At 40.4% G+C, this 72,089-nt stretch overlaps 1 protein-coding gene and 1 pseudogene across 2 annotated transcripts; both read left to right on the forward strand.

The window, feature by feature from the left end:
- Positions 1 to 2,929: 2,929 nt before the first annotated feature.
- On the forward strand, positions 2,930 to 18,153 carry LOC308306267 (vomeronasal type-2 receptor 26-like; the record flags this gene model as incomplete). The annotated part of the gene is made up of 6 exons (XM_080751167.1): positions 2,930 to 3,039; positions 3,147 to 3,231; positions 5,132 to 5,218; positions 7,813 to 8,097; positions 17,028 to 17,148; positions 17,240 to 18,153. 6 exons carry the CDS (start codon positions 2,930 to 2,932, stop codon positions 18,151 to 18,153), a joined length of 1,602 nt encoding a protein of 533 aa, XP_080607293.1.
- Positions 18,154 to 46,896: 28,743 nt separating this feature from the next.
- Positions 46,897 to 48,199, forward strand: LOC308306268 (beta-galactoside alpha-2,6-sialyltransferase 2-like; annotated as a pseudogene). Its single transcript has one exon. The product of its transcript is annotated as a beta-galactoside alpha-2,6-sialyltransferase 2-like (transcript).
- The last annotated feature ends 23,890 nt before the right edge of the window (positions 48,200 to 72,089 follow it).

Consider the following 72,089-nt stretch of genomic DNA (forward strand, 5'->3'; position numbering starts at 1 on the left):
GTGTGTGTGTGTGTGTGTGTGTGTGTGACATAATAATCTATCAAATCGATCTACAAATCTACAGTAGTTATGTCAGTCTATAGGCTCTGCCAGCAGATAGTTACTGTAGATTTGTATCAAAGCAGAGCCCATAGAATTCAGTGGCCACGTATATATACATATATACATTTGAAATTATTTAGACTAGTGAAAACAGCCGATCTACAAGCACACAACGCCTCGCGGTGCGAGGCGTTGTGTGCTTGTAGATCTGCTGTTTTCAGACGTATACAGACGTATCATTTAGTATTTTTTTTTCTTCTATCATATACAGGGCCCGTGGAGTCTGACTGGATGGAGGAAGGATGGGATCCCACAGTCTACCCATTCCCTGCTACGCCATGAGCTGCTGGAGACGATCTGCAACCAGACCAATGACAACGCAGAGGACAGTATGATGGCGGAGATAGCAATAGCGGAGGAGTCAGGTCAGGTCACTGTAGGTTCGCTTCCTGGACCAATGTCACTCTATGGGAGCTGAAGAACTTCTGGGACTTCTCTTCCTCGTTTCCCAGAACAATGAACACACACACACACACACACACACACACACACACACACACACACACACACACACACACACACACACACACACACACACACACACACACACACACGCATACACACACACACACACACACACACACACACACACACACACACACACACACACACACACAGGGTGAACAGTACCATCTAGTGGCCAACTACAAATAGACATTGTTGTGCTGCCTGCCTTTGACTACCTTAGAATACAGTACTTTATTTTGACTTTTATATTATTTTATTTATTCTTTACTTGCTGCACATTTATTTTATTTTACTTTTGTGAAGTCATATTTGTGATTTTTTTTTTTTTTTGAAATATTTGTAAATATTGTTGAACATAAATATGTTCATGCTGGATGTGTGAGGTACTCACCAGGGTTAGGGTTCGATGTTGCCATAAAATAAAAGGTTGACATCGCTTTTCTGACTTTTTGTCTTCCTGACCTTCTAGACCAGGTAAAAACACAGTGAATTCACAGTGCATAGTTCTATCAAACTGTAAGACAACTTCCACCTTCTGAGTCATTCCATACTTTTTCACTTTGCCCCCTTGAAACTAGACGATGGTACAATATTTTTTAAACTTTTTTTGCACCGAATGAAAGCTGGTTTGACATTCTTTCTGTCAAGGGTACTCTTGTTCCGTTACCATTTACCAATTTGTTGCTATGGCTTCCTAAAGTTTTTTTTCTTTGAACTCAAATATCTCAGAATCTAGATTTCTGAGGCTATTCATTGGTTTTTGCAGTGTGCACTCTGCTGCACCTATCTCCAAAACCGCTTATCGAAATCACTCCAAAATTTTTCTGGTAAAAAAAGAAATCCTCTTTTACCAAATCTCCAATTTTTGTTCCGATGTGAATATCGGATCATTTCCAATTTATTCCCTGGAATTGGGGCAGAAATGAATGGGACCTAATGGTGGCACTGGTAAGGGACGGGGGCCAGGGGGGGCTGGCACTCAAAGTGTTAATAGGCTGATGCGTTAATTAGTTAATAACGCTTTAATTTGGACAGCACTAATATATATCCCTAATATATATATATATATATATAATATATATCCCCAGGTATCAAACCCAGGCCCTAACTCGCCAAGGCCCTGCTTGGCTTTACTAATTAACATGTGTTTTATGCCCATATATGGAGATTCCTATATATTATCAATATTAAGGACATTATTAAGGATATTATGTTATCAATATTAAGGACATATCTGGGAATGCCCATATTTGGTAATGCCCATATATGGGCATGTTTTCCATATATGAGTAACTGGTCCCATATACATCACTGGCCAGATGGCAAAGAATTGGCGCGAGGTTGCATGTCACCCTGAGGTGTCTTACTAGTTATTATTACCAATAAGACGCTTAAGGGCGAAAAGCGACCTCGCCCTAAAGGGCGAGGTTGCGCAGGACAGAATTCATTTGCAAGTATGATTCGAGTTGCGGTTGGTTGTTTTAGTTGGACAAAATGTGGAAAAACTATTTTCCCAAATATGGTATATGATATGGTATATGATATGATATGACTCACTTCTGACATCATAGATGTCTTATGTTATAGACCACATGAGACTCACACAATATGTCCATATATGAGCATTCCAAGCTATGGGCTTAATATTGATGACAGCAGGGATCTCCATAATGGGCATACAAGGGACAAGGACGGAACGTGATGTCACAATGTGTCAGCAACAGTATAGACATAATGGAGATCAGGGATCTCCATGTATGGGCATACAATGGGCATACTGAACAAGGGACAAGGACAGAATGTGATGTCACAATGTGATGTCACAACGATGTGATGTAACAACTGGTCAGCTGCTTTAGACATTGAGACGTTACAGACAATATACGGACAAGATGTGGCGGTTTTCATAGTTAACCCTGACCTACGGTCGCAATTATTGTTGTCTTTGTTGTTGCTGTTGCTATAGCATATACACTGCATTTCATCACCTACATGTCACTTCACACATCACATTATTTCAAATGTATGTTTGTGTGTTATTGACACACAAACATCATTTTGATAAGATTGGATTGCTAATGTATGTTACGCCCTGCCTCTGCCACAGATGGGAGCTGTAAAACACATTACGTAGTGTCCTATGTGCGGTGCCACAGGGGATGGCACCGCACTGTCTATAAGACGTAGCAACTGGACAAAAGGAGTGGTCAGACAGAGGAGGGCAGTCATGAGGGCTTCTCCAGACACACACCTGCTTTCATACCTGTACTTGACCTTGATATTGTTCTCTTCATTCTCTGCTTTGTCTTCCCCACCTTCCTCTTCTTGTGAGTTACAGGCACAGTTTAATCTCGCCAGAATGCAAAAGGCTGCAGACATCGTTCTGGGTGGCGTGTTTCCCGTCTACTACCAGCCTGTCTATCATGAGACGTCTTTCACCTCCAAGCCGCGGTACCCCACATGCCAGGGGTGAGTATCACACATCAGACAATAGCAAGCATGAGGACAGGGAACTTGTTTTGATAGATAGTACCTTAAGCTTGTGTTTTCTACAAATATGATATATTGTGTGTTAGGTTTCTCATGCAAGGGTTCAGATGGTCCATGACCATGGCTTTTGCCATTAATGAGATCAACAGAAACCCCAGCCTTTTACCCAACGTGACTCTGGGATATAGTATCTATGATAGCTGTTTACCATTTGGAGGTGCGCCTGCAGCGTTGACATTGATCAGTGGGAAAGAGAAAGTGTATCAAATGAACGAGAGCTGTGGTGGGTCCCCTCCAATGCTGGGAATTGTGGGTGCAGCTGTCTCAACAAGTTGTATTCACATACAAAGGGTATTAGGCTTTTTCAGAGTGCCCACGGTAAGTTATCTACTTGAAACGGCCTTTACCATCAATTGTATACAGTATACAGTTTAATTCATGCTATTTGATTATTTACACCACGACTTTTTGAGCTTGTAGATTGTCTATGTTCCTTATTTTAGAAGTGTTTTTTATTTTATTTTGCGTTTGCCGGTTCAAAATAGGGACGTCAAGTGGAAATTGGTAAGTATGTGAGTTGTATTATTTAACGAGTGATAAGTATTAATATCTTGCAACTATACAATGACTACATTGAACACCGATTATTTTCTTTTCCTGAAAAGTAATGGTTTTGGACATACAAGGTCTCCATCCGACACCGATATGCTTAAGTCTGGGAGAGAGAGAGGGAGGGGGAGCACTAGGTGAATTGTCACTGTGCGTTTGCAGCAATCGCTCTTTTTTTTCTCCTCTCTCCCCTCTCTGCTCTGTTCTCATGCTCTGATGTAGGAAACTGCAGAATTACTCCCAAATGTTGTGCCGTAATTCGAAGACTCACCTCTTCAAACTCCATCTCACCCCCTAGCACTTCACTCTGCCTGTCTGTAACCCTTCTTGCCAACTTCTCTCTCAATTGATATTAGCGACTAGCGACTGAATGGCTATATGCAGACATACCGTATCTTGTTACTTCTCTCTGCATTCTATCCATGTGATTATTTACCTTGCTGATTTACAGTCCAAAGTAGGGAGACCAGTTTGAAGGTTGTCCGTGGGGTTTTATGAATATTTAACTAATAAGTATTAACTAGAGCTTTGTATAAATAATAACCACATTTAACACAGATACTTTTTTTCCTTCCTCCATTTCCTGATAAGTAATGGTTCAGACAGACACGTTTTCCACCCGACACCGCTATGCCTAATTTGGGTTATTTAATTATTTACGAATCTGAAATTTGATTAGCAATGTCAGTAGCATTATTGCATTTGTTTGTCAGCATGTTGTCAACACGTCTGTGTTCGAGGTTTGATTCTTTGCCCAGACCTGAGAGAACAAGTGGTCGGATAAAATGTATATATATTTTTTTATGAAAGGGGTCGGAAGTACTAAGCTATCTGTGTGATCTATAGAATGCTGTATGTATTATAACATTGTACCATTTTAGGGAGAGAGAGAGAGATAGAGGGAGAGGGAGGACTATAGTTGAATTGTCATTGTCACCGCATGTTTTTGTTTTTTTTTCTTTTTTTTTCTCTCCCCTTTCCGCTCTGTTCACATGCTCTGCTTGTAGGGAACTGCAGACTCACTCTCAATTCTCATTTTGAAGACTTACCTCTTCAGACTCACACCCCTCGCACTTCGCTCTCCGTGTACTCCCTCTGGACAAAGATATGCAGACATACCCATCTGCACTATGCAGACATATCGCGTCACTCGCTCTGTTTCTTTTGTTTTTTGAATTTGATAGCTTGTTATTTAGACCGATGATGTTCATTGTGTGCCACGTATATAGTTTCAATGTTCAGATTGTTATTTAGAATATCGTTTAGACAGATGCTACAGCAGGTTCATTGTTTAGCTGGGATCCTACAGTCTCTATATGTGATTATCTACCTGGCTTCTTAAAGTTAATGCAAGTCACTCTAAATGAGAGCGTCTGCTAAATGCCTAAACTGTAAATTGTAGATGTAGATTGTGGAACAAAATGTGGTATATTATGTAACAGATGTGTTGTGTCTTTGGCAGATCAGTTATACTGCCACCAGCGACTACCTGAGCGAAAGGAACGAGTTTCCGTCATTCTTTAGAACAATCCCAAGTGATACCTTCCTGGTAAACTGCTACACACAAAACATGTTGATATATTACTGTATGTTCCAGGTCCACACACTGGAGAAATACCTCCCTCTAGTGACATATACATATGATGACATAGATGTAGGTAGTAACTTGATTGTATTTACTTAAGTAACACTTTGAATACATTGTACTTGTAAGATGTTTGTTTCGCAACACACACCCTTGCGCGCAAACACACACACACACACACACACACACACACACACACACACACACACACACACACACACACACACACACACACACACACACACACACACACACACAGGTTTGCAATTGCTACTTTGTGGGGACATTACACATAGTCTACTATCTTTGTAGGGACATTCCATTCATTTTGAACCCTAACCCTAACCCTAATCCTTAACCTAACCCCTAAACACCTTGTGGGGACCTATTAATAAGCCCCCACAAGGTTTTTTCATCTGATTGTACTATCTTTGTGGGGACATGAGGTCCCCACAAAGTAGTAATTCCCTGTCCACCCCCCCCACGCACACACACACACACACACACACACACACACACACACACACACACACACACACACACACACACACACACATAGGCGATTCTAGCCTCTTCCAGCAGGGGGTGCACGACCTCTATTACCTCATGCACGCGCGCACAGCGCGCGTGCACGACGCTCGCGCGCGTGCTTAGCGGTTTTGTAATGTTGTTTTAGCGGATTTCTGCAGTTAATTTTGTACCCAAATGTAACACAATATAAACAAAAAAAGTGTCAAACAGGTGCTTCTTTTTCTAGACACCATGAGCATATGTCTATAGGATTTATTTACTTATTTTGCAGACAGAGGCAGCACAGCCAGGACATATAAAGCCAAACATCAAGTTAATCATCATTCATCAAGCAATCAAGCAGTCATTTACATTGGTGGTGTGGCACAACCACACCACCAAAGATCCATAACCAGCAGCTACCAATATTTACAAGCAAGTGAAGCAAGCATGCGCGCTCGCTCGCGCGCGCACACACACACACACACACACACACACACACACACACACACACACACACACACACACACACACACACACACACACACACACACACACACACACGGAGGAGAAGAAAACAGGCTGGCTAACTCCACAGTGAACAGATAGTTAAATAAAGCCATGTCTTACCTTAAGAAAATGACAAGAAAATATCCAATGTTATATTGAGGTGCCCAGAAGAAAGTGTTATTCCTTGGAGGCACAGAACACATCGTGTAATCCAGCCTCTTTGAGCAGCGCCGAAAACTTTAGTTCACGTATGGTAAATGTAAAAGCTATCCACATGTCCTATGGATGTCTGTAGTTAACCCCAGGTAGCATATTCCACTGTGAAACAACTGTTTAATTCTGTTATTTAGATAAATCTGCAGGTGTCATCATCTGCCGTTTGTTTTTCAGCGGTGCTGTCAGAGACGTTCAGACAGTCACTGTGATTGGTTGAGAAACCAGTAGTCCTATTACCTCCCGCCCCCCATTTGCTGTGATTGGTTTAGAAGTCATGCTATGGGTGCTTCAAAGGGTCAAAAAAGGCGAATTTGAGATGTTCTTCTTCTTAATCATATTGCGTGTTTATTATGATCAAAAAAATCAAAATGGCCGCCTGGCGGCCAGGGGGTGCACGTGCACCCTAGGACACCCCTTAAAATCGCCTATGCACACACACATGCATTACTGTCTTATTTAAAGTTATATATTATAGCAGTGATATATTTGAATTTGCACATGCCAATTTTCTATTTTATTTCTATTATTACACGTACAAATTTTATATTTTAAACATTTGAAGTATGTTTTTTATTTAAGCAATACATCAGATTGTATTAAGTAACTATATACTAACTTACTCGTACTCAAGCAATCATTGTGATGAATACTTGTACTTGCACCTAGGTAATTATTATTAGTATAACAATACTTTTACAGCAGTTTTTGACTTGGAGCTGAAGGTCTTTGTTGAGAGCATAAAATCAGAATGATTAGACCTTTTCATTGTAGAATCTGTGGACATGGTTCTTCAACAGGGGGTCCGGGACCCCTAGGGGGTCTTCAGGGGGGCCTTCAAATCTTTGTGTGATAGAAACTTTTTTCTACTTTTTTGGAAGTTATACCAAAAATAGCCGATCTACAAGCTCAAACGCTTCGCGCTGCGATCTTGTAGATCTGTTATTTCCATTAAGAGCTTTGGTTTAGACTAGAGGGTAAAAAGAGCAGACCAAGTACAGCGTGTTATTGACGGTTCAAGTGGTTAAATATCTGAAAACACAAATTGACGTGAATCCAAAATACACTGATGATTGTGCTGTCAAAGGATGAAAATATATGGAATCTATGAACAGGTTGTGAAACAGGGACCCTGATATATTCAAAGATTTGCACACATTTTCACAGTTTAAAAAAAATAGCAGCTCTATAAGCTCACAGTGCGGCACTCGGTGCCGCGGTGTGAGCTTGTATATCTGCTATTTTTCAATAATTAAAGCATTAAATAATTCTAGGTCTAAATGGGTCAAGTAAGTACGGTGAGTAACCATTCCGTGTCCGATCAGGTGAGAGCTGTGCTCCAGGTTCTGAAGCGGTTCAGGTGGACCTGGGTAGGAGTGGTGTACATTGAGCATGAAGGTTCCAAAGACCCTGCCCAGACCTTCATGGCTGAGCTGCTCCGGTCTGGCCTGGGCTGCGTGGCCTATGCGGAGGCCCTGCCCTATGACCTGTGGACCAACCTGGCTTCAGAGGACCGCCTTCAGAGGACCGTCGCCGCGATGAAGGAATCCACAGCTCGCGTGGTCATTCCATTTGTATACGGCACGCATATGGCTACCGTCATGGAAGAGGTTGGGGTTATTATGATTATGATTCGTGTTCACGTAGACCAGTGGTTCTCAATATTTTCAGGCCGCGACCCTCAAAATAATCATATTTGAACTGGGGACCCCCCCCCCCCCCCCCCCCCACACACACACACACCCTGACGAGCACTAAGCGTCGAGGCATTACATTTTGTATAGTCTAACCTAACGTGAACATTCTATGCCCCTAACAAATCTTACCGGGTCCTCCGTATCTTCGAGTCTTTAGAACGGCTCTTTGAAATGAGCAATGGGATCCGGTTCGCAGTATAGGGAGCCGTTCCTTTCTAAAGAACAGTTGTTGAAAAAGTACAAACATTCTTTACTTGCAATGTAGATGTAAGTAACTAAAGTAACTAAATAACTACAATGTCAGTCTTTTGAACGGCTTTTGGAAAGGATCGGATCCCAGAGATCCGGCAAAGTGCCATAAATCCCATCTCTAGTCCTCCGGCGTCTGGATGACTCCTGCTGCTGTCTGCTTTGAGTAAATGAGGAAGTGATCCGCGGTGGAAAACGAGTGATAAATCATAGCGATTTTATAATTATAATGGATAAGCCTAAACAAACCAGTTCACATGAACAATACTGATGTAAAATAAGATATCTGAAAGGCTACATATATTTGATATACAATTAAAATATCATGAACCACAGTTATAGGGGGGCTAGCCCAGGCTTTATTTTTCTTCCGATCGCCAAAATAAGCCTGGGTTTCCGAGGCTACATTTTGTATAACACAAGGCTATTATAAAGCGAGGCGTTGTGAGCATGCTATTTTCACAATTTCTGCCTTTAATATTTGACTATTTGGCCAAAACATTTTTATGTCATTTTAGAGGTATTAAAAACTCCTTAAATTGTCACTTTAGAGATGTGCATATAGAGATATCCTCTATACACTTTAACGTTATGTTGGTTTGTTTTTTGAACGCAATACTTGTAATAAGCATTCGCACACGTCTAACTGCTACAGTATGACTGTTACTTTGCATTTGTGTTGATAGCTTTTAGAACGCAGTGTTTTGCCTTATACGTATATATATATATATATACAGTGTCAACTCAATTGACAGGTGCTAAAGCAGAATGTGACAGGTCTGCAATGGATAGCCACGTGGTACTGGGCACACTTTACCGTACTGCAGTCTCCTCGTTATATGCCGTACCTGAGAGGCACCCTTGGTTTTGCCATCCGTCGCGGAGAGATACCAGGTCTAAGGGAGTTCTTCTTAAAAACACATCCTGACAACGACCCTGACTACATACATGAACATAGCATGGTATGTACTGTAGTATTTAAGCTGCTACTTCAAACTGACGTCTGTTTTTTTCTTCTTTTTTTTCTACCACTTAAACCCTGTATAGTTAGTTGGCCGGAGACACCCAGGACTCTATAGTAGCTAGGGCCCTATCTTGTGTCTTACCTCTTAACCCCCCAAAAACATTTTGTAATAGTTCATCTACATCGACACATTGTGAGCTTGTCAATCTGCTCTTTGAACTATTGAAAAAGGCAAAAGACTAAGGCTGCATGCAAGATAAGGCCCTAGGCCCCCTCCTGTTTTCACTTTAAGCTTGTAGATCTGCTATTTTTTTACATTACAGTTTTAGCCAAACGTTTATCCCAGAATGCCGAACTGGGCATGTTTCTAAACATTCACACGGTATTTACATTTAACTCATATTTGAAGTAAATACATCATTTTATGTTTTGTGTGACAAGAATGACCGTTATATGACAAAAGTGAGTCGTGCATCTCTGGGAAAATGAAGGGTCACATACTCTGATTCAGAGGTTTAATTTATAGCAATATCTAGGGCATGGTAAGGAAAGGGCACGCTGTTTTTTTTTTATTTTTATTTTTTAAAGAAACAATAAATGCTTTTGGGGTAAAGTTTTAGAGGCCTTTTCGGTTATGTCATACCAATTTCACACCAGAAATGTACACTGCATGTATTAGGCTAATGTAGGGGAGATGTTCCACATGCATAGGCTATTACTGAAGTAACTGAGCAGAAATTATCAATACAGAGATTAATACTTGTCTTCATTGTGAATGTGTGTCAACATGCTTCAAAGCATCCATAGTAAATTCATTTAATTTCGAGGAAAAGGTTATTTAGATTATTCTGTATGCACTGACCACAAATAAACAATAATGCACAGCCAATAATGACACCACATCAAAATAAATATTAAATAATATATTTATTAATAAATATTTCCAATTGATTTTGATTGTCCATAGGCTAGATATAATGATAAAATGATCATTATCAATAACCCACCTCCACCTGTCTCTCAGACCTTCTCTTGGAGGCCCCTACTTGACATTTGACAAGTAAGATCGAAATGAACAGGATAGGCAATAATACTTCTTTTGTGTCATGTCCACACATACCTATTTGCCTCACGTCATTCGAGCCGGACCACTCGTTGTGTCAGTGTGTCTGTGCGATCAGGCTCGTTGCCGTACCGGCTTTGGTTGCAATCTTGGGCATGCTGCGTTGCGCAGTGTTGTGCACCAAAAATAGCCAATCTACAAGCTTGTGTTCATTAAATCAAGCTTCAGGCCTACTAGAGATGAAGCTTACAGCATGATTTCTAGACACACAAGGCAATTCATCTAGTATTGTCCTGCAAACCTTCTGTGGTGGAAATATTCGTAATTGACAAAATTATATATATATATATATATATATATATATATATATATATTTTTTTTTTATAAAAACGCATGGTTGTTGCCATGTTAACACTCTGAGGTCCAAATGAAGCCCCTGCTCTGATTGTTTGAGAATAAATAAGTAAGCTCCTTTTCCATTGTTGCCTGTGAAAGGCTTGGGTTTCACAGATTTACCTAGCACAGAGATTCAGTAATTACATTCAGTAATAAAAGAATAAGCTCCTTTTACCACAGAGATCACGTTCACTTCCTTGATTACATGTTGTGACCACACTGTCGGCGAGTCTCACTGTAGTGTGCACTGAGTGGGCAGGTGCTCAGACCTCTCAAAAGGCGAATGGCACGCACACCGATTTTTGGGGTGGTCTTTTTGTGTGCCATTTCACACGAGAAATGTAGTAGCCTACAGTGAACTTACCATGCTTGCTGCCTGTCTTAAATAATGTAGTTTGCAGCTGCAAGGTTAACGAGGTAGGAGGGCACTTGACGATCTCTGCATCGGGTCAAACTAAAATTGGCTGATGGCAGCCAGCTCAATTAAATTATAAATAATAATTATTATAGTTCAATTATAATTATAATTAAGCACTTTGAGGCAAAAGGGCACTAAAAGTCCCCCCTCTGCACTTGCCTGAGTCTCAGAGAGAGTATGAGTGCTCAAAACTCTGAACGCTGTTAGACACGTAGTGCGACGTGCCGTTCGACACCTGTCGTGCAAAGTATACTGTACTAAATTGATGTTCAGCCTTGATGGTGCTTCTTCAGGTGACGCAGTTTTGGGAACACACGTTTCAGTGTAAATTTCCACCCCTTCCGTCAGAGTGGGTGGATGCTGGTGGACGGGTGTGTACTGGACAAGAGGACCCAGGAACGAAACCTAAATTTAACTCTGTGTCTGACCTCAGAAACGTGTATAACGTGTACAAGGCTGTGTATGCCCTGGCTCATGCCCTCCATGACATGTTGCAATGTGTGCCAGGAAGAGGGCCTTTTGCTGGGCACAGCTGTGCCAGATTGCAGAAAATACAGCCATGGCAGGTGAAATTATTAATTCTATAGAATTCATCATTTCTGAATGTGTGGAAGGGCCTTAACTATGGTGTACGTATATCGTATGCAGTCATACCTTGCTATATTCATAACTTTGCATTGCCATTTCTAGCTCATGCATTACCTGGAAAGGGTCAACTTCAACACATCATTTGGTGATGATGTATCATTTGATGAGAATGGTGATGCTTTACCGATCTATGACGTCGTAAACTGGGCATTGTTCCCTGATGGAAGCGTAAACTTTCAGAATGTAGGTGTGTTCAAGAAGTCAGCCTCCGCAGGTGAACAACTCATCCTTGAGGAAGACAGAATCTTCTGGAACCGTGAATCCACAAAGGTCAGTTTAATTTTCTACAATAGCTAATGTTGAGCTGATGATGTGAAATTATTTATTATCAATGCTAGGCTGACAGAACGGAAGGAAGAGATACATTTTTCACCCCTGTCCGTGTGTATGTCCGACAGTCTGTTTGTAGCTGGTCCAACCTTGCACGCATACTCCCAGTAGGCCATGGAAAACATTCCAACCACTCAACACTTTTTTTTAAAATTTGGCCTGTAACTATTGAACTGTAGGCCTTATTTCCTACTAAAATGCCATTCATCATGAACATAACATCCAATCAACCTCAAAAATTACATTTTGAAGGGTCTCCAGTGCTGGTGTCAAATGTTTTTTTTTAATGAAATTTGCACTTGATTTTATTACTTTAATTGGCATAACATTGTCATAAATACTTTACGCTACCAGTCTCTAATTAAGTGTGCCTGCCATGCAATGGCAAAACACTCATTGTAATCCGCCATACTTCACTATATAATAATAAGGGTAATAATAATAATAATAATAATAATAACTAGAAAAGAACATTTCTACGAAAAGTGTGCCTGCAGTTCGCTAAGTGTGTGCAACTTTGTGTAGTGGTTGGTGTTCGCATTAACATTTTTAGCATTAACATTAACATCAGCATTAGCATTAGAATGTTTAACATTAACATTTTTAGCATTAGCTTTACCATTAGCATTTTATTAGCATTAACTTTTGCATTTTTAGCATTATCATTAGCATTTTTGCATTAGCGTTATCATTTTTTAGCATTAGCTAGCAATTAGTATTTTATTTAGCATTGGCATTTTGAACATTAGTATTTCTAACATTAGTATCACTAGAAGCTGGGGCGGCCCAGCGCCTAGTCGGCGACCTGGCCAACTCGGAACAATGTAAATAGGGAATGAATGCCCCGCCCTTTAGGACCCGTTTTGACCATCTGTCTGCCTGTGTCCATTTATGCCCATATATGGAGATATCTGTCTGTCTGTCTGTCGGCGTCCATTTTATGTCCATATATGGAGATCACTGCAGTTATAGTTCTGGGTCCATTTTATGCCCAGATATGGAGATATCTGACTATCTGCGTCCATGTTATGCCCATATATGGAGTATCTGTCTGTGCCTCCAACTGTGTTGCAGACACAGTGCCGGTTCCCCCTTTAATGCAAACCTCATTATACCTGTTGTCATAGGACCCGTTTTGAACATCTGTTTGCCTGTGTCCATTTATGCCCATATATGGAGATATCTGTATCTGTCTGTCTGCGTCCATTTTATGCCCATATATTTTTTGTTGACTCATGTGGCGTACGTGATGTCAGAGCCTTTTATGAAGTGATGTCACAATGAGTCAGAGCTTTCGCCGATTTCCTCCGGAACAGCCTGATGTCAACAATCAACCCCGCATAAGGAGATTCCGAACGTTTCGCGCCGGTTCGGGAAAACCGCGCGTCGGGTCGGGTCGAGACCCGGCACTGCACTCCGTGCCGCGGCGGGGAACGCGCGTGCCGAATCTGAAGCCGGTGGGACGAACGGTTCTCGAGATACGCGGATTACAGACACGCAGAGACTTCTCGCATTTATAGATAGATTAGCTAGCATTAGCTTTTCTAACATTAGCATTTTTAGCATTAGCATTAACATTTTTAGCATTAGCATTTTTAACATTCACATTTTTCGCTTTAGCATTACCATTTTAGCATTAGCATTTGTTAGTATTGGCATTAGCATTTTTAGCATTAGCATTTATAAGCATGTTTTAGCATTAGCATTTGCTAGCTTTAGCATTTTAGCATAAGCATTAGCAGAAGTAATGGTTAGCATTAGTAGTTAGCCGTTGGGACTGTGGGACCATCCACCGAGTTTGAGACCAGTAACGTGTTGGGAAGTGGAGTTATTGATGTTTAAAGCCCAGCCAATAGGAAGGCAGAGGAGGCGGGGCTCAAACAATTACAGATCATTCCTATTGGCCGTGTAAATACACACAGCGGGTTTCGAGACGGTACCATGCTGCAAACTGGAGATACAGCTGTTTAAAGCTCAGCCAATAGGAAGATAGGGGCTTAAGAGGGGGCGGGGCTTAAGTAATAAGTCCAGACTCCAAGTTTCAAGACGGTACCATGCTGTGAACTGGAGTTATGGCTGTTTAAAGCCCAGACAATAGGAATAAAGAGGGGGTGGGGCTTAATTAATTACAGCTCGTCCCTATTGGCCGGAAAAAAAGTCCAAAGTCCTGTGAGTGTTGGAAAGTTTAAATCACATTGCTAGTCAAAAATATGCCAGAGTAATGAGGCGCCAACGTTTTTTTTTTTTTTTTTTTTTTTTTCCAGAGTTCCCCATTCAAAGTGAATGGGTTTTTTGGGCGTCGTTCTGGCAAATAGGGACGAACTGTAATTGCTGAAGCCCCACCCCCTCTGTCTTCCTATTGGCTTCCTTCCCCGCCCCATTTGACTTGCCCTCTCTTCTGATTGGTCGAAACTTGATTGTTCCTCTATTTGGCTCTAACTCATCAACTGTTTGTCGTACAGACTTGTGGGTGGTGCAATTTAACTTGTTTCAGAGTTTTCACCTTTATTGGTTTAACTTAGCCCCGCCCCCTCTTCTGATTGGACAACATTTTTTTGGCTTTATCTCGTCAACCGTTTGACTTGTGGCTGGTGTCATTTGACTTGTTTCAGAGTCCTTCAGATTATTTTGTTTAACTTAGCCCCGCCCCCTCTTCTGATTGGCTTAAACTTTATTTGGCTTTATCTTGTCAACCGTTTGTCGTACAGACTTGTGGGTGGTGTCATTTGACTTGTTTCAGAGTTCTTCAACTTAATTGGTTTAACTTAGCCCCGCCCCTTCTTCTGATTGGCCAAAGCTTTATTTGTCCATAACTCCACTTCCCAACACATTACTGGTCTTAAAATCGGTGGGTGGTCCCAGTCCCAACGGCTAACCACTAATGCTAACCACTACTTCCGCTAATGCTAAGCTAAAAATGCTAATGCTAATGCTAACGCATGTTTATGATAACACATGCTAATATTAACAAATGTTAACGTTAATGATAACAAATGCTAATTCTAAAAAAGTTAATGCTTAAAAAAGCTAATGTTAGAAATATTAATGCTAGCTAATGCTAAAATGCTAATGCTAATGTTAGAAATGCTAATGCTAAAAATGCTAATGTTAAAATGCTAATGCTAAAAATGCTAATGGTAATGCAAAAAATGAAAATGTTATTGCTAAAAAATGCTAAAGCTAATGCTAATGTTAAAGCCTAATGAATATGTTAAAAATTCTAATGCTAAAACTAAGAATGCTAATGCTAACACCAACCCAAGGTTGCACACACTCTATATCTTATCAACCGTTTGTTGTGCAGACCCGTGGGTGGTGTCATATGACTTAATTAAGAGTCCTTAACCTCAATTGGTGCTTCCTTTGCCAAACAGGAAGTGCCCTTCGCCAAACAGGTAGTGCCTCTATATCTCATGCACCGTTTGTCGTACAGACGTTTGGGTGGTGTCATATGACTTGATTAAGAGTCCTTAACCTTAATTGGTGCTTCCTTCGCCAAACAGGAAGTGCCTCTATATCTCATGAACTGTTTGTCGTACAGACGCGTGGGTGGTGTCATATGACTTAATTAAGAGTTCTTAACCTTAATTGGTGCTTCATTAGCCAAACAGGAAGTGCCCTTCACCAAACAGGAGGTGCCTCTATTTCTCACGAACCGTTTGTCGTACAGACATGTGGGTGGTGTCATATGACTTGATTAAGAGTCCTTAACCTTAATTGGTGCTTCTTTCGCCAAACGGGAAGTGCCCTTCACCAAACAGGAAGTACCTCTATATCTCATGAACCGTTTGTCGTACAGACACATGGGTGGTGACATATGACTTGATTAAGAGTCCTTAACCTTAATTGGTGCTTCTTTTGCCAAACGGGAAGTGCCCTTCGCAAAACAGGAAGTGCCTCTATATCTCATGAACCGTTTGTTGTGCAGACACGTGGGTGGTGTCATATGACTTGATTAAGAGTCCTTAACCTCAATTGGTGCTTCCTTCACCAAACAGGAAGTGCCCTTCGCCAAACAGGAAGTGCCTCTATATCTCATGAACCGTTTGTCTTACAGATGTGTGGGTGGTGTCATATGACTTGATTAAGAGTCCTTAACCTTAATTGGTGCTTCCTTCGCCAAACAGGAAGTGCCCTTCGCCAAACAGGAAGTGCCTCTATATCTCATGAACCGTTTGTCGTAAAGACGTGTGGGTGGTGTCATATGACTTGATTAAGAGTTCTTAACCTCAATTGGTGCTTCATTCGCCAAACAGGAAGTGCCCTTCACCAAACAGGAAGTGCCTCTATTTCTCACGAACCGTTTGTCATACAGACATGTGAGTGGTGTCATATGACTTGATTAAGAGTCCTTAACCTTAATTGGTTTAAATTATCCCCACCCCCTTTTCTGATTGGCCGAAACTTGATTGTTCCTTTATTTGGCAATTACTCATCAACTGTTTGTCATACAGAGTTGTGGCTGGTGTCATATGACTTGATTAAGAGTCCTTCACCTTAATTGGTTTAAATTAGCCCTGCCCCCTCTTCCGATTGGCCGAAGCTTTATTTGGCCATAACTCCACTTCCCAACACGTTACTGGTCTCAAACTTGGTAGGTGGTCCCACATAACCAATGGCTAACCGCTAATGCTAAAGCTAAAAATGCTAATGGTAAAAATAATAATACTAAAAACATGTTGGCTAGGCAACCCAGCCTGGTGGAGATATATGCTCCGAGGAGCACACTTTTCTAGGTTTAGACTGAAATTGATCACTGTCACTTTCCTTTGTAGGTTCGGTCAGTGTGCAGTGAGAGGTGTTCCCCTGGAACCCGTCTGGCAAGAAGGAAAGGGGAACCTGTCTGCTGCTTTGACTGCATTGCATGTTCTGAGGGAAAGATCAGCAATGAGACTGGTAGGTTTACATTATGTAGCTATGTATAGCAGGTAATTTACTTTAGAGCAATGCTGTACATGTGTCCATTTAACCTTGCACTCCTTGTTAGGCTCTACAGAGTGCACCAGTTGTCCAGATGAATCCTGGCCCAATCCCCAGCGTGACCACTGTATCCCTAAGGTTGTGGAGTACCTCTCCTACCATGAGGCCCTGGGTATCTCCTTGACAACCATCTCATTGCTAGGCACACTCATGTGTGCCATTGTTCTAGGAATCTTCATATATCATCGAGACACACCCATGGTACGCGCTAACAACTCAGAACTCAGCTTCCAACTGTTATTGTCTCTTAAACTGTGTTTCATGTGTTCCCTCTTGTTTATTGGTCGTCCCATACTCTGGACTTGTCAGCTGAGACATGCAGCATTTGGGATTAGCTTTGTGCTCTGTGTCAGTTGTATCCTGGTAAAGACTATGGTGGTGTTGGCCGTGTTCAGGGCCTCCAAGCCTGGAGGAGCAGACATTATGAAGTTGTTTGGTGCCATGCAGCAGAGAGGAACAGTTCTGGTTCTTACTGTCATCCAGGCAATTATCTGTACAGTTTGGCTAGTGTCTGCCTCACCAACTCCTCATAAAAACACACAATACCGCAGTGATAAGATAGTCTATGAATGTGATGTGGGATCAACAGTTGGTTTTGCAGTGTTACTTGGTTATATTGGTTTACTGGCACTCCTCAGCTTTCTCCTAGCTTTCATGGCAAGGAATCTCCCAGACAACTTCAATGAAGCCAAGTTCATCACTTTCAGTATGTTGATCTTCTGTGCCGTGTGGATAGGCTTCATCCCAGCATATATCAGCTCTCCAGGCAAATATGCAGATGTAGTGGAGGTGTTTGCTATTTTAGCATCTAGTTTTGGTCTATTGCTGGCATTGTTTGGCCCAAAGTGTTATACCATGCTGCTGAGACCTGAACTAAACACTAAGAAGTCCATCATGGGTCGAGCCCCCACCAAGACATAGCATCAGTATAGTAACATCAGTTATTTTACCTTTAAAAACTTTCACCAAGAAAGAGTTAATTAAATTCTCTTTCCTGGTGCAAGTTGTTAAAATTTGACTCTTCAGTCAGTCATGAATTATAAAGATGGTGTCTCTGTGTCTAGCCTATTTTGAGGTTAATGAGGTTGAACACCTAACATTCTAATGTCCATTTTACTATGGACTACCAGAGTTACTGTATATCTCGACTAGAGTTAATAGAACCAGAAAAGAAAATTTCTACGACATTTTAAGCGTGCCCGGCAGCTCGCTAAGTGTGTGTAACCTTGTTTAGCAGTTGGTGTTGGCATTAGCATTTTTGCATTGACATTAATGTCATTATTATAATTTTTAGCATTAGCATTTTTATCATTAGCTTTAACATTAACATTTTTATTAGCATTAGCATTATTTTTAGCATTATTTGCTTTAGCATTTTAAGCATTAGCTACTTTTAAGTGTGCCTGCAGCCGAACTAGTTCGGCTTTATTTGTCCTTATCAGAGTGCCGATCCCGAACTAGTTCAGTCCCACAGTCCCAACGGCTAAACTCTAATGCTAATGTTAACAAATGCTAATGTTGACAAATGCTAACAAATGCTAATGATAATGCTAACAATTGTTAATGCTAACAAATGCTAATAATAACAAATGTTAATGCTAAAAATGCTAATGCTAATGTTAATATTAATGAATGGTAATGCTAATGTTAAAAATGTTAATGTTAAAAATGCTAATGCTAACAAATGCTAATGTTAACAAATGCTAATGTTAGCATTTGTAGCATTAGCATGTGTTAGCATTGGCATTTAACATTTTTTTACATTATCATTTGTTAGCATTAGCATTAGTTAGCATTAGCATGTGTTAGCTTTAGCATTATTATGTGTTAGCATTAGCATTTGTTAACTCAGTTAGCGCCGGGCGACTTTTAGATCAACTATCTCATATAAAAGCATTGTTTAAGCTTTTAATTTGGGTTAATAGATGGAGCGAAATGCTTAGCTTACCTTCCCATGGTATCCACACGTAAACCGTGGAAAAAAAAGGATACGATTATGACGTCACCTTTAAACCATAGCTTCCTGTTTACCAAGGCCTCTGCTAGCCGCTAGGCTCAATGCAAACCATCCGACCCTCACGCAGTTTCACTAGGTCGGATTTTGATTCGGAAACTTTCTGTGTGGCATCTGTATACGTTCCGGTGCCCATACCGATGGTGGTTTTAGACGATCAAGCACGAATTGAACAGTATTGAGCTTCCTTTCAATGTCAATGGGGAGCGATGTCATCATCCCATCCTTGGATGTTGTGAACCTTGGTTTTAACATGGGTTTACATGGGGGCTTGCACAGTCTATGGTCAATGGCTCGCTCTAGTGGTCATTGCGTGGTATGGTATGTCAATGTTGCTTGGTAAATTGATGTGATTAAGATGATTAAATATAGCTATTTCCTGGAGTTATAAGCGCACATTCATATTTAAATTTGGCTGGCAAGAAATATTAACATTAGCATTTGTTAACATTAACATTTGTTAGCATTAGCATTTTAACATTAACATTTTTAACATTAGCATTACCATTCATTAGTATTAGCATTTTTAGCATTAACATTTGTTATTATTATCATTTGTTAGCATTAACATTTGTTAGCATTATCATTATCATTTGTTAGCATTTGTCAACATTAGCATTTGTTAACATTAGCATTAGAGTTTAGCCGTTGGGACTGTGGGACCACCCACCGAGTTTGAGACCAGTAACGTGTTGGGAAGTGGAGACATGGCTGTTAAAAGCCCAGCCAATAGGAAGGCAGAGGGGGCAGGGCTTAAGCAATTATAGATAATTCCTATTGGCCATGTAAGTACAGACAGCGAGTTTTGAGATGGTACCATGCTGCAAACTGGAGATATAGCTGTTTAAAGCTCATTTGTTAGCATTAGCATTAGTTAGCATTAGCATAAGTTAGCTTTAGCATTATCATGTGTTAACATTATCATGTGGTAGCATTAGCATTTGTTAGCATTAGCATTTGTTAGCATTAACATTTGTTAACATTAGCATTTTTAACATTAGCCTTTGTTAGCATTAGCATTAGCATTAGCATTTTTAGCATTAACATTTGTTAACCTCAGCATTTGTTAACATTAGCATTTGTTAGCATTAGCATTAATTGGTTATTGGGCCGTTGGGACTGTGGGACCACCCACCGAGTTTGAGACCAGTAACGTGTTGGGAAGTGGAGACATGGCTTTGGGGCTTAGGCAATTACAGATAATTCCTATTGGCCATGTAAGTACACACAGCGAGTTTCGAGACGGTACCATGCCGCAAACTGGAGATATAGCTGTTTAAAGCTCAGCCAATAGGAAGATAGGGGCGGGGCTTACGAGGGGATGGGGCTTAAGTAATACGTCCCTATTGGCCGTTTAAGTCCAGACACCAAGTTTAAAGACGGTACCATGCTGTGAACAGGAGTAATGGCTGTTTAAAGCCCAGCCAATAGGAATACAGAGGGGGTGGGCTTAATCAATTACAGCTCATCCCAAGTTTAAATGACGTTGCTAGTCAAAAGTTTGGCAGAGTTATGTGGCGCCAAAGTTTCTCTTTTTTTGAGTCCCCCATTCAAATTCAATGGGGGTTTTTGTGCGTCGTTTTTTTTACGAATAACGTTGCCATGGTAACACGGATCGGAAAGAAAAGTAATAGTGCACCATTCCCGGCCGAGCCGCACATTTTGATGTATATATTGAGGGGATGGCGTAAATCATGCAGCAGTTATTACTTGCCAAAATTTCCCCCATTCTAAGTCAATGGGGTTTTTGGGCATAGTTTTTTGCGAATTACGTTGCAATGTTAACGTGGATCTGAAAGAAAAGTAATAGCACCCCATTTCCGGCCGAGCAGCATGTTTTGATGTATATAATGCGGGGGTAGCGTAAATTGTGCGGCAGTTATTACGTGCCGAAATTTGTGGCGACATTACTTACGGATATAACCAAGTATGGCGGATTACAATAAGTGTTTTGCCATTGCATTGCATGGCAGGCACACTTAATTAAGTGTGCCTGCCATGCAATGGCAAAACACTTATTGTAATCCGCCATACTTAAGTAAGTAAGTAAGTATATAATGTTCTAGCAAATTTCGGCACATACATCAAAGCGTGCGGCTCGGCCGGGAATGGGGTGCTATTACTTTTCTTTCGGATCCGCATTACCATGGTGACGTAATTCGCAAAAACAACGCCCAAAAAAACCCTTGACTTTGAATGGGGGATTCTGAAAAAATAACAGAAACTTACCACAGTAAGTATGCCACATTACTCTGGCATATTTTTGCCTAGCAACGTGATTTAAACTTTAAAATGCTCACATGACTTTGGACTTTTTTCCGGCCAATAGGGACGAGCTATAATTGATTAAGCCCCGTCCCCTCTGTATTCCTATTGGCTGGGATTTAAACAGCCATAACTCCAGTTCACAGCATGGTACCGTCTTGAAAATTGGTGTCTGGACATAGACCGCCAATAGGGACTTATTACTTAAATCCTGCCCCCTCTTAAGCCCCGCCCCTATCTTCCTATTGGCTGAGCTTTAAACAACTATAACTCCAGTTTACAGCATGGTATTGTCTCGAAACTCCCTGTGTGTACTTATAGGAATGGGCTGTAATCGCTGAAGCCCCGCCCCCTCTCTTTCTATTGGCTGGGCTTTAAACAGCCATGTCTCCACTTCCCAACACGTTACTGGTCTCAAACTCGGTGGGTGGTCCCACAGTCCAAACAGCTAACCGCTATTGTTAATGCCAACAAATGTTAATGCTAACAAATGCGAATGCTAATGCTAAAAAATGCTGATGTTAACAAATGCTAATGCTAATGCTAACAAATGCTTATGCTAACACATGCTAATGCTAATGCTAAAAAATTATAATGCTAACACATGCAAAAAATGATAATGCTAATGCTAACAAATGCTAATGTTAACAAATGCTAATGCTAACACATGCTAATGCTAACTCATGCCAATGCTAACAAATTCTATTGATATTGCTAACAAATGCTAATGCTAACAAATGCTAATGCTATGTTAATGCTACAAATAATAATGCTAACAAATGCTAATGCTAAAAATGCTAAAGCTAATGATAATACAAATGCTAATGTTAAAGCTATTGATAAAAATGCTAATAATAATGATGTTAATGTTAATGCAAAAATGCTAATGCTAACACAAACTGCTATACAAGGTTGCACACACTTAGTGAGCTGCAGGCACACTTAAAATTTCTCAGAAATTTTCTTTTCTAGTTATAATTAAAGTTGCAAGAGAGACAGCAGCCACCGTACAGTTACGACAAGAGTATGATGTAAAGATTGTTCACCACCTTTCAGATATTACGGTAACAGGCTAGTGCTTTCCAATGTTTTTTTTTTAACTATATCGGGGGCTTCATTTTGAAGAAAAGATTTTTTGGGAGCTATATATTTTTGAACAACTGTTGGACACTTATTTAGAAAACAATATAGTTAGGAAAAAAGTTGCCAGCGACTCACAAGTGGCTACGACAAGCAGGTCGAAAGTCATAGATATATAAACAAATGTAGATATCTCATTGTCCGTTGTGGTTTATTGTAGAGATGTGTCATCGCAGCAGACACATATTTTGATGAAGCTATATAAGTCTTTTTTACCTGTTTGAATAAAGGAAATGATGATGACGATGTATGTGTCTGTCTATATGTCTCTCCACAATAAAATCATTATACTGCTGACACCAGATATAAATATAAGGTTAGCTTTCCATTATGATTGCAGAGTTTCCAACAGTAGAAACTATTTTCAACGTGTAGAGGCCAGTGCATCACTATTTATTAAGTGTGCCTGCCATGCAATGTCAAAAAACGTATTGTAATCTGCCATACTTAAGTCAGTCATTAAGTCATTTCGCAAATTTCGGCACGTAATAACTGCCGCACGATTTACGCCGACCCTGCAATATATACCTCAAAATGTGTGGCTCGGCCGGGAATGGGGTGCTATTACTTTTCTTTTCCGATCCGTGTTACGAAAGAAAAAAAAAAGAAACTTGGCACCACATAACTCTGCCATACTTTTGCCTAGCAATGTGATTTGAACTTTAAAATGCTCACACAACTTTGGACTTTTTCCGGCCAATAAGGACAAACTGAAAATGAAAAAAAAGGATCGGTGACTATTCTAAATTCATGTCCAAAGAGATGAACATAGAACGAAATCACAAATATGACCAGTTAACAAAACATGTCCTAGAACTAAAATTAAAAAATATACTGAGTGAGAGTGAACAGAAAGATTTATATGATTTAAAAAAGGAATTGAACAATTACAATAATGAATTTCTGTTCAATATTAAGAAGGAAGCTGGTTTTAATACCATATCCGATTCAGGAGTTCTAGTTTCTAAAGCACTGTCACTATGTAAAAAAAGAAGAGAAAAACGCTTGCTAGAATCAGTTATAGATAAAGAGGGCCGTTTGGTATCCGATGAGAAAGAGAAAAGAAGAGTTATTAAAGAAATGTGTTCCGAAATGTATAAGAATTTTAAACCGAATTTTAATAAAATGTCAGATTTTTTGGAAGACATCCAACCTTTGCCTAGGGAGGAAACAATGTCACTAATAGGTGAGATTACAAAAGAAGAGGTAATAATTGCCATAAAACAACTTAAGTCCAGGTCCTGGTCCTGATGGCATTTCAGCCGAACTCTACAAGCTGCTTTCTGAACCAGTACTCAATACTCTTACAGCGGCTTTCAATGAAGGGATTAAAGAAGGTAGATTAGGTAACTCATTTTATCATGGTGTGATGACAATGTTACATAAAAAAAGGAGACAGGAGCAATCTAGATAATTATAGACATTTGACCTTGATGAATACAGATTATAAAATATTGGCCAAAGTAATAATTAATAGATTGATGAATATTTTGGATCAGATCATCGAACAAGAACAAACATGCGCCATAAAGGGCAGAGAGTTGTGGGACAATTTATGCATATTTAGAGACATTATAACATCAGATGTAGAGAAAGACTTTATATCATAGGACTTGATCAAAAAAAGGCTTTCGATTATATCTCCAGGGACTACCTGTGGTTGGTGATGAAAAGATATGGCTTTCCAGATAGTTTTATTGACATGGTTAAATTGTTATATGCAAGATCTACGGTTCAAATCAATGTTAATGGAGTCCTAACAGACCCCTTCGAAATTGAGAAGGGAGTCAAGCAGGGCTGTCCAGTCGCTATTAACCCCTTGTTGAAAAGAATAAACAGCGATGTTAATATACAAGGATTAGTCATAAGTACAGGTCAGAAAGTTACTGCCTTGGCTTATGCAGACGATATTTCCATCATAATTCGAAACCTAGATGAAATGAATATAGTAAATAAACATTTTGAACTGTATGAAGAAGTAGCTGGAGCAAAATTGAATCAAAATAAAACAGAGGGAGTCTGGATGGGAGTACAAGAAAATAAACCAACAGTAAATGTAATAGTTAAAGATGAAATCAAAGTCTTGGGTCTGTATATTAGCAAGGAGAAATGTTGTGGAAAAAAACTGGGAGAAGAGAATTACAAAATTACAGGAGATAATAGAGAAATATGCTACATTAAATATCCCTTACAGGTCCAAAGTGGAAATTCAGAAGTGCTACCTAATATCTACACTCATGTTCCTTGGTACAATTTTTCCACCTCCCAAAAAATATGTAACAAAAATGAATAAGATGTGTGTGAACTTCATATGGGGAACAAATTATGAAATCACAAAGAGAAAAATATTGTTCCGCAGTAAGAAACATGGTGGCCTTGACGCTGTAGATCTAGAACTAAAATTAAAAATACTTTTTGTTAAAAATATAGTCAAAAATATAGTCAATGCATAGAGAGAAGAGCAATTTGGGTCGGGGATCCAAACTCTTGGATGAAAAGATACGGTAGAGGACGTAATGGAATTCCCAACTACCAACTGCTATATGGAGACTTTATTAAGAAATATGATTATTTAAATATTGATTGGAACACACTGTCTAGTAAAATGATTTATACCATGATCAATGAGAAAGTACATGGAGGCATGACTCAATACGAAGGTTTAAATGATGAAGAAAATGAAATATGTGTAAAGAATATATATACAGGAAATCTATCAAATGAAATGCAAGATAGAGCTTTTCTCATATCCCAAAATAAACTCCCGGTTAGACACGTCCTGAGATGGTGCAATAGAATTAACACAACGGAATGTCCTGTACCGAGCTGTAGTCAAGCTGAAACTCTGAACCATTTCCTGTTCGAATGCAATAGATCTAAAGCTGTGTGGGCCAGCATGACTGGAATTGGTTTTAACGTAGAGGTGAACGAAAAAGCTTGTAGGTAGCCCCCCCCCCCCCCCCCCCCCCCACCACGTCGCCCCCCCCCCCCCCCCCCCCCCGACGCCGACGTGGTGGGGGGGGGGGGGGGTCTATAGCGACAGATCAGATATACAGATCCAGACACATAGCCTAAAGTCCTAAGCATATACACAATAGCAGTAGCCTATAGTCAGCACCCTGCACCCACCATCACAGAAAGCAACTTGGAAACCAATCAATCAAAACGGCATCAACAGCACCACCAATGAGCAACACTCACAGTATTAATAAAATATGGTGAACTGCTTAGGAAACATTGGCACAGGGACAGCAGCCCATGAGCTCTATAGCCTTCAAAGTATGCTTATACAGGCCTACTCACCACTATGAAGTGGACTCCTCGCTCTGCTCTGCAAAATCATCCACTTGTATTTTTGTATGTCCAGTTTACAGTTTATATGCATTTCCGCTCATGATTAAGCCACCCATGCGTAAACAACGCATTGCTGAAGGCTAGCTGGCTTGTGTTGACAAGTGATTGATGATGTTGATGATGATGATGATGATGATTATAAAGTTTTAAAAGGCCCGCCTGCCCCACCTAGAGGCGGAGGACGCAAAGTGCGTCCAAATCCTAATAGGCTAAACTAAAGATCCTTGTGATCTGATCGTCTGACGGCCGGGCCCCGTGGTTCGCGGGCCTATATGCGGCCGCTTACCCAGCTTAACCGGACGCTCCGCCCCTGGTGGTCATTGCAAAACTATGGAAGACTAGATGTAAAATGTCTTTGGGTTAAGTACAAATAATTCCACACAACACTGTTTTTAAACAAATTCTGTCCAGTCTTAGAAGGGCCCGTACTCTAGACAGAAACAGAGGAAAGAGAACACCTTGGCACCTCCTGAATTTTTAACTGTTTAACAAAAAAAAAAAAATACTTATCCAATTGTCTGCAAGTAAAAACGAAGTGTAGATACTGAATATTCTGTCTTTTTCTCAGAATACACAGATGCATAAGAAGCGCTGTCTCCATTGGTTAGTTACCCTATTACAGTCTGTCCTATTACATGGTTTCTTCGTTTACTGAATGTTTTGTATGAAATATATGAGGAACTAGTTTTGTCTATTATGAGATCCTTCTTGTACATTTTGAAAAAAAAGAAAAAAAAAAGTATGTATTTGTGAATACAAAATTGTTTAATAAAGTTTTATAAAAAAATAGGGACAAACTGTAATTGCTGAAGCCTCACCCCCTCTGTCTTCCTATTGGCTGAGCTTTAAACAACCATAACTCCAGTTCGCAGCATGGTACCGTCTTGAAATTCGGTGTCTGGACTTAAACGGCCAATTGGGACTTATTACTTAAGCCTCGCCACTCTTAAGCTCAGTCTTCTTATTGGCTGAGCTTTGAACAGCTCTAACTCCACTTTGCAGCATGGCACCGTCTCGATCTCATCAACCGTTTGTCATACAAACTTGTGGGTGGTGTCATTTGACTTGTTTCAGAGTCCTTAATTGGTTTAATGTAGCCCGCCCCCTCTTCTGATTGGTTGAAACTTGATTATTCCTCTATTTGGCAATAACTCATCAACCGTTTGTTGTACAAACTTGTGGGTGGTGTAATTTCACTTGTTTCAGAGTTATTCACCTTAATTGGTTTAACTTAGCCCCGCCCCTCTGCTGATTGGCCAAAACTTTATTTGGCTATAACTCATCAACCGTTTTTCGTAAAAAATTGTGGGTGGTGTCATTTGACTTGTTTCAGAGGTCTTTACCTTAATTGGTTTAACTTAGCCCCTCCCCCTCTTCAGATTGGCCAAAATTTGATTTGGCTTAAAATGCTACTGTTAGAAATGCTAATGCTAATGTTAGCTAATGATACAAATGCTAATGCTAAATGCTAATGTTAGAAAAGCTAATGTTAAAATGCTAATGCTAGCTAATGCTAATGCAAAAAATGCTAATGATAATGCTAATACAAATGCTAATGCTAAAATGCTAATGATAAAGCTAATGCTAAAAATTTTAAAAATTCTAATGCTCATGCTGATGTTAATGCTAAAAAATGCTAATGCTAACACCAACCGCAACACAAGGTTGCACAAACTTAGAGAGCTGCAGGCACACTTAAAATTTCTTCTAAATTTTATTTTCTAGTTATTATTATTATTACCAGTAAGATGCAAAAGGGCGAAAGGGCAAGGTCGTGCCGGACGGAATTCTCACAGGATGGAATTAATTGGCAAGTGTGATTGCAGTTGCGGTTGGTTGTTGAAGTTGGACAAAATGTGGACAAAATATTTTCCCAAATATGGATATGATGACTGACGTAAGCCGCAAGATGGCACCTCGACAGAGTGCAGTTCTAGTTGCGACTGTTAGGTCGCAAGTTACTATGAAATGCTCCACCGGCTGTCTGTCAGTCCGGCAGTCCCTCTGTCCGTCATGTCATGTCACACTTTTGCCTTTATCTTTATCTCTGCCCTATCGATGCCAAACCTTGCACACACACTCCTTGGCTGCCAAACCACAACCTCCGCCCCTGATTTCTCACATACCCCTCTTCTAGCGCCACCAGTTTAGCAAAACACATTTTTGGACATTGCTCCTACAGATTTTTGCCTAAAATCATACAAAGCGGTACACAGTAGAGCTGCCAATATTCCTCAGAAATTAAATTTGAATATTGGTCTTAGAATTGGTCTCGAATATCGAATATATTCGAATATTATTAGTGGCCAAGCCACACAGTGGCAAAGGTCACTCATTGATATTGGTCTTCATCACTATTATTCTTCTGCCACTTTTTCTCTAGTGGCTTGACCGTGCAGTCGCTTTTTACGAAACTCGGTAGTATGGCAGAGGACTATGCCAAACGGCTAAAACACGAAGCTCGCAACAATCGGGGTGGCACTGTAGGAAGCCTTTGAAAATGCAAACTTTGAACAGGTATAGCTCATGCTCTGTTTGAGGTACAGCCATGAAACCTGTATAAACGTATGCGTCTCCTCATGCCGAACAACTTTTACACTCTGATTTTTGACCTCTGACCTTTAAACATAATGAAACATAATTTTTTCATAATTCACTAAATATTGCAGTTTTATGCAAATTATTCTTCTGCCTCTAAATCATACATGCAAAGTGACACGTTCATGGCATTTGGCAAAGATGTAGAGGGTTAGTCCAAATATCACCAAAAGGGGCGGCGCTATACGAAGCGTTTGAAAATTCAAACTTTAAAAGGGCATAAGTCATGCCTTGTTTTGTTTAAAGACATGCAACTTGCTTACACGCGTGCCTTGACTAGGTGCTTAGTGCCTGTGCCTGATATACAGAAGGTTGAGAGTTCAAACCCCACGGCGTGTTGAGTTGATGATAACATCCTGGATGCCCATGGCATGTGCGTATGTCAAACTCTTTAATGTTGACACGTCTGATCTAACTCCAGATCACGTTCAAAATTAGCCCTTCTCTAACGGCCGTTATTTTTCTGTTCTGAGTGAAAGAAAATATGATCACTCGAAAATTTCAGAAATACTCAGATTACATTTACTCAGATTGATTTCACCCCAAGCCTCCAAAATATGAAAGAAAGTCAATAAAATCAAGGCACTCAGCCTACATGGAACCTTTTTTTTTTTGTTTACTTTTTTTTTTTTAAACAAACATGATTGACAGAACCTTTGGCTGTCTAGTGTAGTGGTCAGGGCATATGCCTTTCATGCAGAAGGTCGTTGGATCGATTCCCACCTGGGGTTGATATAATACCCAGGGGGCAAAGGAAGGTGTGCTGCATTTGCCCCGACATAAAAAGTTGTCCACCAGAAATATTATCTATGACCCAGTAGGATCACAACCTATATGGACAACCCGGTCAATTTGTACAACAAAGTCCAATATGGCCGCCTCAATATTAGCCCCTATTAGTTTTAATGGGGGGTGAATAGGGCAAAGTTTTAAACTGAGGGATATTTCCACGAAACTTCACAGGTTGATCAATGGTATACATATGAACATTTTTTGTATTGCAAGTTTCCATGAAATCCAATATGGCCGCCACAATATGGCCGCCATAATATAAGGACCCAGAAAATAGGTTTTGCCTCTAACTTTAGAACCAGATGAGCTAGAAACGCAAACTTGGTGTATTTCATGGTGTCTGACCATGGGAGACTCAATGGAATAGCTAATTTTATTATTGGGTGTGTCTGGACCTTTATTGTGCATATTCGCAAGATGGTGGATTCCCAAAATAGAGCTTTAACATAATTTCTACCATGATTGTTGGCTGCTTTTGCAAATACAAGCAATATGAATCCATTTGCTAAGATTTATGGCACAGAAGGGACTTATACCTGTATTATTCTTGAGTTTGCATGTTGTCAAAATGGCTGTAAACGAGATATTATATTTCTTGTCCGATTCTACTGTATGTAGTTGTAGCAATGACTTCAGATAAAATCAGAGACCAAAACAATGTATCTTAGAAATTATTATTATTTTTTTTTTTTAAGAAAAAAAGAGAGAGATTATCTCAATGAAATGAATGCAACTGCCTTTTTGGGTCTTTCACACATAGACATGCACATGCTTTCCAACAACTTCAGCTTCAGGGAAATTATAATGAACACATGATTAAAACAGGCTGCATTATAATGCAAATAATTGCTAGTCACTATCACTGTCATGTGTACCTATCCTGCTGCATCTTGTCTCCAGTCCTTGGCAACGACACCCCAAGTAGCATGCAATTCCCTTCTTCGCACATGAAGTTCAATCACCCGAGAGAGACTTGGAGTAGAACCGCTGCTCCTTCACTTGGAAAGGAGTCAGCTTAGGTGGTTCGGGCATCTAGTACGGATGCCCCCCGAGCGCCTTCCTAGGAAGGTCCTCGATGCACGTCCCACTGGGAGGAGACCCCGTGGCAGACCTAAGACCAGATGGAAGGATTATATCTCCAGACTGGCCTGGGAACGCCTCGGTATACTCCCAGAGGGAGTGGAGGAAGTTGCGCAGGATAAGGAAATCTGGAAGTCTCAGTTGGAACTGTTACCCCCGCGACCCGATTCCGGATAAGCGGTTGAAGATGGATGGATGGATGGATGGCACATGAACAGTTTTTCTGGCAGCCTTTGATACAGCTACATGATATTGCCTTGTCCATTGATATAGGCCAGGCTGGCTCTGTAGATGTACAGGGGACTGCCTTCCCATCACTGAGAGACCATCCATATTCAGTGAAGCAAGGGATGTCTGGCTTCGCGATGTGTGCAGTTTTATCTATTATGGCTGCAAGAGCAGCTCTTTTCAGGTGCAGGCCAAAGGCATTTTCTGTAGGTGGCAGCAGCTTCAACAGGGTTGATCGGTTATTTAGGAACTTGTACACTCTCAGCTTTGCCAGGTCAAAGTCCTCCGAATGGTCAGCTTTTGATGCATATACAGCTATTGTGAGGTCTCTAGCCTGATTCTTGACAACCTCTGAGAGGGAATAAGAGGAATTTTCACCAAGCTCCTGAAGTGCAGGGAGATCTAGACCCATGCTGGTCTTGAACCATGCCTTCTTTCCAGTGAAAAAGGGATAGCTGGTGGTATCTCTGCCACTCAGGCTGTGAATAAAGGGCAGGGCACGACACTGTGCGAGTCCAAGGGCTGAGACCATGTGATAGTCAGGCGGAAATTCTGAAAAAAGGCCTTCTATAAGCAGGTTAGAGGCATTTTGGGGTAAAAGTGGGGAACCAGGCTATTTTACATAATTCAAGGGTGCCGAATCTGAAAAACCTGGTTCCCAATCAAAATGTTGAGTTTTTGACCTTCTAATTTGCATAACAAAGTGGCTGCTGAATTGTACATTTTGAACTATTTATTCAAGCAATAATTCTCTTTAAAAAAACTTTTCATAATTTTATCATATAATCAGGCTTTTGTGAACACCCAGGACAGTTTTTGAGGTGCTTGAATCAGTTTAGATTTAGATATTTCATATTCATTTTTATCAGACACGCCCCCTTCCTATACAAACACATTGTAACTTCAAACTCCATTCTAACCATGATAGATTAACTGAAAACACCCATCCTTTTTTCTGGTGACTCCTGACGCCCTCCTAATACGTGAGCAGGTCTTGTTCTTTCGATAACTCCTTTAATTTATTAAAAAAACATATTTTTTGTATGTATTTATTTTTCATTTTCCCAAATAATTATTAAAAAGAAACTAAAAAAGTTCTCGAAAAAACATTGCCTGTTCGTGTATTAGGAGGGCATCAGGAGTCACCAGAAAAAAGGATGGGTGTTTTCATTGAATCTATCATGGTTAAAATGTATTTGTATTTAAGTGAAATATCCCTTTTAAATAAAAAATAAAACATTTTAACCATGATAGATTCAATTAAAACACCCATCCTTTTTTCTGGTGACTCCTGATGCCCTTCTAATATACGAACAGGCAGTGTTCTTTCGATAACCTTTTTAGTTTATTTTTTATAATTATTTGGGAAAATGAAAAAAATTTAATACAATTAAGAAATTATTAAAAATAAATGAAAAATGTTATTGACAAAACACAACCTGCTCACGTATTAGGAGGATGTCAGGAGTCACCAGAAAAAAGGACGGGTGTTTTCATTAAATCAATCATGGTTAAAATGGAGTTTGAAGTTACAATGGGTTTGTATAGGAAGGGGGTGTGTCTGATAAAATGAATATCAAATATCTAAATCTAAACTGAATCAAACAACTCAAAAACTGTCCTGGGTGTTCCCAAAAGCTTGATTAGACGTTAAAATTACTAAGGGTTTTTTGAAAGTGAAATATCTCTTGAAGAAATAGTTTAAAATTGACAATTCGGCAGCTATTTTGTTATGCAAATTAGAAGGTCAAAAACTCAAATTTTTGCTTGGGAACCATTTTTTTTTCAGATTCAGCACCCTTGAATTGTGTTAAATAGACTGGTTCCCAACTTTTACCCCAAAATGCCTCTAACAATCACATTTTTCAGAAAAACCACTAGACTATGATGGATAGGAAGATATGCATCCTGCTCTGTTCTCACCCACAGCTCTGGAAGGTCTAGGAGGTGGGTGGCAGCATGATATAGATGCCTATATCATGCTGCCGCCATGGGAAGGCAGTCCCCTGTCCATCTACAGAGCCAGCCTGGCCTATATCAATGGACAAGGCAATATCATGTAGCTGTATCAAAGGCTGCCAGAAAAACTGTTCATGTGCGAAGAAGGGAATTGCATGCTACTTGGGGTGTCGTTGCCAAGGACTGGAGACAAGAGGCAGCAGGATAGGTACACATGACAGTGATAGTGACTAGCAATTATTTGCATTATAATGCAGCCTGTTTTAATCATGTGTTCATTATAATCTCCCTGAAGCTGAAGTTGTTGGAAAGCATGTGCATGTCTATGTGTGAAAGACCCAAAAAGGCAGTTGCATTCATTTCATTGAGATAATCTCTCTCTTTTATTTATTTATTTTTTAATAAAAAAATAATTTCTAAGATACATTGTTTTGGTCTCTGATTTTATCTGAAGTCATTGCTACAACTACATACAGTAGAATCGGACAGGAAATATAATATCTCGTTTACAGCCATTTTGACAACATGCAAACTCAAGAATAGTCCCTTCTGTGCCATAAATCTTAGCAAATGGATTCATATTGCTTGTATTTGCAAAAGCAGTCAACAATCATGGTAGAAATTATGTTAAAGCTCTATTTTGGGAATCCACCATCTTGCAAATATGCACAATAAAGGTCCAGACACACCCAATAATAAAATTAGCTATTCCATTGAGTCTCCCATGGTCAGACACCATGAAATAGACACCAAGTTTGCGTTTCTAGCTCATCTGGTTCAGAAGTTAGAGGCAAAACCTATTTTCTGGGTCCTTACATTATGGCGGCTATATTGTGGCGGCCATATTGGATTTCATGGAAACTTGCAATACAAAACCCTAACCCTGTATACCATTGATCAACCTGTGAAGTTTCGTGGAAATATCCCTCAGTTTAAAATGTTGCCCTATTCACCCCCCATTAAAACTAATAGGGGCTAATATTGAGGCGGCCATATTGGACTTTGTTGTACAAATTGACCGGGTTGTACATATAGGTTGTGATCCTACTGGGTCATAGATAATATTTCTGGTGGACAACTTTTTATGTCGGGGCAAATGCAGGTTTCCTAAAAAAAGGCTGGTTTGCCCCCTGGATATAAGCATAAAACCATGAAATGTGGTAGACTTGTACAGTTTGGGTCCTTGAGCAATGTCTGATATGGAGCCTTCCCAAAAATGCCCCTCCTTGATGCATATTTTAATATCCGCCATTACTGAATAATGTATTTTGCATCATAACTCCTGAACCAAACATTATAATGCTACACCTTTCTTACTATGTACAGCATCATAAAATGTCCAGGTGAATAGTATCACAGTATTTTATGTCTGTTGAATATACAGTCTTTTGCATACATGTTGTGTAGAGGCAAATTTGTGCTTTTACCTATAACTCCACTGATTAGTGTAAAACTTTGTATGCACACTTCCCAGAGAAAAACCTGTGCCCTGCATTTTTCACATCTGCCATTTATAGCGCCACCAGAAGGCCGACTTACAATATGTAAAACACATTCTTCGATATTACACCTTCAGATTTTATCAGAAAATCACACAAATCAGTACACAGTATCTCTACAGTGATGTAATCATGGCAGATTTGTCCGATATCATATTCTATCTAATTGGCTAACATTGAATTCCAAGGTTTGCAGGACTGCTCCTTTTTGAACAAAATGTCTCAAATCATGAACGCAGCCTGCTATGTGTGTGAGATTTTGCACACACATTCCCACTAGGCCAAGGAACAGATGCCACCCTTCTCACATTGGCCTGTTATAGCGCCACCAGCGGGTCAACTTTTGCAAAACACATTTTTGGAACAAAATGCCTCAAATCCCGCATGCAAGCGTCCGATTGCCGTGAAAGGCCCAAGAACGCATGGCACCCTTTTCACTTTGGCCTATTATAGAGTCACCAGTAGGCAAAAAAAAAAAAAGAAAAAACACCTGACCTGTCGGAGACCTGTTCGGAAGAACACTGCTTCTAGTTTTTCTTTGATTTCTTCTTTGCTTTCCCTTGATGCTTTTTAGCTTTCTTGCCTTTTCTGGCTTGGCTCACTTTTTCTTTTATCTAATTACAATCTAAAATATGAACCCTTGTTGTAAAAAAACAAAGTTGTCCTTTAATATTAATATTAAGTATTTATTTTGCAAGCCTGAAGAAGGTATATGACCAAAAACTTTCACTTTATTTAACTGATAATAAAGAACATGATTTTGCACACTTTTGAGTGTGCGGAGGCTCCCTTAAATTTTTCATCAGGACAGATTTAAAATAAACGTTTATACTTGGCATTCAATCACTAAACCCCAGCATCCTTCACCAAAGTAGCAGATTTACAAGCTCACTACAAGATGCTACAAGAGCTTGTAGATCAGCTATTTTTTGTGAAGAAAGTTGGTGTATTGACAAATAACTCAAGTACAGTGCAACTCAGGGGTGTTTTACAAAGCAAGCATGAGGCATCAGAGGGTCTAAAGTGGTTTAACTGTATTCTGAGGCACCCTGGACTGGTGTTATTGGGCACCCTAGTTCACTATGAGAAACCCAGCTGCTAGGTTATGATGTAGAGAGACACTGTGATGGCTCGTTGGAGATGTGTGGCACACAAGGCATAGTCAGCCAGACTTGCCGGATTTCAGCCGGATTTGGGCCAAACCTGTTTGCTATGTGGGTTCTCTGGCCGTTGTCGCATGCATTCGGTGGTCAGTGGTCACTGTTAGCGTGTTAATGCAGGGGTCTGGGGAGCACTGTATAAAGGACGTAGGCTACTATGTGCTTGTGTACAAGGTGGAGCCGCTCCTGTTCTTGGGAGCGTGTTTTGTCTGGGGCTCGCGCTGTCTACAGATGTGCCATGTCAACGCTTCGGTATTTGCTGTGCGCGATGCCGTCAGCGGTAATATTGTGGTTGTGATTGTGGTTGTCTGATGCAAAAATCTCCGCCGTTTTGTCTGTCTCATACATAGAGTTATGGGGTCTCATACTACGACCAGCCCTGCTGCTAGCCGCATCTCACACTGACTGTCACACTGACTGCTCAAACATCACTGCGTTAATCACACATTAAAAAAATTATCGGCATTAAAAGGATTTTGAGTTAACTCGTTAATAATGCGCTAAATTTGACACCTATACAAATAATGTCTACAGAAACATAGGCTACACAAACATTAGAAGGCAATGGTAGCCAATCAGGAGGGAATATGAGAAATGGGACAGATCCATGTTGATGACATGACTTTAGAGATACTGTGTACCGCATTTAGAGATACTGTGTACCACTTTGTGTGATTGCAACAGTATTTGATTGTTTGTGTCACGGCCTGCCACTAAACCTTGCCTCCGCACACCATGGTCATAACATAATGATTGGACAAAGTCAGGTCTCAAAATGTATTGAATTTTATTTTACGCTCAGATAAGTTAAATGTTTCTTTATTTACACAAAAGACTACGGATGACTACTGACCAGGATGGTAGAAGACAAAACAAAACTGAGACCTAACTAAAATCCTAACCAAACGAAAAAGATTGGGCGGGCCAAAAGCAAACATACTCCTTAGCTGCCAAACCACAACCTCCACCCCCCATTTCTCACATGTCCCTCTTCTAGCGCCACCATGAGGCCGATTTTTTCAAACACATTTTTGGACACTGCTCCTACTGATTTTGCTCTAAAATCACACAAAGCGGTACACATCAGGCCGATCTCCCGCTTAGAGAGTCTTACTGGTTTTAGGGACAAATCTGTAGGAGCAGTGTCCAAAAATGATGTTTTTATTTATTTGAAATTTTGTTAGAGGATCAACCATTGAGTTGCAGCAACTCGTTTTCGAGGTTTTCCTCAAGCGCAACAAACAACAACAACAACAATAAACAACACAGAATAACAAAACAAAACATACATATAAGGCTCCTCCAACATTTCAACCCCCACTACACCCCCCACTCCAACAGTATACTAGTATCCTTAGTGATAAAGATGAATAAAAATGATATACAAATGAAACATAAAAATAAAAATAACCAAACTTTGCAGATGCACAGATCATACAAATAACAGATCAACATGAAAAATAAATACAAACAACAATTTAATTCCAATCAAAAACAAGAGCAGCTAGTTGTAAGATGGGCCCATAGAGAAGATTTGAATGCGTTAAAATTTGAAATTGCTCTAAGGGACAAGGGCAGGATATTAAAGTCAGCTGGTGCTTTAAACTTAAAAGCACGTCTCCCAGTTTCTGAGTTCATAATGGGCACTAAGAAAAAAAGATGTTGTGTATGTCTTAGGGAATATGATGATGTGAATGGCTGTAAGTATTGTTTTAAGTATGATGGAAAATTGAAATAAAAACATTTGAAAACAAAAAGTAACCAATGAAATTTTCTCCTAGCCTGGGGTGATAACCAGTTCAGTGATTCGTACATAACACAATGATGAGTAAGATAAGGACATCTCAAAACAAATCTACAAATACTATTATAAGCAACAGTTAATGAATGGAGATGCGTTTCAGAGGTGTTCTGGTAGATGACATCACCATAGTCCAGTATTGGAAATAACAGCTGCTGGGCAATTCGTTTTCTTATTTTAAAGCTAAAACAATTGATTGATCTATACATAACTTTAAGACTAATGTTTATTTTAGTTCGAATGGATTCTATGTGAGACTTAAAAGAAAGCTCAGAATCCAGCCAGAGTCCCAGGTACTTGAAAGACTCAACTAATTTAAGGGGAGACTGATCAGAAAAGTAAATGGACAAATCAGTGGATAAATGATTGAGGTTGTATCTAGTGCCAAACAGCATGCTACAGGACTTCTGTTTATTCAGTATGAGATTATTGTTTGATAACCAATCCTGGACCAGGGAAAATTCAGACTGCAGATTTCTTTGTATCTGAGCTACATCAGAGTGAGATGAGTGAATAACCGTGTCATCTGCAAATAGATGTATGGAACAAATTGACATTATTTTGGGGAGATCATTAATAAAAATTGTGAAAAGCAAAGGACCTAATATGGAACCTTGAGGCACCCCCTTTTCGACCACTAGAAAATCAGACTGAACTTGATTTAGAGAAACACATTGACGACGGTTATGAAGATAACTGTTAAACCAAAACAAAGCTTGTCGAGAAACACCAATTGCATGTAATTTATCAAGGAGTAAATAATGATCCACTAAATCAAAAGCCTTGGTTAGGTCAATAAAAATAGCACCTGTTAATTGTCCATTGCCAAAAGAAGAGAACACATCATTGGTAAATTTTGTGAGCGCTGTAGTGGTGGAAAATTTAGAACGAAAGCCAGATTGAAATGAAGATAATATATTAGAATCATTTACGTATTGAGATAGTTGATTAAAAATTTATTTTTCAAATATTTTAGCAGTAGAGCAAATAATAGATATTGGCCTGTAGTTGTTAACATCGAGTGGGTCACCACTCTTATGGAGTGGGGTGACCTTTGCACATTTCCAGACTGATGGAAGCTGACAAGTAGACAAAGACAAATTAAATAAATCGGCTAGAGGATAAATAAGTATATGAGCTGCTAGTTTTATAAATTTGGCATCTAAGCCATCAGGACCAATAGCACAGCCATCCTTTAGGTCAGCAATTACTTGTAAAATTTCAGTGGGTAGAATAGGTCTAAATGTGAAGGACCCAGGGATAGTAGGATTGTCATCGTATGTTTTTAAGTATGGTGACTCATTAGAGTACATGTTACTGACAGAAGCAAAATGAAGATTAAAAATATTCGAGACGAGCGCAGGGTCGTGGACAACCTCATCATTACTACGAATTTGTGACACAGAACTTTTTTTGGGACTCAGAATATTGTTCAATCTTTTCCAAAACCGCTTCGGGTTTTGAAAATCTTGAGCAAGACCCTGTCTATAATAGTCTGCCTCAGCATTCCTTGTTTGGGTTTTACAGTCATTTCTCCATCTTTTGTAAACATCCCAGTCCGCTTGATCTCTGCTAGCTCTATATTTTGCCCAAGCCTTATCTCTACGTTTGAACTGATTTATTAACTCAGAGCTGACCCAAGGTAGATGTCTACCCTTAACTCTTACAGATTTCCAAGGGGCATGTTTATCAATAACTTTAGTGAACTCATTCAAAAGAAAACTCCAAGCATCTTCAACAAAGGGTATCAACTGGAACCTATCCCAGTCGATAGAAACAACATCTTGAATAAAATTGTCAACATTTAATTTTTTACTTTGTCTCATATTTATGAATTTTGGAGGAAGACTGGGAATTTTTATCTTCCATACACAAAAAATTACAGAATGATCGCTAAAGCAGTCAGAAAGTACCCCAGATTTAATAATCCTATCTGGATGAGAAACAAATATTAGATCTAAAAGAGTCGATGTTGTTTCAGTGACTCTGGTAGGCTCAGTGATCAGTTGAGTTAAATGTGTATTTTCAAATAGTTTTTTATCACTTGAAGAAGAGCGAGCAAGCCAGCTAACATTAAAGTCCCCAAGAATGATCCGTTCTGAGTGACAATTCAGAGAGTTAATTGTGGACACTATTTCTTTGATAGAGTCCACTGGTGCGGCTGGGAACCTATAGAAATTTCCAATAATTAATTGTTTATTTTGGTGAAACTGTATTTTAACAAAAACACATTCAAAGTGCTCCGATACAACTTTCAAGGTTAGTTCCGAGTTTAAACTAGAAAGAACGTAGGTTGCCACACCCCCACATGCTCTACTAATTCTATCTGCTCTAAACACAACATAACCATCAATCTGAATTTGCTCATCAGAGATATCTCCCTTTAAAAATGTTTCAGACACTGTGATAATATCCGGTTTGTGAATCATGACCCAAGCTTTTAGCGCTGACATTTTGGGGAAAAGGCTTCTTATGTTCAAGTGGACAACTTTTAAACCTTTAACAGTATTAATGATGAGTAAAAATGTAAATAAATATCAAATAGTGAACCAAAAAGGAGCGTCATACAAAAATAAGAATCATGGTCGGATACATATACTGAGTTGGTCGGATGGAGGGTTAAATCGAGGGTAGAGCCATAACAGAACATACACAAGACAACACAAAAACAGGACAGGACAAAAAATGCACACGCACACACGCAGGAGTGCATGTAGACACAGAGATAAAAATAAAAGTAAATTAACAAAGACAGGGCGAAGCAGAACTATACAGAGCTTAGACCAAAGCGAAGCTCCGTCTGCAATTATATGTCAGGGAATAGTAATAGTACAGTATAACCATACGAGAGGTTTTTAACTTTTTTTTTTTTTTTTTTTTTTTCTCTTTTCTCCTTTCACCTCCTCTCTCCCCTCCCTCACCCCTCTTCATAAAAAATAAAATAAAAAGAATAAGTCAAAAATAATAGATGGAGAGGAAAAAAACTAGACAAGAAGAAACAAGAAAAAGTAACAAGGAAAAAAGAAAGAAAGAAAAATAATTGAATAGCGTTTTCAAGAAATAACTAAGAAAAAATATAATGCTAAACAAAACTCCTCAGGAAAGTCTATCAAGTCCCGGGTATTTCCCCTTTACTAGGGCCTCAATAGCCGCTGTTCATCACAGTACTTTGCAACAGCTTAACTTCATTTACGGCAAGCGACCCTGGTTACCATAGTAATTCACGGCATTTTGCAACAGATTAAGTTACTTTACGGCCTTGTTTACGGCAACGTGGGCAAACCAAAATGGCAGTGCACGGAGTAACAACAACACAGATTAGCTGAAAATAGCTTAATAAAGTCAGTATTAAGTCTTGGGACCAAACACAAAAGAGCTATATGCAAAAATGAAAGCTCATATCAAGCAACGAAAGGCAGTCTTCACAAAAAACGGGCGGAAGAAAGAAAAAAAAAGGATTTAGTTTATCACCAGTGATGTTATGGAGATTTCACCGGTACGTTGCTGAGGAATGTCTCGGCGTCATCTGGGCTGGAGAAGAATGCGGGTTTATCATCGAACATGATTCGAAACCTGCAGGGGTAGAGCAGGGAATATTGGATATCCCTCTCCTGGCATTTTTTCTTCACTGAGTCAAACAGCCGGCGTTTCTGCAGCAAAGCAGCGCTGTAGTCTGGATAGATGTGGATGCGAGCACCCTTGAACTTCAGCTCCTTCTTCTCACGGGCAAGTCTCAGGATTTTTAGCTTATCTTGGAAATTTAAGAATTTCACCAAGATTGGCCTCGGGCCAGCTTTGGAATCCTGTCGACGAGCCGTTGGTGTACGATGCACCTTCTCCAGGACTGGAGGGACTGGGAAGCTCTCCTTGCCGAAGAGCTGTATGATCATCTTTTCCATGAACCCCTTGATGTCACGGCCCTCCGTTTCTGGGACATGAAGGAACCTCAGGTTCGAGGCCCTACTCCTGTTCTCTGCTTCATCCGCCTTCTCCAACAAGTAAGCATTATCTTTCTCCAGCTTTTTCACCCGTGATTCAAGCTCTGCTATATTGTCCTGGTTAGAGCTGACTCTTTGTTCAAGCTCTTCAACTTGGTCACCCAGCGTTGATAGCTTTCCCTCTATGGCAGTTAGGCTTACTTGGAGACCGTCCATTCTTTTGTCGATATGGGAAAGCATTTCAGCCTTCATTTGCTGCAGGGCGGCCCAGATGGCCTGGTCCTGGTTGGAGATTGTTTGTTCCATTGTCCAAGACTCGGTCCTCATGCAGTTGTACAGGCACACACAGCTAACTTGTGCTGCGGGTCAAGACTTTATATACTGGGTTTGTAAAGTAAAAAGTTGCAGTCCTCGGGACGTAAGTTAAAGGTTGCAAGGCCAAGAAATAATAGGTTAAAGCAGACTGAGAGGCTTCAGCAAAACTCTCATGCTCACACCACGGCGGCCATCTTAGAAAGTGGTTTGGCAGTGGTTTGGCAGCCAAGGAGTGTGTGTGCAAAGTTGCGGAGATATGAGTGGGGGAAAGTGTGATGTGACGTGACTGGCTGACAGACTGACAGCCGGTGGAGGTTTTGATAGTAACTGCGACCTGACGGTCTCAAAAACAAAATAATGACAACTAAACTAATAAGAATGCTGCATGCAGGGGCGTTATACCATCTTAGAGAGTGGGGGGGATGACATAACCACGCCCTCATGCGCGTGCACAAAATTGGCGGATTTTCGCGGTCTTGATCGCGTTTTATTCGGGTTTCCGCGGTTTATTTTTTTGCTAAACAATCGGGAACGGCACACTACACTTTCCCTTTGCCTCTCTCCACATGCACCAGCCAGCAAGATAGTCTATAGTTATAGTAGATGGAATTCTTGGTACCAACACTCCAACAGACAGACAACACCAGTATCATATAATCATTCAGTTCCAAAAGCTTTTCAGTTAAAGTTGTACCATGTAACTTTTTTTATAAAACAAATCTTAAAATGGTCTGTTATTTTTAATGGCTGTTAAATCGCTAAAGTTTTAGAACCCCCACTCCGTTATTTTCAGCTTCTAAAGCCTTCTCTTTATATGTTTTCTATGATCCCTGCCCGGGACCGGTTTTCGCGGAAAAATTGCACCATCACACTACCGGCCAATCACAGCGAGGGTTATACACTGCCGGCCAATCACAGCGCAGAACATACACTGCCGGGCTCTCTGGTGGGTTTAGGAAACACGCCTTCAGGAAGTACACTGCAGTGTTTACACTGGAGGAGTCTAGCATGTAACTCTCCAACCGCTGCTCGTAGAAGGACACGGGAGACCTCATTGAAAGCGTCTCGGCGAGGCGAGGCGGACGTGGTGGTCTGACGGCCCGGTCCGCGAGCGAAAAACGGACGAAAAAAGCAAACGCGACCGCGGTTTGCTATACTGCTACAGACCACCAGTTGAGCAACTTACACAGTATAGCTTTAATCTACTTAATTTTACACCACTGTCTACTACTACAGCAAGCATGATGGTTCCCAAACGTTTTAGCCCGTGAACCAAACTAAACGTTAGGGTTACCTAAACTAGTAGTAGTGAAAATAGCAGATCTACAAGCTCACGAGTCGCTTCGCACTGCGTTGTGAACTTCTAGATCGGCTATTTTCAGGACCCATACAATGTGTCCGCGACGCGACCCACCTATCGATCCCAGTGTTAGGAAACAGTGGTTCTGGTTCACGTAGCCACTAGCCCACAACAGTGTACATTAGCCAGCAGGCAGCATAGCATTAGCATCCGTCATCATTACTCTAACTCTAACATAGCCACGACTCACCATAGCCACGACTCACCAAGTGTTGAGTTAGGATGAGAGAAGCAGAGGACGATGTTTAATGCCTTTATAGCCTACATGGTCTTGTCTTGGTGTTCTGTTTATATTCCTTTATGCCTGTGTTGTTAATTTCACCATGAGTCCATGACGCAAGTACGCACGGACGACAGAGAGGTAAAGGGGCGTCCTATGAAAGCCATTTCCTCTCTGCACAGAAGCGCATTTCAAAACAAGAGTCTTTATTTTATTTTTTTCATATACAATCGATCATTCAACATGTTTATTTTGAAATTGTCCTGGAAATATAAGTAGCCATAGCCCCTACGTGTTTGTGTTGATGAGAGCCAGCTTGCAGCGCAGGGGAGGATTTCTTTTTTTTTTTTAAAGCACCCCGGCAGGCAAAAAAGGTGGGGGAGATGAGATCACGGTTTTATGAAAGTGGGGGTGTCCCGTCGTACTCACAATGAATGGTGGTGACGCGCCTGGCTGCATGCATGATTTAAGGCATTTTGTTCCAAAAATGAGTGTGGCAAAAGTCGACCTGCTGGTGGCGCTATAACAGGTCAATGTGAAAAGAGTGGCATTTGTTCCTTGACCTAGTGGAAATGTGCATGCAGAATTTCTCTGAAATCACAATGATTTAAGTAATTTTGTTCAAAATGGACCAATCCTGCAAACTTTGGAAGCCAATGTTAGGCAATTAGGATGGAATATGATATATCAAGGTTTTTCCTTGGCCTCTAGGGAGTGCACGTACCAGCAGCGGAACTAGCCCCCGGCGTGCCCCGATGCGAGATTTTCACCAAGTGCCCGGCGTGCCCCGATGCGAGATTTTCACCAAGTGCCCCTCAACAATTCTGCAACATTTGGAAGTCCATCATGGAATATGAAAAATCTGAAAGTCCTAATTTAAAGGAGCTATAGTCAACTTTTTCTTGAAAAACGGATTTCAAAATAAAAATAATGTTTCGAAAATATTTTATTAAAAAAATAAGCTTCATACATGTGTTTCTATTAAAGAATAATCACAAATAGCGTAAAATAATGATAAAATAATAATGTTGGCCATTGTCAGACTGACACTTTGTTTACATTCTAGTCTATTCTTTGATAGTGTTAGACTAGGATATAAACAAAGTGTCGACCCGACAATGGCCAAAATGTTTATTTTATAATTAGTTTATGCTTTTTGTGGTCATTTTTGAATTGAAACACATATATGAAGCTTATTTATTCATAAAATATTTTCGAAACATTCTTTTTATTTTAGCATCCGAAAAAATTGACTATAGCTTTTTTTTTTTTTTTATGACATTTGGACCAAATCTGTAGGAGTACTGTCAACAAATGTTTTTCGCCCAACATTGCCTCCTGGTGGCGCTATTACAGGCCCAACTGAAAGAGTTGCGGCAAAGGTTCTGCTCTGGCATCCGGGGAGTGTGTGTGCGCAGTTTTGCTGTGGACGGCTTAAGCGGTGCCGGAGATGAGCTGTTCACAGATAGACTGACAGGGTGTAAAACATAGTTTCGGACATGCCTTTCGGCCTGGCGGAGAGAATAAAACATGTGCTTTTCCATGGCATTTGGTTACATTATTTGAGCTGTCTAATCCAACAGACGTCACCGTCTGGCCACACCCACATTAAGGTCCCCCTGTGTAATTTTCCATGCCAGCGCACCTGGCTACAGCACCTCCTTGGAGATCTATTTCTTCCTGTGTACAGGTTGTATTCTTCCTCTGCACTCTGCCCAGCTTCAGCATCGAATGATGACTTATCTTGGTTGGAGTGACATTTTCAAACAGAGTCTATATACAGTAAGTGTATATATACTGAATATACTTCATGACGTCACGGCTAATTATTTTTTTGAGGAGGGTGGGGAGAGAATTGGCTTGGTTGATATGTCTAAACGGGTGTGATGCAAGCCTCTCTGTGCTTGTGTTTTGTTTTTGTTTTCTTGGTTGAAGCGCTAAGCATGAGACTCGAATTGTGAGCACAGCGTCCTTCATTTAATTGTATCTGGATGAGCATTATGGTCGATGAGGAGTAATATGCATTTTGCTCTATTTAATAGGTAAGTCTGTCTTCTTGTTAAAGGAGTAGTTCACCCCCAAAATGACTTTTTTTCTATTGATTACTCATGCCATGGAGACTAGAGTTCAATAATATTTTTTGGTTTTTGTCGCATTCCTAAGACAAAAATTTGATAACAATAAATTTACCCCCATTCGTTCCGGATGGTGACCCGTTTCGAAACGGGTCACCATCCGGAATCAATGGGGGTAAATTTACTATTTACACATTTTTGTCTTAGGAATGCGACAAAAACCAAAAAATATTATTGAACTCTACTCTCCATGGCATGAGTAATCAATAGAAAAAAAAGTCATTTTGGGGGTGAACTACTCCTTTAAAGAGGCACTATAGAACTTTCTTTTTTTAATTCATAAAAATGGTCCAATCTGTATGGTAGACTCAGAGCATGTTAATACAATATCACTTATACAATTACTATCTCTGCCATGCCGAAAGGCAGTGCCGAGACTACGCTTTGATCGATTGAAAATGTCATTAGACAAAAACAGAGACCAGTACAAGTATAGTCAATACAATAGAAATGTAGTACAGTATAAGTACAGTTAAACACCCTGCCTAAAAGGAATATCCCAAACAAGACCTTCTTTTTTTTTTACGTTGGAAGTCCTAGGTATTCAATTCATGGACATAACAAATAGCAAGCAAAGAAAACATTCAATAACATCACAGTTATAAAAAACACTATATGTACAGGATAGGGGAAACAAGGGGGTTGGGCTCACTTCTCGCTTTTTTTTTTGCACCCTACGTGTGTGTGTGTGTGTGTGTGTGTGTGTGTGTGTGTGTGTGTGTGTGTGTGTGTGTGTCCGTCCGTCCGTCCGTCCGTCCGTCCGTCCGTCCGTCCGTCCGTCCGTCCGTCCGTCCGTCCGACTGACTGAACAGCTAATCTCTAGCACCGCTTGGCCGTTTGCAGTGAAACTGTGCACCCACACTCCCTGGATGACAGAGCAGAACCTCTACCCCACAGTTTTCAGATCGGTCTGTTATAGCGCCACCAGGAGGCAGATCTTTGATAAACATTTTTTTTTACAGTACTCCTATGTTTGTCTAAAACTCACGCAAATCAGTTCCCATTAAACAAAACAAGAGTTTTTCATATTTTATCCTGATTGGCTAAGATTGGCTTCCAAAGTTTGCAGGAGTGCTCCATTTTGAACAAAATGCCTCAAATCATGAACACCTTAACATTTTGCATGCACATTCCCACTAGGCCGAGGAAGAAATGCAACTTGAACATTTTCAAATCTATCTCGTGGTGGCACTATAACAGGCTGATCCACGTTTTTTTTTCCGATAACTGCACTGATCTCGCTGTATGCCCATTAATTCAATATTAATTTGAGAAATTAGCCATGCAGGACATCTCAGTAGAACAGAGAGAGATCACATGTTTAAATAACCCCATGGCATTGACATTTATTGTTAGGATTTGGACGACATACTACTGAATTTAGATCCATATTGCTGTAGATTTTTCATCTGAGTTTGCATTTATTTTGTTATCTTTTGATTTGTGGTTGTTTATTTTGTTTTCTTTTGATTTGTGGTTATTGAAAAGTGTACAGAAAGTGTTTGCAGCAGCAAGCAACAAACAGGACATAATATAGAACTTATAAGTCTGCAAAAAAAAGTTTAAGCCACTGCTGAAAAGGGTACACGGTGTGTTCTTTTTAAATAAATAAGTAGTGTGTCATTATTTCATTTATTCCTGTTGAAGGTCTCTTTTATTGTTTAGTGTATTGTTTAAAACTGAAGGTGTTTACTGTTGTCTTGTTTTATTGTCTTTGCAGCTTTTACTATAGTTTGATGGAAATAAATCGACAAGCCTAAAAGTGTGACCATCTGTCGGCTGGCTGTGCCTCAGCAGGAGCTCAATATGAGGCAACAGTGTAGGCTGATGCTGGTAGTGATCCTGGCTTGGTCTCTCCTTGCTGGAACTCTGTCTTGGATTCTCCTTTTCCCTGATGCATCTGTGACTGCCGTGTCCTCTAATGCATCAGTGACTGCTTTGGGCTCTAATGCATCAGTGACTGCTGTGTCCTCTAATGCATCTGTGACTGCTGTGGCCTCTAATGCATCTGTGACTGCTTTGGTCTCTAGGGCATCAGTGGCTACTGTGTCCTCTAATGCATCTGTGGCTGCTGTGTCCTCTAATGCATCTGTGACTGATGTGGCCTCTAATGCATCTGTGACTGCTTTGGTCTCTAGGGCATCTGTGGCTGCGGTGTCCTCTAATGCATCAGTGACTGCTTTGGGCTCTAATGCATCAGTGGCTGCTGTGTCCTCTGATGCATCTGTTGCTTCTGTGGCCTCAAAAGTGGAACAGCACCATGTGGAAATCAAAGGAGTTCGCAGGCTTGCCCAGAGCCCAAAGGAGCTACTGTGTGAACTGAAGACCTGGGCCAGGCTGAGGACGGTGGACGGGTCGGAGCAGCCCTTCTCCTCGCTGGGCTGGTCCCGTCTGGTGCCCTCCGTTCCCCTGGAGCAGCTCCACAGACGGCAGGAGAACCAGAGCAGCTTCGAGTCCTGCGCCGTGGTGGCCTCGGCCGGGGCGATGCTGCACTCAGGACTAGGCGAGGAGATTGATTCCCATGAAGCGGTCATGCGGTTCAATCACGCACCAACGGGGGGTTACGGGAAAGACGTGGGAACCCAAACGACTTTTCGCCTCATTAACGAACAGATTCTGTATAATCCCACGTTGCGATTCAACACCAGCTCTCTCTACCGCAACGTCACCCTGGTAACCTGGGAAAAGGCCCCTCATGACCGAGTGGTTCGCCCACGGAAAACTGTTAAGCCCGTATGTAGCGCGCCGCAGGCTGCACCCCGGTCAGCCCTTCTACGTGCTTCACCCCAGCTACGTCTGGCAGCTCTGGCAGGAAATTCAGAGAAACACAGAGGAGAAGATTACGCACCACCCGCCGACCTCTGGCTTCATGGGCATCCTCGTGATGATGGGGCTGTGCGATGATGTTCCCTCCAGCAGGCAGACGGCCCTGTGCCACTACTTTGAGAACATCCATGCCATCAGCTGCTCCCTGGGCGGCGTGTCCGCGTGGCACCCACTCGAATTTGAGAAGAGGTTGATCCGGAGAATCAATACAAGCTCTGAGACTGACCTGAGAAGAGGCAGGGTGACTCTTCCTGGATTCAGCACAGTCAGCTGTGACATCTAGTTAGGGAAAGTTAGCCGAGTCTTTGACCAATCTGGGAACTAAATGCTTACTAATAAGCTTTCTTCACAAATGTGTTCATCTCTGAACTTTCAAACCCAACTCCCTTGGGGCACTTTGTGTGAGCCAATCAAAGTTGGGGTCTCATTGACTTTACTATTCACGTTATTCCTGGCCCCGTCCCCGGCTTCCTGTTCATATCCTGAAAGAGGCGGAGGCTGAAAAAGCTGGCCTGAAAAACATCATTTGGTTTCCTGTTGTCAGTAGTGTCAGTAGTTGGCGTTCTGGGCTCTGGGCTCTTAGCGGCGCAGTTAAGGAGAACGATACTTCAGTTCTGGAAAGAAGCACCAAAATTTTACAGAGTGTACCTCTTGGGTCATTCTTTAGAAAAATCACATTAGACACTTAATTTTCAAAATGGCTGCCAGTTTTAAAGATGGCCGCCTTTTCGGATATGTTTTACAGGACGCCAGCCAGTTAATATCGAATTTTCATAATATTAAAGTTGTTTTGTAGGTTTTAAAACATCCTGAGTTCATTTATTACACTTTTAAAGCAGCCAGAATAACCTTTCTGACTTTTGGTTGGGGTCTTTCCTCACCTGGGACCCCCCAGACAGACCCCTGAGCCTATTTCAGTAATCGCTCTGCTCCTGCTCCAGAGCAATGTTAAATTAGATCTGAAATATGCTCTGAAATAAAAAATGACTAGTAGCAAATAACAGAGGTCTTCCACGGGGGGTCCGGGACCCCTGGGGGGATCCTCAGAGCTACTACAGGGGGCCTGCCAAATCTTTTTTTTTTTTTTGAAACTTCGAATGTTTTTATGTATCCTAGTTTTATGTATTGTACTTTGATGGTTTATTAGTATTCTCAGTATTATTTATAATGTTTTTTTGTGTTAAACAGTTATGGTTGACAGCTGTTACTGCAGGGATTGCAATAATGAAGGTATTGCAACTTTTCACTTTGGGCGCAGAACAACATTTCCATTTATTGCACTGCACTCACACTGACCACACACACACACACACACACACACACACACACACACACACACACACACACACACACACACACACACACACACACACACACACACACACACACACACCTCTTTGTTATTGTCACCCCAAAACCCTCACCTTATTAAAGCCCATGGTCAATTACACCCAAAGAGATTCACTACAATACAGTAATTTCAGACATGCAGGATATATTTGTCTTCATCATCATCATCTTCAATGTCCAACCTAATAGTGTTGACACAGTCTCCACCATAGCATAGAGTGAAAGGCAGGTTATTTAAGCAGCTGCACCGTCCCTTACAACCTGCTTTGCAGACACATTTGATGAGCTCAAGTACTGCCTTTGGAGCAGGGAGAGCAAGAAACCTGACTGGAATATACCCTCCACTCTCTGAATTCCATCTATTTTCTTCGATTGGTGGAAGCACAGGGTATGGTATGGTCAGGTATGATTTATCCTGCATTGTGACAGAGTTGGCGCGGAGGTAATGTGGTAGCAGTGCAGCACGAGTTGGATGTAGCATCTCACCCTCCAAGTTCTTTGACAGAAATAGTTCCCATCTGAGTAATCCCAGGGTTGTTGGACCTTTTGAACTGTAAACATGGCATACAAAATGTTCCGACTGCAATGTTGATGGAAGCTCACCATTTATAAGCTCAGGAGGAATGGCCAATGACCTTGCCAAGGTCCTTGAAGCGGTTAATGGCTTGGTCATCATCATCATCATCAAGTAGGCATTGACCCATGTCTTTTTGGTGATTCCAACAAATGTTCATCCCCAGTCAGCACCTGAAAAACTATGTACGCAAAGGAACCCTTGACATTTGTAACATCCAATAACTTGAACTCACTTGAATATATAAATTTCCTTTTTTTGTACCGGAGGCAAGGACTTGATAAGGAATCGGGGTATCAGCCTCTTCATGTGTTTGCACTTCCTCAAAATCATGTCCCTTGATGAAGGTATCCTATTATGATGCCTACTTTGTCATACCTGACAAATTGCCCTGAGCTTCCATCAATTGAAAAAAAAAATAGATGGAATTCAGAGAGTGGAGGGTATGTCCAGTCAGGTTTCTTGCCCTCCCTGCTGCAAAGGCAGTACTTGAGCTCATCAAATGTGGCTGCAAAGCAGGTTACAAGGGACGGTGCAGCTGCTCAAACAATAACCTGCCTTGCACTCTCCTCCCTGCAAATGCTATAGTGGAAACTGTCAACACTATTAGGGAGCCAAGGGAGGACATGTATAGTAGTGAATTTCTTTGGGTACAATTGACCGTGAGCTCTTTAAGAGGATAGGGTGCGGGTTTTGGGGTGACGATAACAAAGAGGTGTGTGTGTGTGTTGTGTTGTCAGTGTGAGTGCAGCGCAATAAATGGACATGTTAGACTGCGCGCCCAAAGTGAGAAGTTGCAATACCTTAATTATTGCAATCCCTGCAGTAACACCTGTGAACTGTCTAACACAAAAATGTAATAAATAATACTGAGAATACTAATAAAAACAGTTAAAAAAAAGAAAAGAACTTCCCCATCAAGATTCGGCAGGCCCCCTGTAGTAACTCTGAGGACCCCCTAGGGGTCCCGGACCCCCTGTGGAAGACCCCTGGGTATTTGCTACTACTCATTTTTGCTTTCAGAGCCCAGTTACAACAACTTTAATGCTTCAGTTATGATCTAATTTAACATTGCTCTGGAGCAGGAGCAATGCGATTACTGAGATAGGCTCAGGGGTCTGTTTGGGGGGTCCCAGGTGAGGAAAGACCCCAACCAAAAGTCAGAAAGGTTATTCTGGCTGCTTTAAAAGTGTAATAAATGAACTCAGGATGTTTTAAAACCTACAAAACAACTCTAATATTATGAAAATCGGACATTAACTGGCTGGCGTACTGTTCAGAGGCAGCCATCTTGGAAACATGGCAGCCATTTTGATTTGTCAGTGTCTAATGTGTTTTATCATAGGAACAACCCCTAAGGAGTACTTGTGAAAAGTTTTAGGTTTCTTTCCACTTCTGAAGTATTTTAGTGCAAAAATGCATTTATCTGCCGCTATCTGTATGTACCTGGGTTGCCATGTCTGCTTATAATAAGCAATTAGTGTCTTTTAAAAAAAATAGTATAGTTGCTTATTGGGCTTACTTTCTAATATGTTTTTAAACCAGTGGTTCCCAAATCTTTTCATATCAAGGACCCCAGATTAACATATTTGTCCACAGTTGCAGACCCCTATCTGAAAATATGTGGTGCCAGGGACTGCCACACAGATTTATGTTGTTAAAATGTTTCAAAAATATTCAAAATATGTTTTTTTCCCCCCTCAATAGTTTTTAAATAGCAAATATACAAGCTCACAATATGTCGCAATGTGACACATTGTGAGCTTGCTGATCGGCTATTTTCAAATGTAAATGTAAAGTAGTATAGCCTAGTTGCTTCTGTTGGGCTTATTTCTTTGGCAAAATCTGGCAACAGACAATTCCCTGTCACTTCCTTACTTGGGAGGAAGTGAAAAGATGGCAGCCTCCATAGAGAGGGCCAGGAATAACATGAATACAGGAACTAATTAAAAAAAAAAAAAAAAATCTGCTTTAAGTAGCATGTGAGGGGACAAACTAGGGGTTTTTCATGATTCTGAATCCAATGCAAGCATTTGTTTTGCATGCAAAACTTTCCTTGGGCAAAAAACGGTCCCCACAAAACTATGGTCATGATGGATCATTTTCAGTTTTGTGGGGACCATTTTTAGTCCAATGAATGTTTTTCGAGCAAAACAAATGCTTGTATTGGATTCAGAATCATGAAAAAACCCTAGTTTGAAAGCAGATTTATTTTTTGTATTATTTTCCTGCATAGTAAGTCAATAAGACCCCAACTTTGATTGGCTCCCACAAAGTTTCCCAAGGGGAGGTCAGAGGTGATAGTAGACACCTTTATGAACACATTTGTGAAGAAAGCTATTGCTAAGCATTTAGTTCCCAGATTGGTCAAAGACTCGGCTAACTTTCCCTAACTAATCTGAGACATTCATTCATATGACATTCAGGTAGTACCCAGGCTCAGGCACAGCAACAACAATGGGACGCCACAACAAGAGACAAGTGTGCAGCCCCAAGAAAGGAGCAATTTTTGGAATGTCAATTTCTAAACTATCAGCTATTGAAGATATCACATTGAATATCACTGAATGCCACGCACACACACAAGCATGCATGTGTGCACACACGCACATACACACGCATACTCGCTCCAAAATATTTATGTGAGTTTTGATGCCCTGAACCATTTTTTTATACTAGGGGTGTAGGCATACTGATGCCCTTTTGATTTAGAAATACATCCATACAATTATGTTTCAACATTATGTTTTCATTCGACAATGATACAGTATTCTATATATTTATTTTATAGGGTGATGATTTCATAGAGATTGAGATTTCCATCCATTGGGGGGGGGGGATAAAAAATAATTAGACAACTGAATATAATCATTTTTTACAATGATATGATCATCTAGGATTGATATTAATAATATTCAATTTGAAAATGTCACGGCCCCCTTATGGAAAAGATTTTTCCATTACTCTTTTCACTTATTTTTTATATACAGTATATATAATGTTTATTTTATTTGAAAGTGAAATAGCCCTTCAAAACCCCCAGTACTTTTTTTCCCTGATTTACATCTATGTGTTGTTTGACCCATCTCATATTCTTCTCCAGAAAGTATAAATTCTTAACCCTCTGACATATGATGAGTCCCCAAATATACACTCAACCATAACATTTCTGCATGTTCCAAAAATAATAATATAGATAACAATGTTGTTGAGGCTACATGTATTGTTTAATCTTATCTTTAACTGAAGACAGAAGAGACACTTCCTCTCCAACATTATTCTTTATATGTACCGTATATTTAATTCATGATGAATTCATTGTTATTACTTCTTTACTTATTTGTTATTACAAACAACATTTAATTTCATGGAACTGCTAAGCAGTTTAGACATTAAAACATGGACACAATTGTGATTAGAGCTCTTTATTTCATCAACAGTTTAAATCATGCTGATGTCTTGTGTATTCACTGAGTATAGTTGACAGACATTTCAATTTCATGATCAACTCTGTTATTGCAATCTGTTCCCTGTATTATTAAGAGCTCCAGGTCTGACAACAATTTCTCTCCAGCACCAGTTTTCCGCAGTTGGTCATTGTGAGACGCATGCAGGCAGCCTTGCAGTGGCTGGTACTGGTGCAAGTAGACCAGACTGGGTTGCCACATTTATTGTACATGACCAAGTTGCCGTCCTTTTGGAGAAGGATCCGGCGGCCATCCTTGTGACATGTGTCAGATGCCCAGATGGGTTTCCACTCGTAGACCACAAAGTTGCTGTCAGTCTGTAAGCAGGAGAATAAAACCCTTAACTGATGAATTGCCACTGTTACGAACTCAGAAATGTGTTGACCACACAGCCAACACTGTAGTTATTTACAGTAAGGCCACTCGAAATGAATCGCATGTTTAATCGCATCTTTTAAATCAAAATTTCCCATGCACTGGGCCGAGCAAATAAGCGGTCTGATCGGCGATTCTTCCATTGTGTGCACTAGGATTTGTTGTCTGTTGGTTGGTGCTATGATCGGTAGGCCTGAAACTTCAGTCCAGTGTGAAAGGTTCTATGGTGCAAAAACTAAGCACGATTAAAATGTGTTAGTATATATATTTTTTAATTGTGTTAGTTTGCTTAAAGTCACAGCCCTAGTTTACAGACAAATTGGCATTCAGATCAGTTCCAACGATACAATTAACCTGGAAGAACTTATTCGGTCAGTCACCTTAGCATCATGTTGTTTACTATGATAACATGGATATAGTATTTACCTGGAAGACAGCCTTGAAGCACTTGTTTGCACTGTAAAGGACGTCTCCCTGACGAAGCTCCTGGTTTGTGCTTATGAAGCTGCACATCATTCTGAAGGAGAAAAGACGACAAGAAAACTAGTTCAAATAATTGTTCCTGGATATTTTCTGGAGCTCCAGCGAAGTAGCTCTAAATGATTATGCTCATTATAATACAGGGTTCCCACGGTCATGCAATTCCTGGAAATATTTTGAAATTAGATTTTTTTTTCCAGTGCTGGAAAAGTTTTGGAATTGATCAAGGGTCCTGGAAGGTCCTGGAAAAAATAACTGTGTTGTCTTTTGTTATTGATTTTGTTAATACTGAAATGACAAATTAAACATTGGCCAAATTGTCAAATATTAGAGGCAGAAATTGTGAAAATAGCAGATCTGCAACGCCTCGCGTGAGCGTGTAGATCGGCTATTTTCACAATAAAACCATGTTATACAAAATTCCTCAACTCTCTTCAAATGATTATTTGGCCTGAAAAAAAAAATGGCCTGAAAAGGTTGAGAACCACTGGCATACACTACCTGTCTTTGGGCATTGCGCATAGGAGTAAGTGACTCGTTATTGAGCTGAATTATTGATATATAGTCCTGGAAATCGGGTTAAATATTCTGGAAAGGTTTTGGAAAAGTTTTGGAAATTAATTTGTAAAGATGTGTGGGGACCCTGATAATAGCATTCGAGAGTAATATACCTCTAAAATGTTGTATAAATGGTTATAACAAATTAGAATTTGATTGGAATGTACTTTGACAATAATAGCTGAAATGTTGGGTACAATGTACCTTTAAAGGGTATTGTTGAAATTGTGGGACAAGTATCACTGATGAAACCAAATGTGCAGAAAATCACAAAGGTCTACCTAAGTAAGTTTTTTTTTTTTTACAACAAGGGTTCATATTTTAGATTGTAATTAGAGAAAAGAAAAAGTGAGTGTTAAAATGTTTTCATTTGCTTCGTTCTATTGTTTTATTGCATTTACCGTGCTAAAGTTTGGGGCATGCATACGCATGGGGGCAAGCGTACAAGTGGCTAAATATGTCTTTTTAGACTCAATAAGCCAGCAGTTTCTTTATTGCTATTTACAGTAACACTTCTAGCCCCCATAAGTCACATCCAACCATGAAAGGTTGCGTTGTATTTTGGGAATGGGCTTATTCTGTGTAAAATTACATATTTAGCCACTTGTACGCATGCCCCCAACCACTGAAATAAGAATCTCTAAAACAATAGAAAGAATTAAATGAAATAATTTTAACACTCATCTTTTATATTATTTAATTACAATCTAAAATATGAACCCTTGTTGTAAAAAACTAAAGTTGTCCTTTAAAGGTAGGGTAAGTGATTTTCTTTGGTTAAAATAAGTGTTAAATAGCTCTATATTCTGATAGTACTCATTGCTATAGTGTTTGTTCAGTAACAGTACAAGTCTCCATGTTTCTGCAGCTCGTTTTTAAACAGAAAATACATTTTCAGGCCGGGGAAAAAACAGATTAAACAAGTGAAATTGTAAGTTATAACACAAAGAAATGAGCAGACAAAACTGGAACAGAAACAGAAATTAAGCTGATAAATGTGTACTCTCCTTATGATTGGCTGATTTTTTGCAGCCCACTGAAAATGTATTTTTCCTGTTTATTAAAACGCCGCTATTACTATCAGAATATAGTGCTTTAACCTGTTAACCAAAAAAAACGTTTTCTTTTAACGAAATAATATCTCTACCCTGCCTTTAATTTAATAGTTTAAAGTAATTCATATAAATAATAATAAAAAAACAAAATAGGACAATGTACTCACCAGTGAGTTCAGCGGTGGAGAGGAAGAGATGTTGAGCAGAGATGAAGTTTTGATGGAGCAGAGGAGACCAATCGCCTATTTATCATCAGGAGCGACAAACTCCCAGTACACTTCCTGGGAGTGTACTACAAGGCAACTCCCAGTACACTTCCTGGGAGTGTACTACAAGGCAACTCCCAGCACACCAGCAATATATTATGTTCAAAAAAATAAAAGACCTGTGTAAATCACTAAATATGTCAATCTGCTCTGAAGACTGTCACAACAGCTATGACAAAATGTCCCACTAGTTGAGAAACAGTTGAGAAACTGTTGTCAGTTACTGGGAAGTCGGGCGTCTATTTTTCTGTGTAAATGTCCTGACCTCTGACTCGGAGGTCAAGACATTTCCAGAGAAACATGGACATGGAGATAGAATCTCAAGAAGGGATGTTTTATTCTTTTTTAGATGTGGTTTGCTGTTATTATATTGTTTTTTGACTGCATTGACTGAAGGATGCCAAACAAAAACACATTTTACTCTTATGTACCTGTACAAAAGACGTAACAATAAAGTACAACCTTGAACCTTGAACCTTTAACGGATTGACTGGGTGTGGTCATGTGGATGAGTCGTCGTTATTAGGAAATTTGCCCTTGTAATCGCAGGTGTCAGCTCATAAGTTTCAATCGGTAGATCAGTCAAAATGAGTTATTCACCGGACGGACAGACAGACAGACAGACAGACAGACATACACTTTTAATCAACAACAAAATAATTGCTATTGATTAAAAAAGATTAAAACTTCCACACAGTTACGTTTCAACATTGACAATATTATTATGCATTTATCATTTTATAGGTGACGCTTTCATAGAGATTGAGATGGACAAAGGGAAAAATCACCACACTACGCATGCTCACAATCTTTAGTTTTAGTAAATTAGACAGCTGAATATCGTATTCTTTTTTTTCTCACAATGCTATAGATCACCCATCACCTAGGAGTGATGTTGATATTCTATTTGACAACCAATAACTATGTACATTTATGTGCTGTGAGTTTGTGGCTTTACTATTGCATTAGGCTCAAGAAAGTAATATATTATAGGTCAAAGAAATACCAAGCGTATACTGTGCATACCGTCAGGGGTCTTTAACATTTTTCAGACCAAGGACCCCTTAGCTGAGAAAGAGATGAACCAGGGACCCCCACCACAAATATTTTCATGTAATTTAACTTTGAAATAAAATAAACATATTTTATATATATATATATATATATATATATATATAGACCCCTGTCTAATTAGTCATGCTTGTAGTTGTGCATTTATAGCAGCCATGCACACTGCTTCAGGGGTTGTGCATAGTAATGCTCTGGTCCTATACTGACACTTAGAGGCCTTTTAGGGAAACTGCAGTACTGTTTCATCATTGAATCATGTCCAGTGTTTAAGCTTAGTCTTCATCCAGAGTTGAATGTGTTCCCAAGGTTTTCAGGCCTCTACCCCCAACATAATTATATTTGAACTGGGGACTACCCCCCATATATATCTATAAATCATTAGTAGATGTTATCAAGAGCCCTAATGTAAAGTGAAGACTAGGTCGCAAGTTACTATGAAAACCTCGACCGGCTGTCTGTCAGTCCCTCCGTCAGTCTGTCCGTCACGTCACGTCACGTCACGTCACGTCACGTCACGTCACGTCACGTCACGTCACACTTTTGGCCCTACTCTTATCCCCGGCACTGTTGCCCCTATCCATGCCAAACTTTGCACACACACTCCTTGGCTGTCTGTTAATGTGGCCTCCTTGTTTGTTCGGTTAACGTATGCTTTGTAAAACATTCCTTAAAACCTTATAAAGTCAATGGAAGCATCCACACCAAACACAAATTTTGAAAAAAGTGAATTCGCCCTTGTGTCGAATTTAGCGAACATTCGCTGGTGAACTCCTCTCTCTCTCTGTAATAAAGCAAGCTCACTCTATCCTACTTAAAGAGAGAGAGAGAGAGGGAGAGAGAGAGAGAGAGAGAGTATGGTCGAGGGACCTTCCCTTTGCATTGAGGCCGAGGGGAACGGTGTTTCTTTCTCCTTTTCCGTGTCTCTCGTCTGTGTGGCTGCTTGGAAAAAGTATACTCGAATGTCTTACTGGTAAAAGCATGGTTTATGTGTTTGTTATTGTAGGCTACTTTATATCTGCAAAAATACTAATGTTTTAAAACAAATTGCTGGGTATTAAATACAATAGGATCCGAAATGAGTAGATTAGAAGGAAAGTAATGGAAATTACAAGAAGTACAAATACCTACACTCAAGTAAATGTACTTACACCACTGCTGCTGCTGCTGCTGCCTGTCTGCACAATAAAGTCTGTCTACTCTGACCCCGGAGCTGAGGGGAGGGGGAACGGTGAACGTGTGTTGTCTCTTCTGTTCTTTTTCTTATTTAACTCTTCCCACGCTTTGAACGTTAACGTTCGCCCCATTTTTTACAGAACCTCGATGCCAATACGGCGCTCGTTCGGTTCGTTCGTCTGATGACTGTAAGCTGATGAGGGGTCGCGCGGCCGTCTACTGTAAACACATTTTCCGCGGTGATGGTGTAAAAAATCCATTATGCGTTAGATCAACGGAGAACAATTCACTTCCTTGTTGATTTCCTCCGGCTGTAAGGCTCTGTGGCCAGTGACTGGTCTTCTTCTTCTTCTACACATAACAGGCAAATTCACATTCATTCTCACATGACGCCGCCCTCTGCTGCCTGGCAGACCAAAGTGCACTATTGCACAACCAAAAAAAATGAAAATAAATAAATAAATGTCTGTCTGTCTATCTACTATAACGTCGCAAAGGTAAGCCGCTTTTTGATGGCGCCAGACCCAATAAATAAATAAATAATCTGGCAGTAGGAGAGTTAATAGGCTAACAACCACGGCCAGGTCATCATCACTTGAGGATGTAGTTTCCATTTCATTTCTTCTTCTCCTTTCTCCTGTGGCTACAGGCAGATATCACCCCCTCGTTTTTAGGTGAATTAAGCGAATATTTTACGCATATTCGTTTTGCTTTTTGGTGTGTATGGAAAAAGACTTATCGCGAATACTTCGCCTTTTTGGTTTGCTTATTCGCGGCGCTTCGCTAATTCGCCGGTCTGTACGGAGCTTTAGACTAAGACTAAAAGACTACATCTACAAGATCAAAAGCGACGCCGCTTTTGAACCAAATCAAAGCGACGCCGCTTCTTCTAGTGGTTTCCGCGATCTAGGCGGAAACCAAACGGCCTGTTGTGAATGAACACCATGCTTTCTCTCAGAAAGCCTGGTGGGCGAGGTTACCCTAACCCTAACCCTAACCTTAACCTCTGTGGAGGTGTCGCCACTCCGACAATAAGAAGTCACTGTAGGAGTGGCGACATGTCGGAATGGAGAGAGCCTCCCCGGAGACAGTATGGACAGTCCATTAAGTTAAAGGGAAAAACCGCTCATTTTCAATATTGAACTATATCATTAATATAATTTTGAATTGTTATGTGGAAATAAGAAAATAGTCCAATTTTTGCAAAACTCATTTTTGGACACTGCTCCTACAGATTTTGCCCTAAAAACACGCAAAGAGGTACACAGTACTGTATCTCTAATGTCAAGTCATCAACATGGATCTGTTCCATTTCCCATATTCCCTCCTCATTGGCTACCATTGCCTTCTAAAGTTTGTCTCCCGAATTAGGAAGTCTTACTGGTTGACATAGTTCAATGTTAAAAATGGGTAAAAAAAACTATCAAAATAGAGCCCTAAGACAAAGACTAAATCTAAGTCTAAGACTAATTGCTGTAAAAAATTAACACTGGTAGGCCTATGCAACTGTGCAATGGAATTAAAGCCAAATATATCTCATCACATCTTGTTGGTTTTACTTCTTATAGAGTTACTTGAACATTAACTTACTGTAAGTATTGTATTTGCTGTATTTAGGTGCAATGGCATTACATCCAAGATAGTGTTTAGTTTATTATTTTTGAGAATCTTTTTTATTTTGACCGAGTAACAGACATTAGAAGACAATGACTTGTTCAGAGTTGTGTGGTTATATTTAGCCTAACATACTAAGACTAAAAGACTAAGGCTAATCCAAAAAGACTAAGACTAAAATATTTCGATATTAGACTAGACTAAAACAATGTCAGAAGACTAAAACAAGATACAAAAGACTAAGACTAAATCAAAATGTGCTGACAAAATGAACACTGCAGCAGAGACACAGCCCTGTGGGCCTTGAAAACATGACATGAGATATGAGATTCCACTGTAGCCATGAGAGACAGGTCATGGACCTCTGTGAAGCTGGCACCCCATATGAGGTCATGGACCTCTATGAAGCTGGCACCCCATATGATGGAAACATATAAAAATGGTGTCATTCTTTTGTGCTGGATTTGTGCTCAATTGTGCCGTACATTTTATAATGTGTGCTCGTATCGTTATTGAGATATTCTACACAACACCACTGTACTGCTCCTATGTTCTATAATGAAATACTGCTGCTCTACACCACCCTATGTAGGGCAATCACTATAGTGCTGCTAAATCTGATCATTCATAACTATATAAATATTTATATATATATATATATATATATATATATATAAATATATATAAAGACACAATTGATGATTTCAACGGCACAAATTAGAGTACATACAGCACTAACGAATGAGACAATTTTTCCCGATTTGGAGCCAAAAAAATGGGGTGCAAGCCTCAGCAAAACTATAACTTAGAATATCTCAAAAATGATACCAGCAAAAAATATAAAATGTACGGCACAATTCAGCACAAATAATGACACAATTTTTATTATGTTTTCAACATATGGGGTGCCAACTTCACGGAGGTCAGACATGGACCACCCTTTAATCATGTCATGGTCCACTAGTGTTCCATGGACCACAAGTTGAGAAACAAGTTGTAGCTGACAGCAGTTGTTACTGGGACTGGGAAGTAGGAGGTCAAGAACTTCCACAGAAAAGCTGTTTGTAATCTCAAGAAGGAGAAGTGATACCAGATTGCCTCAGTTATCATTATTAGTAATTTTGGCCATGTAATAAGGCGTGTCTGCTCACTCATACATAAGTTACAAAACAGTATATCAGGCTGGATTAAGAAACACAAACAGTAAGACAGTGACTCCCTAATCGGGAGATAAGTGACCGTCAGGTCGCAGCGTGATTTTAGGGCAAAATCTGTAGGAGTAGTGTCCAAAAATGTGTTTTAAAAAATCTGCTTTAAGGTGGCGCTAAATGGGACAGATCCATGTTGATGACATGAGTGTGGAACAAGTGTGTACCGATTTGCGTGATTTTAGGTAAAGATTTGTAGGAGCAGTGTCCATAAATGTGTTTTGCAAGAATCGGCCTCATGGTGGCGCTAGAAGAGGGCTATGTGAGAATTGGGTGGAGGTTGTGGTTTGGCAGCCAAGGAGTGTGCGTGCAAAATTTGGCATGGATCGGGGCAACGGTTGAGGAGATATGAGCAGGGCAAAAGTATGACGTGTGACGTGTGACTGACAGACGGACAGCTGGTCGAGGTTTTGATAGTAACTGCGACCTGACGGTTGCAATTAAATAACAAAAAAAAAAGAAGAAAAAAAACACTCCGAAAATGCTAGTATTTATCTAGTCATTATTTAAGAACCTGTCCATGAGCAATTGGTTGAGAAATTGGTCTTATAAAGGGTTATGTGTATTATTAGTTCTAATAACTATTATCATCTATCATCATGGTTATTAGCTGATTTAATGCATTATAGACATGTGATGCATAGCAAGCGTTACCGCCCTGGGTTCACAGTCAGTTGAAAACCCCTGCCCTACTGTACAATTAAGCACAACGCGTCATCAGCTGCCCCATCTAAAGCTGGCCATACACTAGCAGATCGTCGGGCACGATTGAATCGGGTAGCATTAAACACTACAGGATAATTATTTCAGATTATCTGACCAGATAATCTAAACGCGCTCACACTAGCCGGTTTGAAAAGTCGGGCGCTCCGCACGCTACAGGATACTATCCTGATTGAGTCGGGCTCGAACACAGCAATAATAAATAATATGATGAATGCAAAATGCCACTGGGGCTGTTCTGACACACGGACATACAAACAAACACATTATGTTATCCACTCACTCACTCACTAAAAAAAAAAAAGCTTCAAAAGTTGTGTCCCATTTTGATTACTAGAAGCTGGGCCGCCCTTCGGGCGGCCCAGCGTCTAGTCGGCGACCTGGCCAACTCGGAACAATGTAAATAGGGAATGAATGCCCCGCCCTTTAATGCAAACCCCATTATACCTGTTTTCATAGGACCCGTTTTGACCATCTGTCTGCCTGTGTCCATTTATGCCCATATATGGAGATATCTGTATCTGTCTGTCTGTCTGTCGGCGTCCATTTTATGTCCATATATGGAGATCACTGCAGTTATAGTTCTGGGTCCATTTTATGCCCATATATGGAGATATCTGTCTATCTGCGTCCATTTTATGCCCATATATGGAGTATCTGTCTGTGCCTCCAACTGTGTTGCAGACACAGTGCCGGTTCCCCCTTTAATGCAAACCTCATTATACCTGTTGTCATAGGACCCGTTTTGAACATCTGTTTGCCTGTGTCCATTTATGCCCATATATGGAGATATCTGTATCTGTCTGTCTGCGTCCATTTTATGCCCATATATGGAGATCTTTGACCATCTGTTTGCCTCTGTCCATTTATGTCCATATATGGAGATATCTGTATCTGTCTGTCTGCAATCCATTTTATGCCCATATATGGGGGCATTCATTTTATGCCCATATATGGAGAACGCGCGTGCCCGTGGGACGAACGGTTCTCGAGATACGCGGATTACATACATACATACACAATCACAGAGATTTTTTGTTGACTCATGTGGCGTACGTGATGTCAGAGCCTTTTATGAAGTGATGTCACAATGAGTCAGAGCTTTCGCCGATTTCCTCCGGAACAGCCTGATGTCAACAATCAACCCCGCATAAGGAGATTCCGAACGTTTCGCGCCGGTTCGGGAAAACCGCGCGTCGGGTCGGGTCGAGACCTGGCACTGCACTCCGTGCCGCGGCGGGGAACGCGCGTGCCGAATCTGAAGCCGGTGGGACGAACGGTTCTCGAGATACGCGGATTACAGACACACACACAGACAGACAGACAGACACGCAGAGACTTCTCGCATTTATAGATAGATAATATGAATTCACTTTGACATGTTTCATGTCCATCCATGGATAAACTCTGACATCCCCTCTCTCCACTGCGCTGTCAAGTGCTGCGTGCTTCTCACGGTGCATGATTTATGATTAGTTGTATGACAGTGCAACGCACAGAACATATCAGATCTCCAGGCTTGTAGATCAAGCTGTCTTTGACTGACTGCAGTGACTGTCACTGGTAGCGGTTATTTCTGCTGTTTGTGTTTGATAGCGTCCTAAAACAAACCAGCTACCGTTGAGTTTTAATTCACATCCTAATCATGACACAACTAGTACAGACGGACGGTATGACTATGAAAAGTGTGTCTGTGTGCGCATGTGTGTGTGTGTGAGAGTGAGTGAGAGTCAGAGAGAGGGAGAGATGGAGAGAGAGAAAGAGAGACCTGTATCAGAGACTGTGTCAGTGTCGCTATTCAGCGGCAGCGCCTCCTCTTTGTGTGTGTGTGTGTGTGTGTGTGTGTGTGTGTGTGTGTGTGTGTGTGTGTGTGTCTGTGTGTGAGTGAGAGAGAGAGAGAGAGAGAGAGACACTACTAGATACCATGGTCTTGCGTCCGCGCAGAGATGAGAGAGAGAGAGAGAGAGAGAGAGAGAGAGAGAGAGAGAGAGAGAGAGAGAGAGAGAGAGAGAGACTACTATACTGTTTCGCTCTGTCCCCACTGCTGTTCCAGACCAGTAGTGATCCAGAAAATATCAAACAGTTTTGAAAAGAGTCGGGCTTGCCCCGATCGTCCTCCGAGCCACTCGGTTGGGCTGGGATTGGATCTGTGAGACCTCACGCTAGACGACATTTATGCCCGATTGTCGGGCCCGTTTCAGTCGGAGGCAGACCGATTGTCGGGAGGGTAATTAAATGCCCCGATTATCGGCTAGTGTACAGCGATTATCGGCTAGTGTACGGCGATTATCGGCTAGTGTACTGCGATTATCGGCTAGTGTACGGCCAGCTTTACTGTTAAAGGACCTACACCATGCTTTTAAAACTCTATTTTTTGTATAAATATATACCGCGGCGAGCTCCGGAGCTCGCCCCGCGGCGGGCACCCACCCGGCCACCGCGGCTCACTCCGCGGCGAGCACCCACCCGGCCACCGCGGCGAGCTGAGCTCCGGAGCTCGCCCGCGGGCCGGGGCTGGTTTGTGGTTTGTGGGAAAGGTAACTGTCCAAAATTAAATGGTAGGGTTTTCTTCACAGCCACAGACAGGACCATCGCCATTAAAAATAGTCTTTGTTTCCTTGTTAGAAGGGACGAAGCTTGGGTCCTCGCAGTCTATAACGTCACATTTATAGTGCAATCCAGGAACGTTAAGACTTCTCCTTGGACATGTTGATAGCAAAAATGTTGATAGAATAAAAGAAGGAAATGACTCGGGGGGGGGGGGGGGGGGGGGGGGGGGTTCCGTGTGACGTCACACGGATCAACTCTCAGAACAGCACTGTTCTGAGAACCCGTGGAAAGCTTTTCAACTCTGCCTTCCCAAAAACAGAGAAAGACACAAAGGTCAGAAATAGGACTTTGTGAGGATAGAAGGTGCCAGTGGGACCCCAAAAAAAGGTTTTAAAATAGAAAAAGTGAAAATTCATGGTGTAGGTCCTTTAAAACTCTCCAGAGGTACTCCTGTTGTATTTTACAAATTGGAATATCTCATAATATTTGAGAGAAATAGAAATAAACTAATAAAGCTTTCCTGTATATGGTTTCAGGCACCCCAACTTTCAGCACATGTTCCCCTAGGGCAGGAGAACTTTTGAACTTTATTTAGATTTTAGTTTTGATGTGATAATACTTTATACATACTACATTGGTAAATACATTTCTTGATAAGGATTTCCCCCCCTAATTTGTATAATATTTCCTCACGTGGCAGCCCTGTTTTAACTTTTAAATTTGTTTTTTCTTCTCCACAGTACCTCCCAGTAATAATGAATTTATGCCTTATTGGTTTCAAAATAAATCACCTGAAAGCTTAAAAAAAAGGTTAATTATAACTGAAATATGTAATATGGGACCAATAGCAATACTGGACCAATACTAATACATGCTTATAACCAATGCTTTATACAAAACAAGGTAGCCCGCACTCACTTTTCGTTGCTCCAATCTTTATTTAGCAAGCAGCAAGTAAAATAGACGTTTCGACCGTGAGGTCTTCTTCAGTATAGCAGGAAACAGGAAACAATGTATTTTTTTATACAATAGTGACACTGACAATCATTAGCCCCACCTGGTGTGCTGGAGCATGTATCAGTGTAGACATGATTTAGAACAAGATTCACAACAATTACATGATTACATAGTATTGTTTTTTTCTTTTTTTCTTTTTTTATAAAAATACAAAATTAAAAACACTTCTCCAAAGAAATCAGATCCTAAATTGATTTCAACCTTCATGTTGATCAAATCACAGAAATGTACATAGACAGACTATAATCATAGACCCTCTGTTTTACAAAAAGGGCCTGATATCGAAGTCTTCGTTCAAGCCTACAGGTGCCATTGTTTTCAAGTAGTCAATCCACCACACTTCTCTCTTTAAGAGAAGATTATCTATGTCACCTCCCCGTCTTGGATAATGTACTTTTTCAATACCTAGATATCTTAGAGATGAGACATTGTGTTTTGCCTGTTTAAAGTGTACCGCTACTGGACTTTTCTCGTCCCCATTACGAATAGTGCTCCTGTGTTCCGCAATGCGGGTCTTTAAGGCCTGTGTAGTTTTTCCAACATAATCTTTTCCACAGGGACACTTGAGCATGTAAATAACATGAGTAGTTGAGCAGGTTATTTTTCATTTTATTTTAACCTGTTGTCCTGTAGTAGGGTGATAAAAGAAGTTACATTTTTCTGTAAAGTGACACTGGGCACAAGAGCCACAGCGTCTGTTCCCATCAGGTAAATCATCTAAGAAGGTGTGCATTTTCTTGGGCGGCAAGTCAGACTTCACCACAATGTCTCTAATATTGGGTGCCCTCCTATACACTAGACGGGGGGGTACCTGAAACGATTTATCTAGTGTTGGATCCGAACTCAGCAGATGCCAATGTTTTTTTATAGTTTTTTTTTAAACGTTACCAAGAGGTGAGTATTGTGTCACACATAGCACTGGTTGTACTGTATTTTCTTTTTTATTAGTTTGCAAGCACTCATCTTGAGTCTTCAGACTAACTTTCTCAGCTGCTTTGTCTACAATGTCCTGTGTGTATCCTCTGGTTGTAAACATATTTTTCAAAGTCTCTGTCTGTTCCTGAAATGACTTCTCTGTACTGCAGATCCTCCGGATTCTATAGAACTGGCTAATAGGTAAACTGTTTTTAAAGGAGTAGGATGAAATGAATCACTTTTCAATAAAGAGTTTCTATAACAAGGTTTTCTATATACATCTGTTTGGAATGTACCATTCTCTCTTGTGATACTAATATCCAAAAAATGTACTTGGTGCTGGTCATGCTCCATAGTAAATTTTAGATGTTCATTTTTTACATTTAGAAAGTTAAAGAAATTAAGTAGTGTCGTTTCATCCCCTGTCCACAGTATACAAATATCATCAATATATCTCTTCCACATTTTAATGTAGGGTAGAAACACATTTTCCGTAGAGTTAAATACATAGTTCTGTTCAAAAAGACCCATATATATGTTCGCTATGGACGGGCTGGCTTTGCTGCCCATACTCACACCCTTGACTTGTAGATAGTTCTCGTCTTGGAACATGAAGTAGTTGTGTGTGAGTAGAGTCTCAGTCAGCTCAATAAGAACATGAGTTTCTGGTTTCGAATCTGGTGGTCGCTGGTTCAGGAACAGAGTCAGAGCTTCTAGGGCCCCTGTATGGGGTACCGAGGTGTACAGGGATTCCACATCCAAACAGGCCATGTAGGTCACAGCGGTTGGATCTTGAATAGATTTCAGAGTCTTCAATAGGTCCGTTGAATCCTGTGTGAAGGATGGGAGAGATTTCACTATTGGTTGTAGGAAAAACTCCACGAAGGAAGATATATTTTCAGTGAGAGATCCTATTGCTGCCACTATTGGTCTGCCTTTTGGCTGGATCGGATCTTTATGTACTTTGGGTAGGCAGTAGAACACTGGAGTGATTGGGTGTTCAATTTTTAGAAACTCATATTCCTTTTTGGTCAAAAGGCCATTGTCCAACCAGTTTTGTAGTTGTTGATGAATCTCATTTTTAAAAACAGATGTTGGATTTCCAGACAGTTTTTTATAGTGTTTTTCATCTCTTAGTTGGCGGTGTATTTCTTTTTCATAGTCACTCCTGTTCTGAACTACTATCGCTCCTCCTTTGTCTGCATTTTTAACAATCAATGATGTATCTTTTGACAGTGTGTTCAGTGCCTCCCTTTCATCTTTAGTTAAAGGAGCTATAGTCAACTTTTTCTTGAAAAACGGATGCTAAAATAAAAATAATGTTTCGAAAATATTTTATAAAAAAATAAGCTTCATATATGTGTTTCAATAAAAAAATGACCACAAAAAGCGGAAAAATAATGATAACATAATCATTTTGGTCCTTTGTTTACATTTACAGGGTCCGAAAAATGTAAACAAAGGGCCAAAATGATTATTTTATCTTTATTTTTCCGCTTTTTGTGGTCATTTTTTAATTGAAACACATATATGAAGCTTATTTTTTTATAAAATATTTTCGAAACATTATTTTTATTTTAGCATCCGTTTTTCAAGAAAAAGTTGACTATAGCTCCTTTAAATTATTGTACACCTTATATTCTTTTCTCTTCTTAAAAGAGTTTCTAACATCTCGTTCCACCAGTCTGCAGTATGTATCAATAGATGCATTTCTATGCTTAGGTGGAATGAAGGTAGATCTCTTCCGGAATTTATTCGAATTTTCTGGTGCTTTAGTTTCAGTTATAGAGTCTGTTGTAGTTGGCATATCAACCTTGTTACTCTTAAAAAAATCCTTTAATCTTATAGATCGAAAGAACTTATGAAAATCAATGATAGTATTGAACTCATTGCAGTCAGTCGTTGGTACAAAAGATAAACCTTTTTTAAGAGCTGACTCACATGCAGTGGAGAGAGGCTTGTCGCTCAAGTTCATAATGTTGATCATCTCCTGGTGGAGTTGCGGGTCCCGTAGTAGGTCCTTTCGCCTCCCCGTTTTCCTCTGCCCCCTGCGGCATTTCTTCCTCGTCCTCGCCGTATCGTCTGGCCTCCTCGGTTCCGGCCGTCGCCTCTTTCTAAAAAAGCGGCACCGTAGGATGTAGGTCCGCTTGTCTCCGAGGTGGTGTCCAAATCTGTTGTAGAGGAGTGAATCACAGAGTTCGTGTTTGTAAGGAGATTCTTTTCTAATCTATTTTCTTTCGATATCCTCCACATATATACTTCATTGTTTTCATAAGCCTTGGCATCTCTTTGAAATTTCCAAACTTTCTTAGCTTTAGTTTCCTTCTCCACTTTGTTTTTATATTCCTCCAATTCATTTTTGATTTCGGTTATCTAAATGTAAAAAAAAAAAAATTACTATGGAGCATGACCAGCACCAAGTAAATTTTTTGGATATTAGTATCACAAGAGAGAATGGTACATTCCAAACAGATGTATATAGAAAACCTTGTTATAGAAACTCTTTATTGAAAAGTGATTCATTTCATCCTACTCCTTTAAAAAACAGTTTACCTATTAGCCAGTTCTATAGAATCCGGAGGATCTGCAGTACAGAGAAGCCATTTCAGGAACAGACAGAGACTTTGAAAAATATGTTTACAACCAGAGGATACACACAGGACATTGTAGACAAAGCAGCTGAGAAAGTTAGTCTGAAGACTCAAGATGAGTGCTTGCAAACTAATAAAAAAGAAAATACAGTACAACCAGTGCTATGTGTGACACAATACTCACCTCTTGGTAACTTTTAAAAAAAAAACTATAAAAAAACATTGGCATCTGCTGAGTTCGGATCCAACACTAGATAAATCGTTTCAGGTACCCCCCCGTCTAGTGTATAGGAGGGCACCCAATATTAGAGACATTGTGGTGAAGTCTGACTTGCCGCCCAAGAAAATGCACACCTTCTTAGATGATTTACCTGATGGGAACAGACGCTGTGGCTCTTGTGCCCAGTGTCACTTTACAGAAAAATGTAACTTCTTTTATCACCCTACTACAGGACAACAGGTTAAAATAAAAGGAAAAATAACCTGCTCAACTACTCATGTTATTTACATGCTCAAGTGTCCCTGTGGAAAAGATTATGTTGGAAAAACTACACGGGCCTTAAAGACCCGCATTGCGGAACACAGGAGCACTATTCGTAATGGGGACGAGAAAAGTCCAGTAGCGGTACACTTTAAACAGGCAAAACACAATGTCTCATCTCTAAGATATCTAGGTATTGAAAAAGTACATTATCCAAGACGGGGAGGTGACATAGATAATCTTCTCTTAAAGAGAGAAGTGTGGTGGATTGACTACTTGAAAACAATGGCACCTGTAGGCTTGAACGAAGACTTCGATATCAGGCCCTTTTTGTAAAACAGAGGGTCTATGATTATAGTCTGTCTATGTACATTTCTGTGATTTGATCAACATGAAGGTTGAAATCAATTTAGGATCTGATTTCTTTGGAGAAGTGTTTTTAATTTTGTATTTTTATAAAAAAAATCAAACCTCGGTTCGAAGTGGAGCGGTGAATTTGAGCAGTTCCAGGTCTATGTTTTTGATTCTATGTGTTCTAAATCTATGAATTCTGTCCTAGATCTATAACACAGTGATGTTGCTAGCTTTTTAATGTAATGAGTCCCGGGACTCAAGAGGGGTCTTTCAGATGGGTCCCAGGGACATTTTATGAGTCACACAAAAAATCAACGAGTCAATGTAATTTTTCATAAAGTGTAGCATTTAACTTGTGTTAACCCTAACCCTTTAATATGTGCAGTATATGCAGACATAGAACAGTGCAAAGTGTATGCAAAATGAAATAGGACCTACATTAATAAAATAAGATAAAATAAAGACCAGTAATTCCCAACTGATACTTTTACTCCACTAAATCTCGGATCCGAACTTTACTCCACTACATTCATTACAAAACTTGATAGTTATTAGTTAGTTTGTAGATTTTGATTTATACAAATCATACATTAACCACTTCAGCTGTAGCCTATATATATTTGGCCATTTAAATAGCTCACATTGTGAGCTTGTAGATTTGCCATTAAAAATATTTGTATACACTTGAAATGGGACATTCACAATGAGTACTTTTACTTTTGGTACTTTAAGTACATTTTGATATCAATACTTTTGTGCTTTTACGCACAAAAGTAAAAAACAAAAAGTTTTTTGTTCTGGTAGCTGCAGAGAAAGGTCCTTGTCCAAATGTCCTCCTGCATGTGGTTGTGTATGAGTGAATAATGAAGATGAGTTGTCGATGCTTGCTTGGTCCCAGTGGTGTTTGTTGACTTTAAGATAACACTGTGTCGTTACTGAGGAATGTCAACAATGTTGCCAGGTTTGCTCATTATAAGTGACTTTGGTCTTCTTTTCCTGTAAAGTCTCTAGTTGCGAATTGCTTTTATTTGGGCTTGTTTCTGAAGTATAGTTGCTTATGTGGCTTGCTTTCAACATGCTTTTAGAAAATAGCGAATGTAATATAGGTCAAGTGGTGAAACCTTTGGGCTCGTTTTCATAGACCTGTTTGCTTGTTTCACTCACAGAATCTGGCAACCGTGGCTTCTCCCCTCTGTGTGTGTGTTGCTTGTTTTTGGAGTGAGTGTGGGGGGTGGGCCGTGTGTGCATGCGTTTGTGTAGTGTGTGTGTGTGTGTGTGTGTGTGTGTGTGTGGGGGGGGGGGGGGTGGGTGCGTGCGTTTGTGTAGTGTAGTGTAGTGTGTGTGTGTGTGTGTGTGTGTGTGTGTGTGTGTGTGTGTGTGTGAGTGCGTGCGTAGTGTGTGTGTGTGTGTGTGGGGGGGGGGGGGTGCGTGCGTTTGTGTAGTGTGTGTGTGAGAGTGTGGGGGGCGGGCCGTGTGTGCATGCGTTTGTGTAGTGTGTGTGTGTGTGTGTGTGTGTGTGTGTGTGTGTGTGTGTGTGTGTGTGTGTGTGTGTGTGTGTGTGTGTGTGTGCGTGCGCGCGTGCGTTTGTGTAGTGAGTGTGTGTGTGTGTGTGTGTGTGTGTGTGTGTGTGTGTGTGTGTGTGTGTGTGTGTGTGTGTGTGTGTGTGCGTGCGCGCGTTTGTGTGTGCGTGCGTGCGTAGTGTGTGTGTGTGTGTGTGTGTGTGTGTGTGTGTGTGTGTGTGTGTTCCTTGCACATGTGAGTGAGTGCTGAGGTGAGTGTGCCTGGCCTGCACAAAACAGCGCCCCTCCTTTAACTAGTGTGTTGTGTGTGGCCACTCAAGGTATTGCCAGACTACGGACACGGCCAGCCAGCCAGCCACCCAGCCACCCACCCACATACCCACGGATATACCTGTCTATTGGGAGCGTTTTCACCGCTCCAAAAAGAAAAAGGAAAAAACAATACTATGTAATCATGTAATTGTTGTGAATCTTGTTCTAAATCATGTCTACACTGATACATGCTCCAGCACACCAGGTGGGGCTAATGATTGTCAGTGTCACTATTGTATAAAAAAAAACATTGTTTCCTGTTTCCTGCTATACTGAAGAAGACCTCACGGTCGAAACGTCTATTTTACTTGCTGCTTGCTAAATAAAGATTGGAGCAACGAAAAGTGAGTGCGGGCTACCTTGTTTTGTATTTAGTATTACTGCACTGTCAGTTATAGCTCAGCACCGAAGACAGGAGGATGTGCGTTATTTTTTCTCTAAATGTTATAACCAATGCTTTAACATAATTGTATCACTTGACTATGATTTATATATGCTAATTGGATTCCTGGATCACCA

Source organism: Nannobrachium achirus (genome assembly GCF_963921795.1).
Source record: "Nannobrachium achirus genome assembly, chromosome: 20".
Taxonomy (NCBI): Eukaryota; Metazoa; Chordata; class Actinopteri; order Myctophiformes; family Myctophidae; genus Nannobrachium; species Nannobrachium achirus.